The following is a 72,089-nucleotide window of genomic DNA, read 5'->3' on the forward strand; positions in this document are numbered from 1 at the left end:
AGATCCAAATCATACAGAAGATCAAATACATCCGAGTACGGACAAGATACAAATTTGGACTAAGAGTCCTGAAGATAACCAGTGGCGTCCATAACCCTGCCCAGGCCAAGCCGGAAGGGTAACCTTGCTAGCGTCGTCCTTCATCGTACTGATCTTCATACCTGCCTGGTTATATCCCGTAGAAGCAGCAATAAGTACGGGTTCGTACTTAACAAGACTTCAAGACGTATAAGCATTCGTCAACCAGTCGTCCTTTGTACTTGAGGCACGCAGGGGACTTAGAGGACGCAAGAGCAACGTCATAGGCAATATGGTGGGGTTAAGCGGCAGGGCGCAAGCACTAAAAACCTTTAGAGACACTCTACAACATTCGTCTACCAGAGAAGGGGAGAGAGCGCATAAACTAACAATTCTATACTCTGCAAACATAACACAGCCGATGCGTTCCCCCCTCGCAAGGAAGTACTTACAAGGGCACTCACACGGTTGTCAAGTTTTACCCATTTATTATTGAAGGTGTACTAACTTACTACGCAAGTTATTATTAATAAACAACAGGTGTAAGTTGTCTATGGTCGAGTCATACAGCTCCAAGTCGTCCATAACCGCGGACACGGCTTATCGATAAGATTTAACCCTGCAGGGGTTGCCCAAATGTACCCACACGCACGATCAACCCACTTGCGACAGGTGGATATCACGACTCGCACTCTCCTTCACGACAACAATGTCCAGGAAGCCACCTAACCAAGTTGAAGCCCGGCCGTATCTCCGAAACGGACCTAGCTATTTGCGACCACGACTTCCGAGGGTCAAAACACACACTGGGGCGAATGACCTGCTTCAGCACGCGATAAACGCTCGTGCCGCACCTATACGTGCATACCAGAAACAAGGGATACAAGGCACCCAGGGGCTTCCCAAAGTAAATAAGTAACATGATGGCATGCACGCAAACAACAAAAGGCAAAACATTGCAAACTAGTTGTGGCCACTGGACAAAGCTGTAGATTCCGGCAGTGGTCAAGGGGAGACCCATAAGCATACCCACGTGTGGTTAGAGCGCTCAGTCTCGGAACAGATAACAAGAACTCGGGGTCCTAAGATATTTAGGAAACACAAGTGAGCCGTCATAAAACGAGCAACTGACCCACCGATGCCTCCGCTAACAACTATTAACAAGTAACCATGATACCCTCAACAGATATAACCATGTGTCATGTTCCTTGTAATAACCCAGAACATAGGAACAACCAAGGGTAGATTTAGAAATGGGATGTGCATTTTATCGCAAAACGGGGGAAATTTTCGCGCCTTATTGCAACTAAACCTAAGAGGGATCGAGGTTCTCTCTCATTTTGCACTTAGGGTTAGGCAATGTGAGTTAGGGAAATTTCGACATGATCTCTTTTGTATCTTGTTGATTTGGGGAATTGATTTCATTTGACAAGTGTTAAAACATTTAACAATAAACATTGAACAATATAAAATGGAATTCATAATTTAAAACACAATTTAGGAATTCAAATCACTTTGAATTTCAAAGGGAATCATAAATACAATATTCATTCCAGAATATAAATATTACATAAATCAAAAGCTCATAAACAAAAACTTGGGCTTTATTGATATCACAACACAGATTACAAAGTCTTTACAATATTCTTGATACAAAAATTGATGAATAATAAACAGAAATGAAAATGAAGATTACATTATTATTCCTAAACTAAAACTAGACTATATGACTTGAAGTATATCTTCTGGCCATGTCCATCTTCACAAACCTGCAATAATAAAACACCAACACTAGCCAGAATATAAGTGTTAACACAAGGTTCAGTTTGGACAGTTAGCAAATAACACAATATTCAGTTTGGACAAAGTGCAAATCGTCACCACACACTTGTGCTTGTCCAAAACCAGGGACAAGACAAGATAAGGGCAGCAGCAGACCAAACCTGAGCACACACCAGGGGCTCAAGTTTCAGCATATGAGAGCACACAACTCAAGTGTGCTAGGCAGCAACAGCAAGGCCATGCAACAGCATAGTCACCAAGCAAGCCAGGCTTGTGTGTCAATGCAAGGATAGAAGCAGGGTTCATATAAAATGTGAACAAACCCTAGAATTCATAACCAATCGACTGCATAAAGATTCACCGTAAGGGTGAAGCAAGAACAAGCTCAGTTCATCCAGCTTCTTGAGCAAGAACAGAACCAACACACACAACCACTTATGCCACCAGTAATCATGGTGACCTAGAAGATCATCCAAGATCCGGAGGTGAAGGGCCGTGAACAAACCCAAGTCCGCATCAACAAAACATTTCTTTCTAGGAGCCGGAACAAGGTATACCTAGTTCCTGGAAAAGATCCAATGGATCTAATCCATCATATGCATAAGCATGGGATGAGCAGATGCTCATATGGGTAGATCATCACTTGGTTTTCACCAAGGATTACTGCCAGTCAAAAGCTACTAAGATAGAAACCATCCAGATACAGATCATGTGCACAGAAGCTAGAAATCATGCACAGATGCACACACTAGCAAGATCACATGCACAGATAGCACCAGTAGATAGCAAGGATTAGCGACTAAGACTACACAGAAAATCCTAAGCATGCAACCATCGTAAACCCTAGATTTCTTCACAGGCAAGCATATTGGCATTCATAGTTACTATGATCCCCAAATATGCAAGCAAAGATGAGTAGCCAACAAGATCCAACCAACTAGGTGAGCAACCAGTCAGTAGCAAGGCTACTGAGGTCACATCACACTTAGCACCAATTAAAAGAAAGCCAAATAGATCACATCACTATCCAAAGAATGGATTCAGACTTTAATTGCTTGTAAAAGAATCATGAACAGCAAATTCATATACAAGCAAGTCATTTAAATCATCACTGCACAAGCAGTTCATCATAATTAAGTAATCCAAGCATGAATTTATCACAGATCCATGCTAAGCATGACAAAGAAAGATACTTGTTAAGCAATACAACTTAATTCATAGCCACTAGAGCAAGTCTAGATAGCTAGAAATAAGCAACAAGACAAGTAAGCACAAAGACAAAGTGATGCTTGAGCATCAGCATCACCAGATAAGTGAATCATATAGCCACAGTGTTAGCCAGTAAACAATCACTGACAATCAATTGATCAAATGGATCAATCATAGCAAGCCAAGTTACACAGAGAGGTTAGCCAACAAGCAAGAAATGATCCAAAGGATCATTGGCTTGCATAGGAAGCACTGAAGCGTATCACAGGCACCACTGGCACACACACAAGTGTCACTGATGCATCACAAATACACCTAGCCAAGCAAGCATGATAGACCAGTAAGCATAAGCAAGTCATAACCAATCATAGCATGGCATAGATAGCTCTTGAGCAAGCACAGTAGAGCATGGCAAGTACAGAGCATGCTAGGAGCAGCAGAGAATTAAGCACAACATAAATAGCAAGCAAATCGACATGTGCCAGTACCAGTAACTGGTAATTTGACCCTGAGCGTGCAGTAAACCGAGGCACAGGAAGATTGCGCAGCAATAGCATGGCTCTGCGTGATCACAGGACCACCAGAGAGCAACAGAGCATGAGGAGGAAGAAGAACAGTGGCAAGGGAGGCGCACAGAAGAGAAGGAGGAGGAGCAGAAGACCTTACCCGCGCCTGGAGGCAGAAGCTATGGCATGGCGAGGCAGTGCCCATGCGGCCATAGCAGCTGCAAAGCCAGGGAAGTCGCCGGCGTTACGCCGACGAACACCACCACAGCAGCACATGCATGGAGACGACGGCACAGGCGCTGCGAGCAGCACCCGCGCCAGGTCGGTCTTGGAGGCGCACACGTCGACGGCGAGGGCGAGAGCTCGTCGGAGATTCCCAATCGCCCGAGGCGATTCTCCACGAGATCCAGAGGGGAGGCGATTCGCCAGGAGAAGAAGCAATCGAGGAAACCACGCGGATAGATCGATAGATCATCTCGCGGCGGTTCAGGAGCGGTAGACGGCTACGGCGGAGGAGGCCGGCGATGGCCGGAGCAGGGCGGCGGCCATGGCGGCGACGCCATCGCCACGGGAGTCGCCAGAGATTAGGGTTAGGTCGAGTGAGTGAGAGGGCCGAGTGAGAGTGAGTGAGGTGGGCCGCTTCGGCGCCACCGAACCCAAAAGGGGGCCAGCCTTATTGGGCCGTCCCTGGGTTAGGTTATTGGGCTGGGCCCAATATGAGTCCAGGGGGTATTTTGGTCTTTTTACATTTAATGAAAGACCAAAACTTTACCAAATTTTAATAAATCATAAACAACTCTAAAAATCCAATAAAAATTGGATTTATGAATGAAAAATAAATTTTAACCAGAATAAAATATGAAATGGAATTTATGAAACAAATTCAAAATTATGAATTTTCAGAATTTAAATAATAACTTGGAATTTTAAATTATTATTTCCTTGTATTTAAAATTCAAGGAAAATCTCAAATAAGTTCAAATACTTATTTTCAAACATTTCAAAATGAAATTCTATTATTCCAAGTCATTTCTTTTGAAAAAGGGTATTTTTCCCAGAAAAATATTATATTCCCTTTTATTCCAAAAATTATGGAGGTAACTCTATAATTTCAAATTATTTTTGAAATGACTAAGGTAATCATCAAGTAAAACCATTTTACTTTGAATTGTTATACTTTGTGTGAATTACAATGATTAATACTTTTAAATCAATTGTAAATTACCGTCAAAGACATAAATCTTAAATACAACCCTAAATTGTAATAACTCAACGGGGTAAAGGGATTCAACATAAAATAATACATCCATGATTGCATTATTTGGATTTTTATAACATTGTCCTTACCGGACAATGATGCTTCTTACAGAACCCGAGGTCCAGGTTCCATCAACTGCATTGAACTGCACTATCTCGCAGTCCACAGGCAAGTTCACCCTTGCTCATGTCAACTTGATTATTTTCTATTACTTTAATGCAAAGCTATATACTTATCATTCCTGCATCGCAAATGAAATGTTATTTTCCAACTATGAATATGACTATGTGGCTGGCAATGGAACCATGGTATGTGTTGATATGGTGGAGGTTCCATTGCAATGGGTTATATCACCCTAGGATTAATTACCAATGCCGTCCAGTGATTCTAGCGCCGTACAAATCGCGTTGACCATGAGATCTATAATGGCTCTGGGAAGCCATTGTATCTTTTCCCTTCGCACGCCAACGGATTGGTAGAGCCGGCGGGTGCCGGAGGCACCGCCGTAGGTTGGGATAGCCTTTTAAATCCCCATCCATTAGTGATGATGGCTCTACGATCTATGAAGGATTGTCCAAAGTACACCATGAGTAAAGCCGTATTATCGGGGAAGTCTACCGGAGGTGTGCGGGTGGACAAAAGGGTGGGTTTACAACATGGAGAAGGCGGTGTGGGCTTGGATCTTTATACCTGGCCTCACACCAAAGGAAGTGTGAACGGGGGCAAGTTCTCGCGGATGGCAAAAAGGGTGAGATCTCTTGTGGGAAAAGTAACGCACCTCTCGCAGAGTGTATCAAATTGTGGCTGTCACTCCCTGTTCCGGAAGGGAACTGCGAACGCGGCAGAAAGGAACTCCACGAAGTTCTAGTCAACCCGTGAAGATTGACGGGCATAGTTTTCATAATAAAAGCAACCTTTTGAAGAAATGTTTTCAAAACATGCATTGACCTGCGATTTCCCGATCAATGGTCGTAGCTAGTGCATCAAACACCTTTTATTCTTTTAGAACTTGTCGAGTACCTCTGTACTCACTTTCTTTCGACACCCTTGCTAGACTCGTGATCCGGAAGTGGAGGCTATCAACGATGGAGCACTGAAGGAAGCTACGAGCTGGTCTACGAAGAACCCGATCTTAGCGGCGGAGTGGAAGGCGTAGACTATGGGATAGTCTACGGACCGGATGACACGGAGGTGGAGGAGTAGTGACATACCCCAAGTATCTTAGAGCCGAGCAACGTAGAACTTACCTAAATAAGTTGTTGAGCTCTTTATATTTGTTATTAGGTGTAATCGGACTTTAGTAGTAGCTTAGGGGGTTCTCATAGGACCTGTGAGAATACCAACTTGTTAAGACAATGTTTGTAATAAAGTATGGAGTGTTATGACCTGCAATGTTTCTGTTGTACCACTCTGAGGGATATGGCAATTTGTGAGGAAGCCCCTTCACAAAGATCATATCAACGACTTGTATACTACAACATGCAGTGGTATGCTGGGTCACCGCAGCTGGTATCAGAGCAAATGTTGCGACCTTAGGTTGGAAAAACCTAGTATAGGGAAGAAACCTGTAGGAGTCTAGTAGAAATAGTAAAGGATTCTCTAGAAATATGGTGATTATTCACTTGAGAATAGCAAAACCATATATTTTAGTGCGATAATTCTTTATTATAGCTATTATGATGCATTATCACTACTAATATTCTGCTTTTGTATACAGCCATAATGGCGAATACTTTTCCTAAGAGGACTTTGAGGAAGGTTGAGGGTTGGCTCGGTGATTATGATGGACCAATAACAGCTCTCCGTGTGGGATGTCGAAGGAACTTCATTGCGATCCACGGATACCTGTTATCAAGTATACTTACTATGATGGGGAAATCCTAGCCAAGTGCGTAGTATCGGTCCAACTACCCGAAAACTGGCTGATGAGTCGTATAATGCCATACGGAGAAGCCAAAACTATCACCACAGCCTACCATATGGGCCTATTCAAGGCAATCCTTGAGATAAGGCAGCACAAGTCAGTAGAACTGCTATGTTCAGAGTTTTCTCATATACCTCATGCCGAGGAAGATGAGGATCCCACTCTGAATCATTTGGTGTTAGCACACAGAAGTCCTGAAGCTGCAGCACAACACATGGATATGAGAGGTGAGATTGACCACATGCTAGCTGAGTTCACGGACCCTGATAAAGTCCAAACTCGGATGCGTGATTTGAGGGCACAACCACAACATACTACACCTTTCTTTAACCCAGACAGTGATGTAAATTTGAGTGACCAGTGGTCCAAGAGAAATCCACTTACAAGAGATCCACTTACACCTAACTTTGTTCCGCACTATCCACACGTGTCAGCATCGTATGATACTGGATATGGGGGAGACCAGTCATGGAACATAAACTGCTCGGAGTCACCGATCGAGAACTCGACGGGTTGGCGTTTCGGGGAACCTTTCGGTGATGAGGAGGAGCCAATTCCATGTGATACAGGAGATGAGAGTGATGCGAATAACCAGAATGTTAACCAAAGCTTTGAGCAGAAAGAGAAAGACACCAACTCCATTTCTTTAGATTTGGAGATGGGATTACCCAAAACATTCCAGTACGTCGTAGGTGAGAGTTCTGGAACAAAGAAAAAGAAGAAGAAGAAGATGAGGGGTCAATTGAATAGGAATCCTCCATGGATGACTGGAGAAGAGGAGCTGTATTCCACTGGGGATATGTATGAGTCTTTATCTAGTTACTTTGGCATGACAGATCTCTGTCTCGGCACTTCGTCCGATTCAGACTACATGCCTACGGGAAGAACTTTCATTCCGGACGGTCTTCGGAGGACAGACCGTTGTACCGGATGGATGGACCCTGTGGATGTACGCGGAGGCGAATGAAGACGATGAGGAGTAGAGCTCCAAGGAAGAATAAAGTAATCTAGGTGGTATTGTAATAGAACGTATTTTAAATTCCCGTTGGCTTGGGCTTTGAGCCAAATAAGTGGTTTATATGTACCACATGTAATATAAGTTTGTGAGTGTGTTATGTATTATACGGTGTATATACATAATAAATGTTTGTTTTGGATTTGCTTCTTGATTTCATTGTGTGACTAGTTCTGGGCAATGAGTTGAGCTCAGAAAACATTCGCATGGTGTAATTATGAGTAATCGCTCTTTGTTACAGGACTAGGGGGAAATGGCGTTAGTAGAAACCGAAGAGGCTCGCAGAGAGCGGGAAGCAAGAGAGAAAGAGGAGGCAGATGCAGCAGCTAGAGCAGAAAACGCACCACCACCACCACACCCAATGTTGCACCCAGACTTCCAACAGTATATGAGGTCAATGGAGGAAGATAGGAGGCGTTACCAGGAAAGCCAGAGCAAAAACATGCAGGATTTCTTTACCCATGTCATTAATGAGAAGGGTAATGAAGGCAAGGGAGTAACACTATCGGACTTCCAAAATGCAAGACCACTACCATTCACATCAGCTCCAGAACCAATGGACGCTGAAGATTGGCTCATGGATACTGAACGGAAATTGAAGACCGTTGGTTGCAACGATGAGGAGAAGATCAGATATACCACTTATCTGTTGTCAGGACCAGCAGCATCATGGTGGGAGAACCTTGTAGCAGTACACCCTCCAGATAAGGTATTCACCTGGGAGGAGTTCAAGAAGAAGTTTCGGGATGCTCATGTTCCGGACAGCGTGGTGGAGCTAAAGAAGAGAGAGTTTGAAGAACTAAGACAGAATACTGCACCAATCATGCAGTATGTTCGGGATTTCAATAGGTTATCCAGGTATGCACCTGAGGATGTAGATACCGAGGAGAAGCGGAAGAAGCGGTTCATGAAAGGCATGAATCCATACATGAAGATGCAACTGAGGTTGGCACGGACTGCCGAATTCCAGGAACTGATTGACTCGGCAATCACTTTCGAGGATGACTACAGGCAAGTCCAGGAGGACAGAAGGAAGAGGGCTCGTATAGAGCCAAGGAAGTACCCAATCAGTAAACCAACCCCTGATCGGAGTTTCAAACCCCGATACAGACCTACTACTGGTAATCAATACAACCGGGGAGGTCAGAGTCAGAACCCAATTAACCAGATCATCTGCAACAATTGTGGCCTAAAGGGTCATTTGCAGAAGGACTGTCAGAAACCCAGAATCATCTGCTATGGTTGTGGGAAGGAAGGACACATCAAGCCGGAGTGTCCGAACAAGTCATCTTGGAGTGGACAGAGCTCTGGAGGACGAGGTGGAAACAACAACAACAACCGCAACAACAACAACAACAACAACCGCAACTACAACAACAACAACAATAAGAGGGGAAAGCCTTATGGAAAGCTGAATTGCACATCTTTGGAACAAGCGGAAGAGTCGGATCAAACAGTCTTAGGTACGCTAAGCATTCTTACTCATCCTGGCAAAGTATTATTTGATACTGGGGCAACCACATCATTTCTTGCATTGGAGTTTGTGGAAAAATTCGGGCTTAGATGTTCTAAGTTAGAAACCCCTATAACTGTTCTATCCGCGGGGGGAACGATCTTAGTAACCCACGTGAAAGAAGCACAAGTCCTAACCATATGTGACTGTGTATATTTCGCGGACTTATTCATCATACCCATGAAGGACATATCAGTCATCTTAGGGATGGATTGGTTGACAGAAAATGGAGCGGTGATTAACTGTGGAGACAAAACAGTATCACTTCGCAACTCCATCGGAGGTAGAATAGTGTTCCAAGGAGATAAGTACAGTGAGTTGGAGATCGGATTGGAACTCAATAGCTTGAAGGAAGTGAGAATTGAAGATATTCCTGTAGTGAATGAGTTTAAGGATGTATTTCCTAAGGAACTACCGGGTATGCCACCCGATAGAGAGATAGAATTCACAATCGATCTGATTCCGTGCACAAGACCAATAGCACAACCACCATATAAGATGGGGCCAAAGGAGTTAGTGGAACTAAAAGCTCAGATAGATGAACTGGAACAGAAGGGATTTATTCAAGAAAGTGTGTCACCATGGGGTACACCAGTTATTTTTGTGGATAAAAGAGATGGAGGAAAGAGAATGTGTGGAGATTACAGAAATTTGAACAATGTAACCATCAAGAACAAGTATCCTTTACCCAGAATTCAAGATCTTTTTGATCAAGTTCAAGGAGCGGGAGTCTTCTCGAAGATAGATTTAAGGTCGGGGATACCATCAAATCAAGATCAAGAAGGAGGATGTACCAAAAACAGCGTTTGTATCAAGGTATGGACACCATGAATACTTGGTTGTACCATTTGGACTAACAAATGCACCAGCAATTTTCATGAATTTGATGAACAAGATATTCATGAAGTACTTGGACAAGTTTGTGATAGTGTTCATAGATGATATTCTAATCTATTCCAAAGATAAAGAAGAACATGCCAAGCATTTGAAGATAGTTCTGCAAACTTTGAGGGAACATCAGCTATATGCGAAGTTCAGCAAGTGCAAATTTTGGTTAGATAGTGTTGAATTTCTTGGACATGTTATAACCAAAGAAGGCATAGCGGTGAATCCAAGCAAGGTTCAGTCCGTATTGGAATGGAAATCACCCAAAAATGCTAAGGAGATACGAGGATTTCTTGGTATGGCAGGCTATTATCGGAGATTCATAGAGGGATTTTCGAAGATTGCAGGACCAATGACCAAGTTACTCAAGAAAAATACTCCATTTGTATGGACTGATGAGTGTGAAGCCAGCTTCCAAACACTCAAAGATAAATTAACCACAAGACCGGTGTTAGCAGTTCCTCGAACTCGGAAAGGATTACACGGTGTATTGTGATGCTTCCAAGAATGGACTTGGATGTGTTCTTATCCAAGATCGGAAGGTAATAGCTTATGGATCAAGACAGTTGAAACCACATGAACACAACTACCCAGTACATGATCTCGAGTTAGCGGCAGTTGTGTATGCTTTGAAGAGTTGGAGACAATTTCTATATGGATCCAAGTGTGAGTTATACACCGATCACAAAAGCTTGAAATATTTCTTCACCCAGAAGGAATTAAACATGAGGCAGAAGAGATGGTTGGAGTTGATTAAGGATTACGACCTTAAGATCAACTATACACCAGGCAAAGCTAATGTAGTAGCAGATGCCCTAAGTAGGAAGAGTACGGAGAATCAACCTACGGAATGGGAGATTCCAAAGGAACTTCGGAAAGAGTTAGAAGATGCTCAGATCTTGTTTATTCAAGGTGATGTCAAAGGAAGTATAGCAACCATGAGGATTATGGATGAAATGTACTTAGACTTGAAATATGAGATTATCCGAAGGCAAGCGGATGATTTGTTCATTCAAGAGGAAATCAAGAGGATTGGCGAAGGAAGACCATCAGAATTTCATCTAGGGGATTTTGATTCATTATACTTCCAGAAAAGGATCTGTGTACCAGATGATCCAGAAGTGAAGTCAATCATATTAAAAGAAGCACATGAAACCCCTTATTCCATACACCCGGGAAGTACGAAGATGTATATGGATTTGAAGGAGATGTTCTGGTGGAACAACATGAAAAAAGAAATAGCACAATATGTCTCGGAATGTCATACATGTCAACGAGTGAAGGCAGAGCATCAGAGTCCTGCGGGATTACTCAAACCACTAGAGATACCGGAATGGAAATGGGATGAAATAGGAATGGATTTTGTTACTGGTTTACCAATGACTAGTAAGAAGAAGGATATGATATGGGTAATAGTGGACAGACTTACCAAGAGTGCTCATTTCATAGCCGTAAACACAAAAGATACTGCAGAAAAGCTTGTGGATATATATGTGAAGGAAATTGTGAGTAAGCATGGAGTACCAAAGAAGATAGTCTCAGATAGAGGTTCGATTTTCACATCAGCATTCTGGAAACAACTACAAGAATCTTTGGGATCCAAGTTGGATTTCAGTACAGCATATCATCCACAAACCGGAGGACAAACCGAAAGAACCAATCAGATACTAGAAGACATGCTTAGAGCTTGTGCTCTGAACTTTGGAGGCTCATGGGAGGACCATTTACCTTTAGCGGAGTTCTCATATAACAATAGTTATCAGAGTAGCATTCAGATGGCACCGTACGAAGCATTGTACGGAAGGAAGTGTAGATCACCAATTTGTTGGTTTGAAACCGGAGAAAACAAGGAGTTTACACCAGACTACATCAAGGAGAGACAAGACGTCATTGAGGTGATCCGGGATAGACTCAAAATAGCTCAGAGTCGTCAGAAGAGTTACGCTGACTTAAAGAGAAGAGATTGGGAACCGAAAGTGGGAGACATGGTTTATCTGAAGGTTAGCCCAATGAAAGGACTTACGAGGTTCGGAGTGAAAGGAAAGCTAAGCCCTCGATATATTGGACCATTTAAGATAATCAGTCAGAATCGAGGAACAGCTTTTGAGTTGGAGTTACCGGCACAACTAAGTCAAGTTCATAATGTATTTCATGTATCACAACTCAGAAAGTGTTTGAAGGCACCGGAAGATCCTATCACATATGAAGAAATAGAATTGCAATCTGATCTAACCTATGTGGAAAGGCCTGAAAAGATCTTAGAAGTACAATGGAAGAAGTTAAGAAACAGGGCAATCAAATACTGTAAAGTGCAATGGCAACATCATCCTGAGCGAGAAGCCACTTGGGAGACGGAAGAAGAACTCGGAAAGTCTTACCCGCAGATGTTCAGTACCAATCTTAACTTCGGACGAAGTTTCGTTAAGGGGGAGAGGCTGTAATAACCCGTAACATAGGAACAACGAAGGGTAGATTTAGAAATGGGATGTGCATTTCATCGCAAAACGGGGAAATTTTCGCCTTATTGCAACTAAACCTAAGAGGGATCGAGGTTCTCTCTCATTTTGCACTTAGGGTTAGGCAATGTGAGTTAGGGAAATTTCGACATGATCTCTTTTGTATCTTGTTGATTTGGGGAATTGATTTCATTTGACAAGTGTTAAAACATTTAACAATAAACATTGAACAATATAAAATGGAATTCATAATTTAAAACACAATTTAGGAATTCAAATCACTTTGAATTTCAAAGGGAATCATAAATACAATATTCATTCCAGAATATAAATATTACATAAATCAAAAGCTCATAAACAAAAACTTGGGCTTTATTGATATCACAACACAGATTACAAAGTCTTTACAATATTCTTGATACAAAAATTGATGAATAATAAATGTAAATGAAAATGAAGATTACATTATTATTCCTAAACTAAAACTAGACTATATGACTTGAAGTATATCTTCTGGCCATGTCCATCTTCACAAACCTGCAATAATAAAACACCAACACTAGCCAGAATATAAGTGTTAACACAAGGTTCAGTTTGGACAGTTAGCAAATAACACAATATTCGCTTTGGACAAGGTGCAAATCGTCACCACACACTTGTGCTTGTCCAAAACCAGGGACAAAGACAAGATAAGGGCAAGAAGAGACCAAACCCGAGCACACACCAGGGGCTCAAGTTTCAAGATATGAGAGCACACAGCTCAAGTGTGCTAGGCAAAGAACAAAGAAGGCCATGCAACAAAGATAGTCACCAAGCAAGCCAGGCTTGTGTGTCAATGCAAGGATAGAAGCAGTGGTTCATATAAAAGGGGCACAAACCCTAGAAATCATAACCAATCGACCAGATAAAGATTCACTGTAAGGGTGAAGCAAGAACAAGCTCAGCTTCATCCAGCTTCTTGAGCAAGAACAGAACCAACACACGCAACCACTTAAGCCACCGTAAATCATGGTGACCTAGAAGATCATCCAAGATCTGGAGGTGAAGGGCTGTGAACAAACCCAAGTCTGCATCAACAAAACATTTCTTTCTAGGAGCTGGAACAAGGTATACCTAGTTCCTGGAAAAGATCCAATGGATCTAATCCATCATATGCATAAGCATGGGATGAGCAGATGCTCATATGGGTAGATCATCACTTGGTTTTCACCAAGGATTACTGCCAGTCAAAAGCTACTAAGATAGAAACCATCCAGATACAGATCATGTGCACAGAAGCTAGAAATCATGCACAGATGCACACACTAGCAAGATCACATGCACAGATAGCACCAGTAGATAGCAAGGATTAGCAGCTAAGACTACACAGAAAATCCTAAGCATGCAACCATCAGAAACCCTAGATTTCTTCACAGGCAAGCATATTGGCATTCATAGTTACTATGATCCCCAAATATGCAAGCAAAGATGAGTAGCCAACAAGATCCAACCAACTAGGTGAGCAACCAACCGCAGCAAGGCTACCGAGGTCACATCACACTTAGCACCAATTAAAAGAAAGCCAAATAGATCACATCACTATCCAAAGAATGGATTCAGACTTTAATTGCTTGTAAAAGAATCATGAACAGCAAATTCATATACAAGCAAGTCATTTAAATCATCACTGCACAAGCAGTTCATCATAATTAAGTAATCCAAGCATGAATTTATCACAGATCCATGCTAAGCATGACAAAGACATACTTTGTTAAGCAATACAACTTAATTCATAGCCACTAGAGCAAGTCTAGATAGCTAGAAATAAGCAACAAGACAAGTAAGCAACAAAGATAGTGATGCTTGAGCATCAAGATCACCAGATAAGTGAATCATATAGCCACGGTGTTAGCCAAGAACAATCATCGACAATCAATTGATCAAATGGATCAATCATAGCAAGCCAAGTTACACAGAGAGGTTAGCCAACAAGCAAGAAATGATCCAAAGGATCATTGGCTTGCATAGGAAGCACTGAAGCGTATCACAGGCACCACTGGCACACACACAAGTGTCACTGATGCATCACAAATACACCTAGCCAAGCAAGCATGATAGACCAGTAAGCATAAGCAAGTCATAACCAATCATAGCATGGCATAGATAGCTCTTGAGCAAGCACAAGAGAGCATGGCAAGTACAGAGCATGCTAGGAGCAGCAGAGAATTAAGCACAAAGCATAAATAGCAAGCAAATCGACATGTGCCAAGCATCAAGAATCGGTAATTTGACCCTGAGCGTGCAAAGAAACCGAGGCACGGGAAGATTGCGCAAGAATAGCATGGCTCGCGTGATCACAGGACCACTAGAGAGCAACAGAGCATGAGGAGGAAGAAGAACAAGTGGCAAGGAAGGCGCATTTAAGAGAAGGAGGAGGAGCAGAAGACCTTACCCGCGCTCGGAGGCGAAGCTATGGCATGGCGAGGCAAAGGTTCGCGCGGCCATAGCAGCCGCAAAGCCAGGGAAGTCGCGGCGTTACGCCGACGAACACCACCACAGAAGACAAAGCATGGAGACGACGGCACAGCGCCGCGAGCAAAGACCCGCGCCAGGTCGGTCTCGGAGACGCACACGTCGACGGCGAGGGCGAGAGCTCGTCGGAGATTCCCAATCGCCCGAGGCGATTCTCCACGAGATCCAGAGGGGAGGCGATTCGCCAGGAGAAGAAGCAATCGAGGAAACCACGCGGACAGATCGATAGATCGTCTCGCGGCGGTTCAGAGCGGTAGACGGCTACGGCGGAGGAGGCCGGCGATGGCCGGAGCAGTGGCGGCGGCCATGGCGGCGACGCCATCGCCACGGAGTCGCCAGAGATTAGGGTTAGGTCGAGTGAGTGAGAGGGCCGAGTGAGAGTGAGTGAGGTGGGCCGCTTCGCGCCACCGAACCCAAAAGGGGGCCTGCCTTATTGGGCCGTCCCTGGGTTAGGTTATTGGGCTGGGCCCAATATGAGTCCAGGGGGTATTTTGGTCTTTTTACATTTAATAAAAGACCAAAACTTTACCAAATTTTAATAAATCATAAACAACTCTAAAAATCCAATAAAAATTGGATTTATGAATGAAAAATAAATCTTAACTAGAATAAAATATGAAATGGAATTTATGAAACAAATTCAAAATTATGAATTTTCAGAATTTAAATAATAACTTGGAATTTTAAATTATTATTTCCTTGTATTTAAAATTCAAGGAAAATCTCAAATAAGTTCAAATACTTTTTTTCAAACATTTCAAAATGAAATTCTATTATTCCAAGTCATTTCTTTTGAAAAAGGGTATTTTTCCTTAAAAATATTATATTCCCTTTTATTCCAAAAACTATGGAGGTAACTCTATAATTTCAAATTATTTTTGAAATGACTAAGGTAATCATCAAGTAAAACCATTTTACTTTGAATTGTTATACTTTGTGTGAATTACAATGATTAATACTTTTAAATCAATTGTAAATTACCGTCAAAGACATAAATCTTAAATACAACCCTAAATTGTAATAACTCAACGGGGTAAAGGGATTCAACATAAAATAATACATCCATGATTGCATTATTTGGATTTTTATAACATTGTCCTTACCGGACAATGATGCTTCTTACAGAACCCGAGGTCCAGGTTCCATCAACTGCATTGAACTGCACTATCTCGCAGTCCACAGGCAAGTTCACCTTTGCTCATGTCAACTTGATTATTTTCTATTACTTTAATGCAAAGCTATATACTTATCATTCCTGCATCGCAAATGAAATGTTATTTTCCAACTATGAATATGACTATGTGGCTGGCAATGGAACCATGGTATGTGTTGATATGGTGGAGGTTCCATTGCAATGGGTTATATCACCCTAGGATTAATTACCAATGCCGTCCAGTGATTCTAGCGCCGTACAAATCGCGTTGACCATGAGATCTATAATGGCTCGGGGAAGCCAGTCGTATCTTTTCCCTTCGCACGCCAACGGATTGGTAGAGCCGGCGAAGTCTTTGGAGGCACCGCCGTAGGTTGGGATAGCCTTTTAAATCCCCATCCATTAGTGATGATGGCTCTACGATCTATGAAGGATTGTCCAAAGTACACCATGAGTAAAGCCGTATTATCGGGGGAAGTCTACTGGAGGTGTGCGGGTGGACAAAAGGGTGGGTTTGCAGTCGCGGAGAAGGCGGTGTGGGCTTGGATCTTTATACCTGGCCTCACACCAAAGGAAGTGTGAACGGGGGCAAGTCCCTGCGGATGGCAAAAAGGGTGAGATCTCTTGTGGGAAAAGTAACGCACCTCTGCAGAGTGTATCAAATTGTGGCTGTCACTCCCTCGTTCGGAAGGGAATCGCGAACGCGGCAGAAAGGAACTCCACGAAGTTCTAGTCAACCTGTGAAGACTGACGGGCATAGTTTTCATAATAAAAGCAACCTTTTGAAGAAATGTTTTCAAAACATGCATTGACCTGCGATTTCCTGATCAATGGTCGTAGCTAGTGCATCAAACACCTTTTATTCTTTTAGAACTTACTGAGTACCTCTGTACTCACTTTCTTTCGACACCCTTGCTAGACTGTGATCCGGAAGTGGAGGCTATCAACGATGGAGCACCATAAGGAAGCTACGAGCTGGTCTACGAAGAACCTGATCTTAGCGGCGGAGTGGAAGGCGTAGACTATGGGATAGTCTACGGACCAGATGACACGGAGGTGGAGGAGTAGTGACATACCCTAGTATCTTAGAGCCGAGCAACGTAGAACTTACCTAAATAAGTTGTTGAGCTCTTTATATTTGTTATGAGTTGTAATCGTACTTAAGTAGTATCTTAGGGTGTTCTCATAGGACCTGTGAGAATACCAACTTGTTAAGACAATGTTTGTAATAAAGTATGGAGTGTTATGACCTGCAATGTTTCTGTTGTACCACTCTGAGGGATATGGCAATTTTTGAGGAAGCCCCTTCACAAAGATCATATCAACGACTTGTATACTATAACATGCAGTGGTATGCTGGGTCACCGCATTCCTCAACACATAACCCGATATAGCAATAACGGTAACACGATATAGAAAGCACTAGCATGCACTACGACTCGCAAGGCAGACCCGAAACCAAACAATAGCTGTAGGTGGTTGGTGGAGGCAATATGGGCTGCTTGAGGTACAGGTGGAAGGGACACGTGACAAGAACGCAACTCAAGGATAGCATGAGGGAGAAGGCAAAACAAAATAGGTAAGCGACTTCTGCAGGGGCAGGAGTATAAGGGAAATGTTTGCCTTTTAAAGCTTGCCGAGGGACATCCGGAGATCTTGTCGTATCTCACCACACCACTTCGCGATCCTATCCGGGAAGAAGCAAAGCGCTACAACAACCAACGGATGCACATCTTACTACTACGGCAGAAGAATCGGCATGATCATGATATGATATGCATGGCATGGTAAACATGATGCGATCCAACTTATCCATATTAAGCGGAATCGGAATCCCGAACAAACCAATATTAGGTTCAAGTTATTTTTCTACCGACAATATTAAATGTTGATTAGCATGGCAAAGACATGGCACAGATGAGCTAGATCAATATTAAACGGAGCAGGGAATTCTTATCTGGTAATTCCAAAATACTCCGCGTTTATTTATTAGGTGCGATGAAAACTACAACGGCATGACTTGATGCGAAATGCAAAGAGGCAAATATGGATGTCATATTTAGATTCCTCGTATTTTTCTAATAAAATTTGATACATCATTTGTTTTTTTTGGATTTGTAGTTTGAAAGTTATGAGAATAGGCAGATTTATAATAGAATAAGGAACTAGGAAATTTGCCCGTTGCACGTTGCAACGGGATAAAAACATAGACATCCCATATGGACCAAACTAAATATATCCCTTACTTCTTGTTGAACTATCATATACCATTAGATGATATATATGATGGTCGGTCTCACCGCGGTCGACTAAGCACTTGTTGTCCATCGTCCACTCTTTGTCATGTTTCGTGATGGCTCTTGCCTTGAAATTCTAGAGAATAAATAATATATAGCGCAGTTGGGCAACAACTTCTAGCTTGTCAATGTATGTCATCATGGGAGAGTAATGTAGAATGTGATTCCTGACATTGCCGGCCGGCTTCGCACGCCCTTCATATAGGCTCTATGAGGTTTTGGTGGTTTTCACCAGAGGTGCATAAGGCTTCCTCTATTTTTATCTTCAGCCACATGTAAACATATATAATGCCCAAGCATTGAAAGAAATAGCGATGTATAGCTCAAAAACATAATATTCTACTTTATTTTAATTTAAATGTGATTTAGTAAAAAATAACTCACACAGGAGAACTCAAAAGCCTGTCTACTTGTTTTGCCCCTGCTGTCTCTCCCAGGCGGCGGGCAGCCAGAACCCATCTCCACCGGCGTGAGATCTGGGCCCCTCTCCCTCCGCTTGCCGCTCTGTTGGCAGGAGGGGGAGGGGACCTCGTTCCTCCTCCGTTTTGTAGTTAGGGTTTGTCTGCTGTGGTGCGTCGTTGGGGTGGTGGGAGCGGCGCCCGGGCAAATAAATCTGCCACAACTCCACTCCCACACCAGCGGCGACCTTCACGGCGGCGTCTCGGAGTTGTTAGCAAAGTGTGCTTGTCGATCTTTCAGGTCGGCAGCTTGGTCTTCTCGCCGTTCTTCAGATCTGGCGAGATCTGTTTCTCGACGTGTCACTGGCGTTTGTCGTTGTCCACGACGACGCTGGGGGCCGGGGCGAGGTGGTTCTTCTGGAGCGAAGATGTTGGTCCGGAGGTGGTGGATATGCCGTTCTTCTCCGACTTCGTCGATGGGAGGCGGCGTATCTTGGTCCAAGACAGCACGGGGACGTCCCCCGGTTGACGTGCCACATCGACATGTGCCTCGCTGCTTGCAGCAGGCCTGTTCATCGACTCATAAAGCCTCTTTGGCGATGGTGCTTTTTTGGATCTTGCAATGGTGGAGGCTCGGCGTCTCTTCTTGCGTTCGTCTCGACGGCAGTGGATTTAGACGGCGGCCGCTGGCTATGGTGGTTGCAGGAAACTCTAAGGATCGTTTTGTATTTCTCGATCTTTTTAGGATTTTATCTGCAATTTCAGGATAATCATTTTATCCCGGTTTGTCTTTTAGTTTCCACATATGTTGCTTTATGTAACTTGGTTTTCGATTAATGAAATATGTGGTTGCTCTCAAAAAAAGCCTGTCTACTTTTGTTCAGCTGTCTCGCAGGCTCGCACCACCATGAGTGCATCAAATCCCATCCCCGGTGGATCGCAGCGCTTCTTCCTTCATGTGGCGTAGGGCTAGAGCAGCAGCCACTACGGCCTTGAGAAGAGGGTGGCGGCTCTCCATTGGTTCAGCTGGGGTGTGTGGCGTGCTCGATGTCCTCTTGATGCCGGAAGCGGGAGATAGATAACTCGCCGGCGACAACGATTGCGCGATTTTCTGACTGGATTTTATACTTGATACTACTAATCACGATGCACAAATGCACAATTGACCGGTAACCCCCTGGTCCGTGGACACTCGTTCCAATTGTTCACATAAAAGAGCTAGAATTGTTAGTTCCAACTGTCCATGAATCAATGGTAGAAAATCAGCTTAACCCATCAGTGCATTGACGAAATCTTCCAGCAAAGGCACTCACGTCTCGCTATACTTACAAGGTGCATAACTGATGTGGCAATCCATCTTGCAGATTGAGACGCGAAACTGGCCGGCTGCCTCGACCAGCAGTGCCAATCCATATCGCACCAGCCCGCCTTGGAAGCGACGCCAAGCATCTGCCCCGTCCGCGCACACCACCTATGCCATGTCTCCCAAGCATGCATGGCAAGCGGGCAGCGCCGCGCTCCATCTCGCATGGTGCCTCGAGCGCAGTATCTGCTCGTAGCGCTGCGTGGGCGCGTGGCGAGCACACCCGGCGTGTAGGCAGGCAGCAGGCACGGACGCCACCCTCTCGATCGTGTCCGACCTCCGCGCACGCGACCCTCTCTGCTCCGACCTCGCGCGAGCCGGTCAAAGCAGCCGCACGTGACATCTCGCTATGGGTTTGTCGCTGGATTGATTGGCAATCTCTTTCATTTTCGAGTTGGCCATGAGGTTGAAAGGTAAGCCGCCCGTCGAGCTCCAAACGAATCTGACATTGATCGGGGGACGACCTGTGTAGCTCTGATTGAATCTGATGCCGCGTGTAAACCCCGAGAGCCGTGGCTGCATGATCTGCGTCCCCCCTACGAATCAGCGGACAGGGGACGGGCGCTTCTGGGAGAAAGTCAGGAGCCTTTTTATAGGTGGGCCGAGAAGGAAGAGCACGGGCGATGCTAGTTGTATTGTACCGTTCGCGGGCTCCCAAATCGCACGCAAGCGCAGACGGAACCGGTTAGTTTTGCCAAGCCGTTCTTATCCTTCTATCTCAAGCCATGATTGTTAAGTTGGAAGATTAAATCTGAAATCGTAGGAAACATAGGGACGCACGACGGGCGGACGGATACAACGACCAACGACGGACGACGGAAATCAAGACGGACCAGAGGGACGAAACCAAGGAAACACTATTTCCTTTAGTATTAGGTATAGATATAGACTAGCAAAAGTGCCCGTGCGTTCATCGGGAAAACGCAATATGCAAACCGTCGGACAATGCTTTCAAAAGATATTTCAACATTCTCTTTAAATTTGTACTCCTACGCTATTAGTAGCATCTGGATTGCCTTCACATTTACCTCGGAATCAGCATCAGGTGTAGCTTTACATTATTTAGCAGACACAAATGCAATCAAATCTACAAAATGGTATTTACAAAATGCCACAACACTCTCTATTTATTTTCTTGCCAGAAAATGCCACAACCCCCACCTCTCCACTCATCACACCTTCCATATACAACACATTTAGATGCTACAAGCCTAACAAACAATGAATCAAAATATTTTATTTATAATTTTAGTTTAAAAGGTCTAAAATAATTTTATCCAATGGATGGAAAAATTAAAGTCCACATAAATTTGTATAGTGGCTAAACCTTCAAATTGTGGACAGCAAGCAATAATATAGCTCTGAGTCACTTGCCAATTTTTTAAAGATATATCGTCCTTTTCTTATAATCATACTCCCTCTGGTCTCTTTTAATTGACTCGGATTTAGCACAACTTTGTACTAAATCTGAGTCAATTAAATAGGACCGGAGGGAGTACCTCATAGTAATGCATAGCGAGGCACATTTTGCAGAACATATTTTGCTAATCACACTGATGATGGAGTAGTAATAACATATAAGTTATGCGACGAATGAAGCTGCAAAGCAATTCATTGAGCGAGAAGGTTGATAATTCACGATGAAATTACTTATAGCCAAAAGTTAGTCGTGCGAAAGGCAAAACAAAATAACCAGTCAGAAGTGCAGGCAGGTAAATTTTGGAACTGACATGCAATCTAGCATTGCCACTAATATTATCTGAAGTTCTGAATTTAGGATGTGCTATATCGGCAATCATCAATACAGCCAGCATATAGCTATTAATCACTGTGGAACAGAGCAAGGTCTGAACAAAATTTACAAGGAAACCTCCTAATACATAATCGGACAGTACAATGGAGACAAACCTTAGCCCAAAGCGCTGTGTAAACCGGAAACTATAACTCCAATCCTGATAATTCCTTTCTATATGTTCAGTACCATGAAAATCCGAGTTACACCAGCGCAGGAATCACACGGGGATGTATTTATCCCCCATTTTAAGACCTCAATATTGAATTCCACTCTCTCCATGAACATCCCCTTGGCCGTATATTAAATTGAATATGCAGAATCCCCGGTTGAGCTGACTCAACCTCGTATGGCCTGATTTCCTGAATACGTTCATCGCTGGTTCTCTGAAATCGCTCCCCTCGTAATAGCCCAGCTCGCCTCGGTCTATGTGCACCCCACGAGAGGATGCTAGGCTCTCGGTGCCGACACCACTGCCATCCTGCTCACAACCCACCGCCGGTACCAGGTCGTCTCGGGCATGACGCGAGAGCAAGGCTCTAATGGGACTGACATCAGTTCAAGCCTCCTGCTGTTGTTGGGCTCGTGTCGAAGCGGCACGCAGCAGGTGAAACCGTCATCGTCGAAGTTGCACGATCTGACAGTCTTGTCATCGCTGAGCTTCCGCCGTCTGGTGTCGCCGGGGATGTCGAGCTAGTGCCTGCCTCGGACTACCACCGTCCTGTGCGTCGGTCCCGTCTTTTCCGTGGCTGTCTCGCAAGCAGATGTGATCACCCTCGCCAGCAGGATGTGATTGCCCGCTTGAGTGTGGCCACCGCTGGCCATGACCAATCTCGATCCTATATGATGGCTCGTTGGCCACTTTGATCAAATCTCTTCAGGATCCTGCCTGCCGGATTTGGTGGTGTCGGCGGAGCTGGTTTCTCCGGCGACGGCGTGCATGTTACAGTACTCGATGAGCTTGCGAGGATCGGGTATTTGACATTGGTACTGCCAGTGGGACGCCGTCTGCCGTTCTCGATGCAATCAACCTCGATCATGTGCTCGATGGTCTGCGAGACATCCACCGCCTAGTGCCTGATCTCGAAGCCCTTGCCGCCGGAGCGCTATCTCGCCTATAGCCTCGTCGACATCCCTTGTCGCCATGTATTTCATTGTTGATATCTCGTCAAATCGGTAGCTCGAGATCGATTTCGATCAAGCTTCGATCGATCTCATATTTCATATTTAAAGGCTTAGGAAGGTAAGAAGAGAGAGTCGGTTCAGGCCGGGATCCGGATACTTAGTCAGGAAGGAAACCTTCCTCGGGATGTAGGAAATCACAAGATAGCACGCACGTATAGAACCAGGACACCAAGACGTAGAAGGACGGACGAAGGAAACGGCGGACCAAAGCAATCAAACGGACCAAACCACGGAAACGTTAGTTCCTTTATTATTAGGTATAGATATAGATATAGATATAGATATAGATATAACAGTGATAAGTGATAAGAATAGGCTGATGTTGGACCTGCAGCGCTGTTGGAGAGGAGCAACGAAACTGGACCGGAACCTGGCCTGAAGCACCGACAAGAAGCAGCACATACACTGAGAGCTGATCCTGATACCACAGGGAAGAGAAGGCCGTAGCCACTAGCTGCTTTGGCAAAGCTGATTTTGTTTGGCTCGTGCGTAGAAAAGAACTCCAGGCGTGTGGGATCTGAACAAACAAAGTGAAAGATGATGGATTTAATTGGCCGATGTGGGGATCTGAACAAAGGAGCTCACAGCTGAACCAACCAAAGGAAAACAGTTGGTCTGAAATTCAGATGTTGAGTAGGTACAGACGCTACAGATGTTGGATGACTTAACTGTCTGAGACACCTCTATCGAAAGAAGTCCAAATAACCCCCCTATGTATTGAGTTTGGGACCGTAGACCCCCCTAGGTTTGGATTGGGGCACTTAACCCCCCAAAGTATGTAATACCATGCAAATTACCCCCTCCGGTCACTAATAGCGGTTTTGGTAGCTGTTTTTGATGCAAGTGGATAAGTGGTTTTAGCCAGCGTGGCATTGAACGGAGCAGATAAAACGTAGGCAAGTTGAGCAGTGCGGTGACCAAGAGCTGGCACGCGAACAACCTAAGCGCGGCGCGGGTGTTGCAGCGTGAGAAGGCATCAGCACGGCCGCCGAGGTGGACTGCACGGACGCAGAACTGGCGCGGGTGTTGGACAGCGAGGCGGGGCAGAGTGCTGGCGCATGGCGGATGTGAGGCGCTGGAGGCGGCTCCGTGGCGATGTGGTCGAGGCCCGGCCGGGAGCGGCCGCTCCGGACGCGCGAGAGGGACCCGAGGCGGGCAGGGACGCAGCTGGCCGCTGCTGCTGTTGCTGCACTACTCGATCGGCCTGTCTCTCTAGAAAAACGACGGCGGCAGGGACAGGCAGGACCGGGGCAAGCGGGCACGATGAGCGCGGCAATGGAGCGGCTTGAGCGGCCGGCGGATGCTGTGTTGCGTGCGCTGTGGTGGACCAAGGGAAGCAGGGCACGGCCGGCTGGATCCATGCGTGAGCGGATCAGTTGAACAAGCAACAAGGTGTTGTGGTGGTGCTGCTCAGTGAGGTGACTGATCGATGTGATTTTTAGTGTTGTTTTGCTGAATTGATGGATGCCTTGGTCGGCTGGTTTGGTGATCCAAAGCAAATAAAAGGAGGCGGCGGGGAGCATGGTGGAAAACAGAGAAGATCAATTAAGACGGTGACAACGACCCAAAATAGGAGGCGCCCCTCTGCGCTCTAGATGCTGGAGTAGTGCGCAGATAAGCGGACCTCCTTCGACATGGTACCTGTGCTGAACAATGGCGGAAGTGCACGAGCTTGGCACGGCGGCCATGGCGTGCGCACTCAGGTATCGGACAGAGACCACGTTTCCAAGGCGGGGAAGAAAGGGAGATGGGCGGGAACGAGGAGGTAGCTCACCAAGAGGTCAACGGCGAGCCGACAGCCAGAGTGGACAGAGACAGCTGCGTGGCGAACTGGACACCGGCGGTGGGCATAACAGGGGACTATTTGCTCTGTCGGATGACACGCTGGCTAAAACCACTGTACATGTGAAGCAAAACAGCTACCAATACCGCCAGAGGGGTAATTTGCATGGTATTGCATACTTAGGGGGGTTAAGTGCTCCAATCCAAACTTAGGGGGGTCTAGCGTCCCAAACCCAGTACATAGGGGGGTTATTTGGACTTCTTTCCACCTCTATCTGACGGAGATGCATAACAGCGGGGAAGCAGGGCTCGGAGAAGATGGCATCGAGCATGGCCCTGACGATGGAGGGCGGACGGTGAGGAAGAAGAGGGCGCCCGGCGTGCGCCCCGGCTGGACGGAAGTGGTGGAGTAGGCGCTGGGACCAGGGTTCAACGGAGAGTAGCCAGCGAGGAACTTCTGCGAGCAGAGTGACAGTGAACGCCGGCATAACGAAATAGAGGAAGATGGAGAACAAGGAGAGGCCTGCGAGGAGCGCACGCTCACCATGATCGCGATGGAGGGCTCGGATTGGCCGGGGAAGGATGGAGGCGGCCTGAAACAAAGAAGAAGCATGGTGACCGGCGCGGGGGATCGGCGACCTTGCGCTCGAATTACTGAGTCCCATCTCGATTCCTCGCAAAGAGATGGAGAGGACGACGACGCGGAGATCCTGGTGCCTTCTGCTCGATGAGGGGCAGTCTGGAGAGGCGGCTCCATGGCGACGAGGTGATGTTCTGCTCGGTGTTCTGAATTTCGAACTGAACCTCTTTCTGCCTGCTCTATTTTGGTGGACGAGGGTAAAGCAAGTGGCGGCGGGGCTGGGATGAAGAGAGCTAGGGTTTTCTGCGGCTTAGAGAAGCGATTAAAAGGAAAGGAGGAGGATGTGCGACACAGCACACACAGAGAGCTGACGTGAGCCAGAGAGCTCACGCTGTGTTCGTGAGGAGGAAGAAATGAACATGTCCTCACGTGATGATGTTGTTGGGCTAGAAAAAGAGTGGTTGACCAAAATGAGTCCAAGGGAAAAGATTACTCTAATTTACCCATTAGCAGATATAGGAAGCAAAGGAACAAGAGAAAAGAATAGAGAGGAAGAGAGAACAAAGAGAAGTGGAAGTTTTGCAAATACATTTCTAAACCATATATTTTTAATTAAAACTAGTTTGCCAAATATAACAAATACTTTTAGTTTTAGGTTGTGTTAAATAAGAAAGAAGTTTTGGGGTTTGTTAAGTGAAGAGACATCGAGCTGGGTTTCATATAGAACCATACGAGAAGGAAAAATAAAATAGGTTTTATTTAGAAATAATTTTTATTTGATAAAATTTTGTGGATGATATGATGCATGATGCATGATGATGCACAAAAGAAAAAAAAAACAAACATTTCTAATAGGGGTATTTTTTTCCGGGTCGCTACAATCGACACCACTAACAAGGAACCTCGCTCCGAGATTCCACGTCATGGTACGGGGGAGAGAGGTGAACTATCGGATCTTCTGGCGACGTGTCGATCTCCTCGACACCACTGACAACAGTTGATGCTCACGTCAATGATGAGGTGCTTCTGCGAGTTCTTCAAAGATCGGTCCTATTAGGTTAAAGGCAAAGATCGTCCAACCCACGTGGAAGCCTAAGACTCAGAGAAGCAGATAAGAGAAGATTAAAAACTCGCAAAGGTAAGAGGAGAAAGATTATAGATAAGGAGAAAAATGCAGAGCTAATCAGAACTATCCAACGAATTTTAGAAAATAGGTTTTGACACTCTAAACTGAACGACCATTGGCAAGGTTATCCTAAAGGCTGGACTAGTGGGGTACCGTCAACCTGATGCTCTGATACCAACTTGTGACTCCCCAAAACCGGTACCATGAGGATCCCAGCGAATCCGCACGATATCGATTTTAGGAGACGCACCACCAAGCGCCTCGTACACGCCGAAGCATGCACGCGATGCGGGTGGAATCAATCACGAGCGGTAACATTACAACAGGATTACAATAGAGCCCACAAGAACATATATTACAACAACGACTCCAACGAGTCAAGATACAAATAGATACATACAAAGATCCAAATCATACAGAAGATCAAATACATCCGAGTACGGACAAGATACAAATTTGGACTAAGAGTCCTGAAGATAACCAGTGGCGTCCATAACCCTGCCCAGGCCAAGCCAGAAGGGTAACCTTGCTAGCGTCGTCCTTCATCGTACTGATCTTCATACCTGCCCGGTTATATCTCGTAGAAGCAGCAATAAGTACAGGTTCGTACTTAACAAGACTTCAAGACGTATAAGCATTCGTCAACCAGTCGTCCTTTGTACTTGAGGCACGCAGGGGACTTAGAGGACGCAAGAGGAACGTCATAGGCAATATGGTGGGGTTAAGCGGCAGGGCGCAAGCACTAAAAACCTTTAGAAACACTCTACAACATTCGTATACCAGAGAAGGGGAGAGAGCGCATAAACTAACAGTTCTATACTCTGCAAACATAACACAGCCGATGTGTTCCCCCCTCGCAAGGAAGTACTTACAAGGGCACTCACACGGTTGTCAAGTTTTACCCATTTATTATTGAAGTTGTACTAACTTACTACGCAAGTTATTATTAATAAACAACAGGTGTAAGTTGTCTATGGTCGAGTCATAGAGCTCCAAGTCGTTCATAACCGCGGACACGGCTTATCGATAAGATTTAACCCTGCAGGGGTTGCCCAAATGTACCCACACGCATGATCAACCCACTTGCGACAGGTGGATATCACGACTCGCACTCTCCTTCACGACAACAATGTCCAGGAAGCCACCTAACCAAGTTGAACCCGTATCGAAGTCCGGCCGTATCTCCGAAACGGACCTAGCTATTTGCGACCACGACTTCCGAGGGTCAAAACACACATTGGGGCGAATGACCCGCTTCAGCACGCGATAAACGCTCGTGCCGCACCTATACGTGCATACAAGAAACAAGGGATACAAGGCACCCAGGGGCTTCCCAAAGTAAATAAGTAACAGGATGGCATGCACGCAAACAACAAAAGGCAAAACATTGCAAACTAGTTGTGGCCACTGGACAAAGCTATAGATTCCGGCAGTGGTCAAGGGGAGACCCATAAGCATACCCACGTGTGGTTAGAGCGCTCAGTCTCGGAACAGATAACAAGAACTCGGGGTCCTAAGCTATTTAGGAAACACAAGTGAGCCGTCATAAAACGAGCAACTGACCCACTAATGCCTCCGCTAACAACTATTAACAAGTAACCATGATACCCTCAACAGATATAACCATGTGTCATGTTCCTCAACACATAACCCGATATAGCAATAACGGTAACACGATATAGAAAGCACTAGCATGCACTACGACTCGCAAGGCAGACCCGAAACCAAACAATAGCTGTAGGTGGTTGGTGGAGGCAATATGGGCTGCTTGAGGTATAGGTGGAAGGGACACGTGACAAGAACGCAACTCAAGGATAGCATGAGGGAGAAGGCAAAATAAAATAGGTAAGCGACTTCTGCAGGGGCAGGAGTATAAGGGAAATGCTTGCCTGTTAAAGCTTGCCGAGGGACATCCGGAGATCTTGTCGTATCTCACCACACCACTTCGCGATCCTATCCGGGAAGAAGCAAAGCGCTACAACAACCAACGGATGCACATCTTACTACTACGGCAGAAGAATCGGCATGATCATGATATGATATGCATGGCATGGTAAACATGATGCGATGCAACTTATCCATATTAAGCGGAATCGGAATCCCGAACAAACCAATTTTAGGTTCAAGTTATTTTTCTACCGACAATATTAAATATTGATTAGCATGGCAAAGACATGGCACGGATGAGCTAGATCAATATTGTAACAACCCAACTTTTGTGCATTGATTAAAATTTTGGAATACAAATTTTTGGGCCAACAAAACCTTTTCTATCTTTAAAAATTTCATGCATATAGTTAACCATGCCCTTGCATGTTAGAATATGTATGTTGTTGCTTGTGAAAATTGTGTCTGTGTGTAAATCCCTAAAACCCTAGCCACTCTTTTTATCTTGTGATTTTCTTTTCTTCTTAGTTAAGAATCTAAAATCTGCCCAAACATCCTTGAGCATGTGATCATGATCTCCCAAGATCATAATTATTCCAAATTTCCATCCTCCAAATTTCTTCCATCCTTCCTCAAAATTTCAGACTCAAAAATTCTCCAAGCATGTACTCATTGAATCATCATTTTATTTGTCCTATCCCTGCCTTTGACCACACATTTGAGGATTGAATTGAAAATCCAATGAATGGGAAAAATAAAAGGATGGCCATGCCGGCCATCACCCCACCACCATTACTTTGCATCTGTCTAATCTATCTCTCTCATTCTCTTCACTCTCCAAACCATCAGCCTTGGGCAGCAAATTCGACTCTCTCTCTCTCCACCATCTCACTCCCCATTCTCTGCTCACATGTGTGTGCATGCCTTGTCCTCATGTGATTAAGAAGGAGATGGAGAGAGGAGTTGGCCGGGAGGCTTGGTGGTGTGTGCATGCATGGTTTTGGCTAGCTCCAAGCACATGCTGCCAAGCCACCATCTCTCTCTATTCCCCTCTTCTCATAATTCACTCTCCACACACACATGGGCATGCATGGCGATTTCCCCATCGGGTAAGTGAGGAAAAAGGGAAAGGAGAGAAGGTGAGGCCGGGACTTGGTGAGCACTTGCTGCCAACATTGCATGCCAACCAGATGCATCCGAACCTGAAGCACCTGTACACCCTACTTCTCCCTCCTGTCCCTCCCCTAATTGGTCTAGACCATCTCTCCCGTCCTCTCACCACCATGGTCACCACATGGGGACAGCCGCGCTCGCTCCCTTCTCTCTGCTGATGGACAGCACTTCCCTGATCGTGTCGACCCCTCCCTACCCTCCTCAACCCACCAGGCACCATCTTCCCTACTCTACCTAGCTGACACGCGCATGCTAACCGCCAGTGGTGATCGTGCACGCCACGGTGACCACGGCCACGTCGGTTACCCCACGCCATGGCCTTGGTCACTCTAGTCTGTCTGCAGCCCTCACCACGGCGCACCATCACACTAATGACACCGCACGGACAAGACATAGCCTCCCCTGTGCACGCCTACGCCGATGCCGCGTCCCGTCATTGCGTCGAACAGCTGGTACACGACCCTGCCGCGGCGCGTCTCCTCTTTTCACCGCGCCACCGACGCACACTCGCGTCCAAATGGCGGAACCGCCACTCCGACACGTTGCCCCGCCGCCCAGCTTGCCCAATGGACTGCCGCCGCCTCCTCTTTCCTTCCTCGCCGGACCGAGTGCACCGTGCACCGGCCGTTCGGCTATAAAACGCGCCAGACCTCCTCCACGCGAGATACTCCGCCACCAGAACCTGCTTGCACCACCATCTCGTCTCCCTAGTGGAGAGGAGCTTCTCTCCTCCCCGCTCGCCGTGCTCAAGCTCAACACCGCAGGCCGCCGGTGAAGGTTGCCGACGCGGGAACCCCGCTGTTTCTTCCCTTCCCCTTACTCCCTGGATGCTCACGACCTACCCTGTACTCATGCACACCCCACCTTCTTCCAGGGACCCTGTAGGCGCCGCCGTGACGAGCAGCGGGACCGGCGCCGTCGACGTCAACCACCGCCCCGACCCCGCTGTTTTCGTCGCCGTGACCATCGACCGGTAGCCCGCCCTCTTCTGCATCCAACGCGCACGACGCCGCTAGTTTCCGCAACTCCAGGTGAGCACAGGAGCTCTCTGCCGTCGCTAGGGTTAGCCCGCCGGTCGCCTGGCCGCGTCGGGGAGGAAGACGGTGGCATGCACCGTTGGATCTGATCCAACGGGTGCATGCGCACGTAAACGGGCCCAGGCGCCAGCGTGGCGGGCCACGTCCCGCCATTCAAACGGGAGCCCCTCCCGCGCAGCTGCCTGCGATGCCGGGCCGGATCTGGCCAGGCCCAGTCATCCCGGCCCATTTCCCTTTTCCTTTTTCACTCTATTTAATCAGCCAGTAAATCCCTGCTCAGGAATTAAATCACCAAAAATCCATCGATTGACCAAATGAGTTGATTCAAGTTCCTACATGCTCACAGATGTTTTCTCTACCATATAAAGTAGCATGCATGTGATTTGGTGTTGTAGATATGTGCTGTTAAATGAAAACCTAAAAAGTATCTGATTGTGTAATTTAATTAGTGTGTGATATTTATGAAACCTTTTTGCATGAGGTTAATTTTGTTGTGAAGTGTATGTTAGTAGCTTCATTTTGACACTAGTGTAGCATGCAGGAGCTTCCTGGATTTGAATTGTTTTAGAAAGCAAGATCTGTCCAGAGAGCCAGAAGATGATTTTTAGTTTGAAAACTAAAATAAATTTTGAGACAAACCCAAGTGCTACTGGTAGATATATCTATAGGGTAATTTTGTGCCAAAGGAAATATTTTTAAGAGTTATATTTTAATTCCAAGAATTTAATTACTAAAACAGTATATCTTTTCAGTATTTGATTTTTATAAAATCTTTTACAAATCAGAAAAATGTCAAACCAGTGGGTTTAGCTCACATTTAGTCTCACCTATCCAGGGGTATGTTTGGTGTTGGTTGATGATGCTCTGATACTGGTGTGACTTGCTGTTTGTATGCTCTGGTTTCTGTACCATTTAAATTGTCTAAATTAATTAAAAGTTTATTTGAAAGTGATTCTTGTGCATGTGTGTTCTACATGTTATTATCTTTCAGTAGGTATGCTGCATGCATTTTTAGGACTTACAGAAAGATTTAGACCATTTAAATGGTTCCTAAGTCAATTCTGGAATTGCAAAAATCATATCTTTTGTTTTAAAAATCATAAATGGATGAAACCACTTTCAGTAGCTTGCATTAGTAACACTTTTCATACTGTAATTTTTCCCAAATTTTTGTGTGAATTATTCTGGTGTGGTTTGTTGATTGGATATGTCTTGTTGTTTTCTTTTTGCGACGCTAGATTCGAACATCGCCGGAAACGAAGGAGGAGGAGACTTCGGAGGGATTGAAGAGGAAGACCAGGGGAACTTTGCTGATCAAGGCAAGCCACCTCTTGATGCATCTCTGATCCTATATATCTTGCTCTTGCATTACTGCAGGTTTTATAAAGTGCATATCTTTTATTTATTATGTCGGTGGTGAACGCCACCCGGAGTTTTATTAATCCACCCTTAGGGTGCAACCCTCGTTGGTACCTACTGATCACACCTCTATTGGTGATATGGTGCTGACCACCTTATCACCCTTGTCGCCTCTTTTCAAAGAGAAATTGGACTATAGGTTGGGAGCCCTTGAAAAATATTTGCGAAAATTGTTTTTAAGCAAAAAGGTTTTTCTGGAAAACCTTGGAATGGGGTTGCCCTGCCCAAGTGTGGTTTTTGTGAAACACACGAAGGTTTATGAAATATATTGCTGGATGCAATTGGAGATGAAAAGTTGTTTTCCGAAAAACCTTGGTGACCATAGTACGAAACCGGACCTAGCCAGTACAACCACATTACCCTTTAGTGGGACGGGGCGTAGTGTAGTAGTTTGTCTCGCCTTAGTTTGGGTCCTGCAAATGTAGTGGCAGTCCGACCATGGACGCTTCGACCGGGGTTCTTCCCATGAGAAGGGACGCAACCCATTTGCCTTTTCAGGTACGCGGGGTACAACCTATGAGCTCCCATTGAATAATGCCCCGCAGTTGGTCGCGGCATTCCGGAGGGTCGAGTTGGTCGGGGAATTTGCTACTCCTGGGTAAACGACCACTCGGACTCTGGTGTTGGGAGGTACAACTCTGGGCGGCATGTCTTAGGCTAAGGCGAGCAGGCGAAAAACTATGATCGTGTACTTGTCGTGGCATATGTTATTATGCAGGGATGATGCCCACACGATGAATATTCGGATCTTGTGGGGAAAGTGTACAACCTCTGCAGAGTGTAAATCTATTCGAATAGCCGTGTCCGCGGTTATGGACATGGGAATGGCGGTACGTGGCATAAAAGGGAAGTTTTGTTTTACAAATATGTTTTCCAAAAAGTTTTTGGAAATATATCTGGGAGGTACGGAGAAGTACCAGTGGGGCAGGTGGAGATGTACCTGAGAGGTACGGTGGAAAGGTGAAATTGTTTTGGCCATTCCGATGGCCGGAAAAAGAAAATGGGTCTTCCTTACCTATTAGTCGGCAAAGTAAAATTGTTTACAACAAGTTTTTCAACAAAAACATAGAAATGTCAAACTCTCGAGAGGAACCACCTCTCGCTCCTTGTCGCCCTAGTTTAGTGCCTGATCCTTGCTACTGCCATATTGCATATCCTTTATTTCTCTCTAAGGTGGTTTGCGAGTACATTCAAACGTACTCATTGGCATTGTTGTCCTGGCTATTTACTTGGCCAGACTTTGAAGAGGAGTACTACGAAGAAGAGGAGTACGACGCCGAAGACGCGAACTAGGTCGCTCTCCCGCCCGGCCCGCCCGTAGGGTAAAGGCCTCGACGTGGGTTCCACCGCTGTTGAAGTCAAATAAATTCCGCTGCTGTTTGTTGAACTTCGGCCTTGATGGCCTATGATGTAAGACTTCCGTATAAATGTTATTTCGGTACTGTAATGGATGATGTAATCTGGTATCAGTTCGGTTATGTATTCACGATGGAATGATCTTGGGATCGTGAAATTGTATGCATAACAGGAGTTCTGGACTGGTAAGTCCGGGGCCCCATAGAGCTGGTATCAGAGCCATCCTGACTGTAGGAGACCTTAGTTAGCCTGGGCGTTAGCACAGAACAAAAACTATTTTCTTAAATCAAAGAGGTTGACTAAATGCTGAAAATGCTTAAGTCCCTTATCTCCCTCTATTTTTCAAACTTTACTTGCATTAATGTTTTATTATGCATAAAATTTTGCACACTTTGATCACTAACTTAATCTACTCTAAAAATTTGTGTAGATGGAGATCGAGTACACGCACTTCCGTCAGGTCGGGGTGAGGCCGCCTCTTTACTTCTTCGTGCGGGCCTTGGCCGACCTGGCTGTTCATTGCGGACGTCCGGTGCCCGAGGTGAAGGGTGTCCGTACCGAGAGGTCTGCAGACTCAGAGATGGCCTGGTTGGTCACTTGCGTCGTCAGGGGGAGCGGGATTGCCCCCGTTTCTGAGGAGTTTACCATCGACGTGATGGAGCGCACGTGGCTTGACGGGATGATCCGAGTCTTCCAGGAGGCTCTTGCTCGCCTTGCTTTTCTGCACCCGGAGGTTGTGGCCGGCACTGGCTACCAGTACCTTGGCCAGCGCGACCTCGCGGGCCAGCCCGTGGTCGGCGCCCCACACGCCGACACCGCACACCAGCTGCACCACCTGGAGTACCTGCTTCACCACACTCAGACTCAGCAGGACCGCGCCCGTGAGAGGTGCGACCTGCAGGAGGACGAGATTGTGGCACTTCGCGCTCAGCTTGCTGCTGCTCAGCCGACCTTGTCAGTGAGCGCAAGCTGAGGTTTGCCGCACGCCGGAGGGTTACCCGCCTGAAGGCGAAGGTGACTTCGCTGGAGGCTCTGACTGCTCAGATGGAGGCCACTATTGAGGAGCTTGAGGACGACGGTGAGGATCTCCGCAAGGAGAACGAGGCTCTCCTTAGTGACGACGACGACTACGAGGAGGAGGACTTCGATATGGAGCCTGATACTGAGGATGAGGCCTTCATCAACGATGAAGATGAGGAGCCTGAGCCACTGATGCCCGAGGAGGACCCCGAGGAGCCACCCTTCGACGAGGGCGCCCCACCAGCACCGGAGGGTCCCGTCGTGGACCTTGACGATTTCTAGAGTACTACCCTAGACTCGCACCACCTTATCGTAGGACGATGATATAGGTCCCCGTGCGATGCGAGTAGACTTATGATGATGGTTCTATTAAAACCATCCATTTTGGTTGTGCTGTATGAGAATTATGTTGTGATGTTGTATGACTATGTTGTGCCTTCGGCACCCTGCTATGTTATGCTATCGTTTGCCTACTTTACATTTGCGAGTTTCCGTTTTCAAAATTGCATTTTTAACAAGCCCTCCCCTTTTAAGTGGCTGCCCATCTCCTTGTTTCCCCATTAATATCTGATCCACATCTCTTCAGGATGGTTGAAACCCGTAGTGGAAACGCCAGTGGGTCCGACCAAAACCCCCCTCCACCTCCGGACCCAACCATGGCACAACTTCTGCGCCTTATGATGGAAGACCGTGAGGCAGCCCGTGCAGAGCTCCAAGCTAACCTTGCTACCCTTCAGCACCTTGCTCAAATTGCTACCGGAAACGCCAACAACAATAATGGCGGGGATGGTAATGCAGACCCCCGCTCCAAGCTGAAGGATTTCCAGAGCACTAATTCACCTGTCTTCTCCAAGTGCACTGAACCCCTCGACGCCGATGACTGGCTTCGCACTATTGAGAACAATCTGGAAGTTGCCGGAGTCGGCGACAATGAGAAGGTTTTGTTCGCCACTCATTATCTTTCTAGACCTGCCCGCGCTTGGTGGGAAAACGTCAAGGCTATTCAGGCTGAGGGACACGTCATCAACTGGGAAGAATTCAAGACCAAGTTCCGCAAGACCCACATTCCATCAGGACTGATTAAGCTCATGAAGGACAAATTCATGAACCTGAAGCAAGGAAGCATGACTGTGGTGGAATATATGGACAAGTTCACCACTCTATCCCGGTATGCTCCAGAAGACACCGACACTGAAGAAAAGAAGAAGGGCCGTTTCCTGAATGGTCTGCATGATGAGATGCAGAGTATTTTGGTTGTCGTTCCGCACTCGACCTTGAGTCCCTTGTTGATGCCTCGATCATGGTGGAGAGCAAGCGCAAGAGTGCGTTTGAAAACCGCAAGCGCAAGGCGATGATGCGGCAAGGCAGCTCCAAAGAATCGCCGACCCCGCAGCTTTCCTCCACCAAGGCCGGCGCCCCGGCAGCAGAGGACACCACCCCCGCACCTCGCCCCCAACAACCCCAACCGCAACTTCAACCCTCGGCGTTCGGAGGAAACAACTACAATCCCAACTACAACCGCCCGAACAACATTGTCCGCCCCGTCACCAACGGATGCTACACTTGCGGACGGCGGGTCATTTCTCCAAGGAGTGTCCCAACAAGATGAACACCGCTCGGCGCCCCAATGCGCCCAAGCCAAATCAGGGTCAAGCCCGTACCGCGCCGGAAGGAACCCGAACCGTAAGAAGTCTGCTGGACCAGCTAGGGGGCACCTCAACCATGTCAACGCAGAAGAAGCTCAGGAAGCTCCGGATATTGTTCTGGGTACGTTCCCTGTCAACTCAGTCCCCTCGACTGTTTTGTTCGACTCTGGAGCCTCGCATTCTTTTGTTACCAAGCCCTTTGTGAAAAAGGGAGGCTTAACCCTCACCCCCTTGAAACGACCTATGCTCGTACAAATCCCTGGATCCACTAGCAGAACCCAGAGTTCCTGCAAAGAGGTTACCATAGATATTCAGGGAAAGCGTTTCCACGCAAATCTGATAGTGTTGGGTGAGCAAGGGTTGGAAGTTATTTTAGGGATGGATTGGATGGTAAAGTACAAGGGGCATATAGACTGTGCTCGCCGAGCTATAACCATGACTGCTGAGGACGGGGAAGTAGTTGAGCACGTGGCGACCATGCCCTCATCTAAGGCCTTATGCAAGAAGAGTGTCGCTAGTCCAGCCCTGCATGAAGTACCCATAGTTTGTGAGTACCCTGATGTCTTTCCCGATGAGCTACCCGGTATGCCCCCTGATCGGGATATCGAGTTTATCATCGAGCTAGTTCCCGGAACTGCCCCCATCGCTCAGCGAACTTACCGGATGAACCCACAGGAATTAGTTGAGTTGAAGAAGCAGTTCGATGACATGTTGAGGAAAGGATTGATTCGCCCGAGCGCATCACCCTGGGTATCTCCCGTTATCTTTGTGGATAAGCGGGACGGTACTATCCGCCTGTGCGTGGATTACCGAAAACTGAATGAGGTCACCATCAAAAACAAATACCCCCTCCCGAAGATTGAAGATTTGTTCGACCAGATGAATGGCGCCCGAGTTTTCTCCAAGATTGATCTCCGAACGGGTTATCATCAACTCAAGGTTCGAGAGTCAGACATTCCCAAAACTGCCTTCACCACACGGTATGGACTTTTTGAATATACCGTGATGTCCTTCGGACTGACCAATGCCCCTGCCTATTTCATGAATCTCATGAACAAGGTGTTCATGAAGTACCTCGACAAGTTCGTCGTGGTTTTCATCGACGATATTCTGATCTACTCCAAGAATGAAGAAGAGCATGTTGAACATCTGCGAATTGTTTTGGGAACCCTCCGCGAACATCAGCTTTACGCCAAGTTTAGTAAATGCGATTGGCTGAAAGAAGTAGGATTCCTTGGTCATGTCATTTCTGCCGGAGGAGTGTCAGTCGACCCATCCAAAATTCAGTCCATCATGGAGAAGAAAGCCCCTACCAATCAGACCGAAGTCCGCGCCTTTCTAGGATTGGCGGGTTATTACCGCAAGTTCGTTGAGGGATTCTCCAGCATTGCGAGACCCTTAACGCAGCTATTGAAGAAGGATAAGAAGTTCGAATGGACCGATAAATGTGAGGCCAGTTTTCAGGAACTCAAGAAGAGATTAGTCACAGCCCCCGTCTTGACCATGCCCGATATCACCAAGGATTTTGATGTGTACTGCGATGCATCAAAATTGGGTCCGGGAAGTGTGCTGATGCAAGAAGGCAAGGTGATAGCCTATTTGTCAAGGCAACTTCGACCGCACGAGATGAACTACCCCACGCATGACTTAGAGCTTGCTGCTGTAGTTCACGCCATGAAGACTTGGCGCCACTATCTAGTGGGAAATCGCTGTGAAATCTACACCGATCACAAGAGTCTGAAGTACATCTTCACTCAGCGGGAGCTGAATATGAGGCAGAGCAGATGGATGGAGCTTATCAAGGACTACGATCTCGGTATTCATTATCATCCCGGTAAGGCCAATGTCGTAGCTGATGCCCTTAGTCGAGAGCCATGTTCATTGAACGCCCTGATCAAAATTGCTTAACCCAAGCTGTATGAAGAACTTGAAGAGTTCGGCCTCGAGCTCGTTAGCCATGGTTTTCTGGCAAATCTCGAGTTGAAGCCTACCTTGTTCGATCAAATCAAAGAATCTCAAGTGGGTCATGAGAGTATCGAGGGAATCAAGCGTAGGATGGATAGGGAAGAAGTCCCTGGTTTCGCGATTGATGCTGAAGGAGTTTTGTGGTACAAGGGACGCCTCTGTGTACCTAATATCGAAGACTTGAAGCAACTCATCATGAAGGAAGCTCACGACACCCCCTACTCAATCCACCCCGGAGGAACCAAAATGTATCAAGACCTGAAGAAACAATTTTGGTGGCACGGTATGAAGCGCGAGATAGCGTTTTTCATTGCTCGTTGCGACGTGTGCCGTAAAGTGAAGGCTGAGCATCAACGACCAGCGGGACTACTCCAACCCCTCAAGATCCCCGAATGGAAATGGGAAGAAGTCGGAATGGATTTCATTACAGGATTGCCTAAATCTCAGCGCGGTCACGACTCCATCTGGGTTATTGTCGATCGACTCACCAAGGTCGCCCATTTCATTCCAGTCAAGACCACTTTCCCCGGAACCCGACTGGCTGACCTTTATATATCCCGTATCGTTAGTCTCCACGGAGTCCCCAAGAGGATAGTGTCAGATCGAGGTACCCAATTCACCTCGAAATTCTGGAAGAGCCTGCATGAAGCCCTCGGAACGAAGCTAACCTTCAGCACCGCTTATCACCCGCAGACCGGTGGTCAAACATAAAGAGTAAACCAGATTCTTGAAGATATGCTTCGTGCTTGCGTCCTCGCCTATGGAGCAAAGTGGGAAGATTGCCTACCCTTCGCGGAATTCTCTTACAACAATAGCTACCAAGCTAGTCTGCATATGGCCCCCTTTGAAGCCCTATATGGTCGCCGTTGTCGAACCCCTCTCAACTGGTCCGAGACCGGAGATAGCCATGTTTTTGGACCTGACCATCTTCGCGAAGCTGAAGAACAAGTTCAAATGATCCGCGATCGCCTCAAGGCCGCTCAATCCCGTCAGAAGAGTTATGCTGATTCCAAGCGACATGAATTGACCTTCAAGGTTGGAGATCATGCTTATCTTCGTGTCACTCCACTCAAGGGAATGCAAAGATTTCACGTCAGAGGGAAGCTTGCCCCCAGATATATTGGGCCCTTCAAGGTTCTCGCTCGTCGAGGTGAAGTATCCTATCAACTGGAATTGCCTGCTGAATTAGCGGATTTCCACGATGTGTTTCATATCTCTCTACTTCGACGATGCCTCCAAGTGCCCGACAAGCCTGAGACGTTCAAGAACATCGATTATCGCACCCTCGACCTCAACACCGACTTAACCTACCGTGAGGTACCCCTTCGGATTCTGGAAGAAGCTGTTCGTCTCACCCGAAGGAGGAAGATTAAATTTTGTAAGGTTCAGTGGACTAACCACTCCGAGGAGGAAGCCACTTGGGAACGAGAGGATCAACTTCGGAAGGACTTTCCAACACTCTTCAGTTCTTAGCCACCGAATCTCGAGGACGAGATTCATTTTAAGGGGGGAAGGTTTGTAACAACCCAACTTTTGTGCATTGATTAAAATTTTGCAATACAAATTTTTGGGCCAACAAAAACTTTTTCTATCTTTAAAAATTTCATGCATATAGTTAACCATGCCCTTGCATGTTAGAATATGTATGTTGTTGCTTGTGAAAATTGTGTCTGTGTGTAAATCCCTAAAACCCTAGCCACTCTTTTTATCTTGTGATTTTCTTTTCTTCTTAGTTAAGAATCTAAAATCTGCCCAAACATCCTTGAGCATGTGATCATGATCACCAAGATCATAATTATTCCAAATTTCCATCCTCCAAATTTCTTCCATCCTTCCTCAAAATTTCAGACTCAAAAATTCTCCAAGCATATACTCATTGAATCATCATTTTATTTGTCCTATCCCTGCCTTTGACCACACATTTGAGGATTGAATTGAAAATCCAATGCATGGGAAAAATAAAAGGATGGCCATGCCGGCCATCACCCCACCACCATTACTTTGCATCTCTCTAATCTATCTCTCTCATTCTCTTCACTCTCCAAACCATCAGCCTTGGGCAGCAAATTCGACTCTCTCTCTCTTCACCATCTCACTCCCCATTCTCTGCTCACATGTGTGTGCATGCCTTGTCCTCATGTGATTAAGAAGGAGATGGAGAGAGGAGTTGGCCGGGAGGCTTGGTGGTGTGTGCATGCATGGTTTTGGCTAGCTCCAAGCACATGCTACCAAGCCACCATCTCTCTCTATTCCCCTCTTCTCATAATTCACTCTCCACACACACATGGGCATGCATGGCCATTTCCCCATCGGGTAAGTGAGGAAAAAGGGAAAGGAGAGAAGGTGAGGCCGGGACTTGGTGAGCACTTGCTGCCAACATTGCATGCCAACCAGATGCATCCGAACCTGAAGCACCTGTACACCCTACTTCTCCCTCCTGTCCCTCCCCTAATCGGTCTAGACCATCTCTCCCGTCCTCTCACCACCATGGTCACCACATGGGGACAGCCGCGCTCGCTCCCTTCTCTCTGCTGATGGACAGCACTTCCCTAATCGTGTCGACCCCTCCCTACCCTCCTCAACCCACCAGGCACCATCTTCCCTACTCTACCTAGCTGACACGCGCATGCCAACCGCCAGTGGTGATCGTGCACGCCACGGTGACCACGGCCACGTCGGTTACCCCACGCCATGGCCTTGGTCACTCTAGTCTGTCTGCAACCCTCACCACGGCGCACCATCACACTAATGACACCGCACGGACAAGACATAGCCTCCCCTGTGCACGCCTACGCCGATGCCGCGTCCCGTCATTGCGTCGAACAGCTGGTACACGACCCTGCCGCGGCGCGTCTCCTCTTTTCACTGCGCCACCGACGCACACTCGTGTCCAAATGGCGGAACCTCCACTCCGACACGTTGCCCCGCCGCCCAGCTCGCCCAATGGACTGCCGCCGCCTCCTCTTTCCTTCCTCGCCGGACCGAGTGCACCGTGCACCGGCCGTTCGGCTATAAAACGCGCCAGACCTCCTCCACGCGAGATACTCCGCCACCAGAACCTGCTTGCACCACCATCTCGTCTCCCTAGTGGAGAGGAGCTTCTCTCCTCCCCGCTCGCCGTGCTCAAGCTCAACACCGCAGGCCGCCGGTGAGGGTTGCCGACGCGGGAACCCCGCTGTTTCTTCCCTTCCCCTTACTCCCTGGATGCTCACGACCTACCCTGTACTCATGCACACCCCACCTTCTTCCAGGGACCCTGTAGGCGCCGCCGTGACGAGCAGCGGGACCGGCGCCGTCGACGTCAACCACCGCCCCGACCCCGCTATTTTCGTCGCCGTGACCATCGACCGGTAGCCCGCCCTCTTCTGCATCCAACGCGCACGACGCCGCCAGTTTCTGCAACTCCAGGTGAGCACAGGAGCTCTCTGCCATCGCTAGGGTTAGCCCACCGGTCGCCTGGCCGCGTCGGGGAGGAAGATGGTGGCATGCACCGTTGGATCTGATCCAACGGGTGCATGCGCACCTAAACGGGCCCAGGCGCCAGCGTGGCGGGCCACGTCCCGCCATTCAAACGGGAGCCCCTCCCGCGCAGCTGCTGTGACTGCCGGCCGGATACGCCGGGCCCAGTCATCCCGCCCATTTCCCTTTTCCTTTTTCACTCTATTTAATCAGCCAGTAAATCCCTGCTCAGGAATTAAATCACCAAAAATCCATCGATTGACCAAATGAGTTGATTCAAGTTCCTACATGCTCACAGATGTTTTCTCTACCATATACAGTAGCATGCATGCGATTTGGTGTTGTAGATATGTGCTGTTAAATGAAAACCTAAAAAGTATCTGATTGTGTAATTTAATTAGTGTGTGATATTTATGAAACCTTTTTGCATGAGGTTAATTTTGTTGTGAAGTGTATGTTAGTAGCTTCATTTTGACACTAGTGTAGCATGCAGGAGCTTCCTGGATTTGAATTGTTTTAGAAAGCAAGATCTGTCCAGAGAGCCAGAAGATGATTTTTAGTTTGAAAACTAAAATAAATTTTGAGACAAACCCAAGTGCTACTGGTAGATATATCTATAGGGTAATTTTGTGCCAAAGGAAATATTTTTAAGAGTTATATTTTAATTCCAAGAATTTAATTACTAAAACAGTATATCTTTTCAGTATTTGATTTTTATAAAATCTTTTACAAATCAGAAAAATGTCAAACTAGTGGGGTTAGCTCACATTTAGTCTCACCTATCCAGGGGTATGTTTGGTGTTGGTTGATGATGCTCTGATACTGGTGTGACTTGCTGTTTGTATGCTCTGGTTTCTGTCCCATTTAAATTGTCTAAATTAATTAAAAGTTTATTTGAAAGTGATTCTTGTGCATGTGTGTTCTACATGTTATTAGCTTTCAGTAGGTATGCTGCATGCATTTTTAGGACTTACAGAAAGATTTAGACCATTTAAATGGTTCCTAAGTCAATTCTGGAATTGCAAAAATCATATCTTTTGTTTTAAAAATCATAAATGGATGAAACCACTTTCAGTAGCTTGCATTAGTAAGCCTTTTCATACTGTAATTTTTCCCAAATTTTTGTGTGAATTATTCTGGTGTGGTTTGTTGATTGGATATGTCTTGTTGTTTTCTTTTTGCGACGCTAGATTCGAACATCGCCGGAAACGAAGGAGGAGGAGACTTCGGAGGGATTGAAGAGGAAGACCAGGGGAACTTTGCTGATCAAGGCAAGCCACCTCTTGATGCATCTCTGATCCTATATATCTTGCTCTTGCATTACTGCAGGTTTTATAAAGTGCATATCTTTTATTTATTATGTCGGTGGTTAACGCCACCCGGAGTTTTATTAATCCACCCTTAGGGTGCAGCCCTCGTTGGTACCTACTGATCACACCTCTATTGGTGATATGGTGCTGACCACCTTATCACCCTTGTCGCCTCTTTTCAAAGACAAATTGGACTATAGGTTGGGAGCCCTTGAAAAATATTTGCGAAAATTGTTTTTAAGCAAAAAGGTTTTTCTGGAAAACCTTGGAATGGGGTTGCCCTGCCCAAGTGTGGTTTTTGTGAAACACACGAAGGTTTATGAAATATATTGCTGGATGCAATTGGAGATGAAAATTTGTTTTCCGAAAAACCTTGGTGACCATAGTACGAAACCGGACCTAGCCAGTACAACCACATTACCCTTTAGTGGGACGGGGCGTAGTGTAGTAGTTTGTCTCGCCTTAGTTTGGGTCCTGCAAATGTAGTGGCAGTCCGACCATGGACGCTTCGACCGGGGTTCTTCCCATGAGAAGGGACGCAACCCATTTCCTTTTTCAGGTATGCGGGGTACAACCTATGAGCTCCCATTGAATAATGCCCCGCAGTTGGTCGCGGCATTCCGGAGGGTCGAGTTGGTCGGGGAATTTGCTACTCCTGGGTAAATGACCACTCGGACTCTGGTGTTGGGAGGTACAACTCTGGGCGGCATGTCTTAGGCTAAGGCGAGCAGGGGAAAAACTACGATCGGGTACTTGTCGTGGCATATGTTATTATGCAGGGATGATGCCCACACGATGAGTATTCGGATCTTGTGGGGAAAGTGTACAACCTCTGCAGAGTGTAAATCTATTCGAATAGCCGTGTCCGCGGTTATGGACATGGGAATGGCGGTACGTGGCATAAAAGGGAAGTTTTGTTTTACAAATATGTTTTCCAAAAAGTTTTTGGAAATATATCTGGGAGGTACGGAGAAGTACCAGTGGGGCGGGTGGAGATGTACCTGAGAGGTACGGTGGAAAGGTGAAATTGTTTTGGTCATTCCGATGGCCGGAAAAAGAAAATGGGTCTTCCTTACCTATTAGTCGGCAAAGTAAAATTGTTTACAAAAAGTTTTTCAACAAAAACATAGAAATGTCAAACTCTCGAGAGGAACCACCTCTCGCTCCTTGTCACCCTAGTTTAGTGCCTGATCCTTGCTACTGCCATATTGCATATCCTTTATTTCTCTCTAAGGTGGTTTGCGAGTACATTCAAACGTACTCATTGGCATTGTTGTCCTGGCTATTTACTTGGCCAGACTTTGAAGAGGAGTACTACGAAGAAGAGGAGTACGACGCCGAAGACGCGAACTAGGTCGCTCTCCCAGTCAGCCGCCTGTAGGGTAAAGACCTGACGTGGGTTCCACCGCTGTTGAAGTCAAATAAATTCCGCTGCTGTTTGTTGAACTTCGGCCTTGATGGCCTATGATGTAAGACTTCCGTATAAATGTTATTTCGGTACTGTAATGGATGATGTAATCTGGTATCAGTTCGGTTATGTATTCACGATGGAATGATCTTGGGATCGTGAAATTGTATGCATAACAGGAGTTCTGGACTGGTAAGTCCGGGGCCCCACAAATATTAAACGGAGAAGGGAATTCTTATCTGGTAATTCCAAAATACTCCGCGTTTATTTATTAGGTGCGATGCAAACTACAACGGCATGACTTGATGCGAAATGCAAAGAGGCATATGTATGTCATATTTATATTCCTCGTATTTTTCTAATAAAATTTGATACATCATTTGTTTTATTTGGATTTGTAGTTTGAAAGTTATGAAAATAGGCAGATTTATAATAGAATAAGGAATATAACAGTGATAAGTGATAAGAATAGGCTGATGTTGGACCTGCAGCGCTGTTGGAGAGGAGCAACGAAACTGGACCGGAACCTGGCCTGAAGCACCGACAAGAAGCAGCACATACACTGAGAGCTGATCCTGATACCACAGGGAAGAGAAGGCCGTAGCCACTAGCTGCTTTGGCAAAGCTGATTTTGTTTGGCTCGTGCGTAGAAAAGAACTCCAGGCGTGTGGGATCTGAACAAACAAAGTGAAAGATGATGGATTTAATTGGCCGATGTGGGGATCTGAACAAAGGAGCTCACAGCTGAACCAACCAAAGGAAAACAGTTGGTCTGAAATTCAGATGTTGAGTAGGTACAGACGCTACAGATGTTGGATGACTTAACTGTCTGAGACACCTCTATCTGACGGAGATGCATAACAGCGGGGAAGCAGGGCTCGGAGAAGATGGCATCGAGCATGGCCCTGACGATGGAGGGCGGACGGTGAGGAAGAAGAGGGCGCCCGGCGTGCGCCCCGGCTGGACGGAAGTGGTGGAGTAGGCGCTGGGACCAGGGTTCAACGGAGAGTAGCCAGCGACGAACTTCTGCGAGCAGAGTGACAGTGAACGCCGGCATAACGAAATAGAGGAAGATGGAGAACAAGGAGAGGCCTGCGAGGAGCGCACGCTCACCATGATCGCGATGGAAGGCTCGGATTGGCCGGGGAAGGATGGAGGCGGCCTGAAACAAAGAAGAAGCATGGTGACCGGCGCGGGGGATCGGCGACCTTGCGCTCGAATTACTGAGTCCCATCTCGATTCCTCGCAAAGAGATGGAGAGGACGACGACGCGGAGATCCTGGTGCCTTCTGCTCGATGAGGGGCAGTCTGGAGAGGCGGCTCCATGGCGACGAGGTGATGTTCTGCTCGGTGTTCTGAATTTCGAACTGAACCTCTTTCTGCCTGCTCTATTTTGGTGGACGAGGGTAAAGCAAGTGGCGGCGGGGCTGGGATGAAGAGAGCTAGGGTTTTCTGCGGCTTAGAGAAGCGATTAAAAGGAAAGGAGGAGGATGTGCGACACAGCACACAGAGAGCTGACGTGAGCCAGAGAGCTCACGCTGTGTTCGTGAGGAGGAAGAAATGAACATGTCCTCACGTGATGATGTTGTTGCGCTAGAAAAAGAGTGGTTGACCAAAATGAGTCCAAGGGAAAAGATTACTCTAATTTACCCATTAGCAGATATAGGAAGCAAAGGAACAAGAGAAAAGAATAGAGAGGAAGAGAGAACAAAGAGAAGTGGAAGTTTTGCAAATACATTTCTAAACCATATATTTTTAATTAAAACTAGTTTGCCAAATATAACAAATACTTTTAGTTTTAGGTTGTGTTAAATAAGAAAGAAGTTTTGGGGTTTGTTAAGTGAAGAGACATCGAGCTGGGTTTCATATAGAACCATACGAGAAGGAAAAATAAAATAGGTTTTATTTAGAAATAATTTTTATTTGATAAAATTTTGTGGATGATATGATGCATGATGCATGATGATGCACAAAAGAAAAAAAAAACAAACATTTCTAATAGGGGTATTTTTTTTCCGGGTCGCTACAATCGACACCACTAACAAGGAATCTCGCCCCGAGATTCCACGTCATGGTACGGGGGAGAGAGGTGAACTATCGGATCTTCTGGCGACGTGTCGATCTCCTCGACACCACTAACAACAGTTGATGCTCACGTCAATGATGAGGTGCTTCTGCGAGTTCTTCAAAGATCGGTCCTATTAGGTTAAAGGCAAAGATCGTCCAACCCACGTGGAAGCCTAAGACTCAGAGAAGCAGATAAGAGAAGATTAAAAACTCGCAAAGGTAAGAGGAGAAAGATTATAGATAAGGAGAAAAATGCAGAGCTAATCAGAACTATCCAACGAATTTTAGAAAATAGGTTTTGACACTCTAAACTCAACGACCATTGGCAAGGTTATCCTAAAGGCTGGACTAGTGGGGTACCGTCAACCTGATGCTCTGATACTAACTTGTGACGCCCCAAAACCGGTACCATGAGGATCCCAGCGAATCCGCACGATATCGATTTTAGGAGACGCACCACCAAGCGCCTCGTACACGCCGAAGCATGCGCGCGATGCGGGTGGAATCAATCACGAGCGGTAACATTACAACAGGATTACAATAGAGCCCACAAGAACATATATTACAACAACGACTCCAACGAGTCAAGATACAAATAGATACATACAAAGATCCAAATCATACAGAAGATCAAATACATCCGAGTACGGACAAGATACAAATTTGGACTAAGAGTCCTGAAGATAACCAGTGGCGTCCATAACCCTGCTCAGGCTAAGCCGGAAGGGTAACCATGCTAGCGTCGTCCTTCATCGTATTGATCTTCATACCTGCCCGGTTATATCCCGTAGAAGCAGCAATAAGTACGGGTTCGTACTTAACAAGACTTCAAGACGTATAAGCATTCGTCAACCAGTCGTCCTTTGTACTTGAGGCACGCAGGGGACTTAGAGGACGCAAGAGGAACGTCATAGGCAATATGGTGGGGTTAAGTGGCAGGGCGCAAGCACTAAAAACCTTTAGAAACACTCTACAACATTCGTCTACCAGAGAAGGGGAGAGAGCGCATAAACTAACAATTCTATACTCTGCAAACATAACACAGCCGATGTGTTCCCCCCTCGCAAGGAAGTACTTACAAGGGCATTCACACGGTTGTCAAGTTTTACCCATTTATTATTGAAGTTGTACTAACTTACTACGCAAGTTATTATTAATAAACAACAGGTGTAAGTTGTCTATGGTCGAGTCATACAGCTCCAAGTCGTCCATAACCGCGGACACGGCTTATCGATAAGATTTAACCCTGCAGGGGTTGCCCAAATGTACCCACACGCACGATCAACCCACTTGCGACAGGTGGATATCACGACTCGCACTCTCCTTCACGACAACAATGTCCAGGAAGCCACCTAACCAAGTTGAACCCGTATCGAAGTCCGGTCGTATCTCCGAAACGGACCTAGCTATTTGCGACCACGACTTCCGAGGGTCAAAACACACACTTTGGCGAATGACCCGCTTCAGCACGCGATAAACGCTCGTGCCGCACCTATACGTGCATACAAGAAACAAGGGATACAAGGCACCCAGGGGCTTCCCAAAGTAAATAAGTAACAGGATGGCATGCACGCAAACAACAAAAGGCAAAACATTGCAAACTAGTTGTGGCCACTGGACAAAGCTGTAGATTCCGGCAGTGGTCAAGGGGAGACCCATAAGCATACCCACGTGTGGTTAGAGCGCTCAGTCTCGGAACAGATAACAAGAACTCGGGGTCCTAAGCTATTTAGGAAACACAAGTGAGCCGTCATAAAACGAGCAACTGACCCACTGATGCCTCCGCTAACAACTATTAACAAGTAACCATGATACCCTCAACAGATATAACCATGTGTCATGTTCCTCAACACATAACCCGATATAGCAATAACGGTAACACGATATAGAAAGCACTAGCATGCACTACGACTCGCAAGGCAGACCCGAAACCAAACAATAGTTGTAGGTGGTTGGTGGAGGCAATATGGGCTGCTTGAGGTACAGGTGGAAGGGACACGTGACAAGAACGCAACTCAAGGATAGCATGAGGGAGAAGGCAAAATAAAATAGGTAAGCGACTTCTGCAGGGGCAGGAGTATAAGGAAAATGCTTGCCTGTTAAAGCTTGCCGAGGGACATCCGGAGATCTTGTCGTATCTCACCACACCACTTCGCGATCCTATCCGGGAAGAAGCAAAGTGCTACAACAACCAACGGATGCACATCTTACTACTACGGCAGAAGAATCGGCATGATCATGATATGATATGCATGGCATGGTAAACATGATGCGATGCAACTTATCCATATTAAGCGGAATCGGAATCCCGAACAAACCAATATTAGGTTCAAGTTATTTTTCTACCGACAATATTAAATGTTGATTAGCATGGCAAAGACATGGCACGGATGAGCTAGATCAATATTAAACGGAGCAGGGAATTCTTATCTGGTAATTCCAAAATACTCCGCGTTTATTTATTAGGTGCGATGCAAAGTACAACGGCATGACTTGATGCGAAATGCAAAGAGGCATATGGATGTCATATTTAGATTCCTCGTATTTTTCTAATAAAATTTGATACATCATTTGTTTTATTTGGATTAGTAGTTTGAAAGTTATGAAAATAGGCAGATTTATAATAGAATAAGGAATATAACAATGATAAGTGATAAGAATAGGCTGATGTTGGACCTGCAGCGCTGTTGGAGAGGAGCAACGAAACTGGACCGGAACCTGGCCTGAAGCACCGACAAGAAGCAGCACATACACTGAGAGCTGATCCTGATACCACAGGGAAGAGAAGGCCGTAGCCACTAGCTGCTTTGGCAAAGCTGATTTTGTTTGGCTCGTGCGTAGAAAAGAACTCCAGGCGTGTGGGATCTGAACAAACAAAGTGAAAGATGATGGATTTAATTGGCCGATGTGGGGATCTGAACAAAGGAGCTCACAGCTGAACCAACCAAAGGAAAACAGTTGGTCTGAAATTCAGATGTTGAGTAGGTACAGACGCTACAGATGTTGGATGACTTAACTGTCTGAGACACCTCTATGTGACGGAGATGCATAACAGCGGGGAAGTAGGGCTCGGAGAAGATGGCATCGAGCATGGCCCTGACGATGGAGGGCGGACGGTGAGGAAGAAGAGGGCGCCCGGCGTGCGCCCCGGCTGGACGGAAGTGGTGGAGTAGGCGCTGGGACCAGGGTTCAACGGAGAGTAGCCAGCGACGAACTTCTGCGAGCGGAGTGACAGTGAATGCCGGCATAACGAAATAGAGGAAGATGGAGAACAAGGAGAGGCCTGCGAGGAGCGCACGCTCACCATGATCGCGATGGAGGGCTCGGACTGGCCGGGGAAGGATGGAGGCGGCCTGAATCAAAGAAGAAGCATGGTGACCGGCGCGGGGGATCGGCGACCTTGCGCTCGAATTACTGAGTCCCATCTCGATTCCTCGCAAAGAGATGGAGAGGACGACGACGCGGAGATCCTGGTGCCTTCTGCTCGACGAAGGGCAGTCTGGAGAGGCGGCTCCATGGCGACGAGGTGATGTTCTGCTCGGTGTTCTGAATTTCGAACTGAACCTCTTTCTGCCTGCTCTATTTTGGTGGACGAGGGTAAAGCAAGTGGCGGCGGGGCTGGGATGAAGAGAGCTAGGGTTTTCTGCGGCTTAGAGAAGCGATTAAAAGGAAAGGAGGAGGATGTGCGACACAGCACACAGAGAGCTGACGTGAGCCAGAGAGCTCACGCTGTGTTCGTGAGGAGGAAGAAATGAACATGTCCTCACGTGATGATGTTGTTGGGCTAGAAAAAGAGTGGTTGACCAAAATGAGTCCAAGGGAAAAGATTACTCTAATTTACCCATTAGCAGATATAGGAAGCAAAGGAACAAGAGAAAAGAATAGAGAGGAAGAGAGAACAAAGAGAAGTGGAAGTTTTGCAAATACATTTCTAAACCATATATTTTTAATTAAAACTAGTTTGCCAAATATAACAAATACTTTTAGTTTTAGGTTGTGTTAAATAAGAAAGAAGTTTTGGGGTTTGTTAAGTGAAGAGACATCGAGCTGGGTTTCATATAGAACCATACGAGAAGGAAAAATAAAATAGGTTTTATTTAGAAATAATTTTTATTTGATAAAATTTTGTGGATGATATGATGCATGATGCATGATGATGCACAAAAGAAAAAAAAAACAAACATTTCTAATAGGGGTATTTTTTTTCCGGGTCGCTACACTATTCAAACGGTAACCTGCGACCCTTGTCTGAAGGAGCAAACTCAGATCCCCAAATCGCCAATCGAACAGATTCAACTCACAGCCACGCGAATCCCAGATCCCAATCGTGCAGATTCAACTCCGCAGCGAATCAGATGGCGGAATCGTCCAACGCCAACGCAACGGTCTCTGGCCTGAAGGTAATCCTCAACCGCTCCTCGCCATCCGAGCATAATGTTAGAATTAACAGCAAACATCTGAATTAATGCCTCATTCCATCATTAATTTTAGGTATCAGACATTCTGCTGCCACATCCTTCTCTTCCAAATTCTCTTTGTCTTGGCCCCCGTTCTATCGAGAGTCCTGCACATTTGATTTCTTGCGAGGCCAATAGGATTCCTTTCGTGAACCAGAACTTAGATCTAACTTCTTGGGCCGACTGCCTACGAGCCTGACCTAACCCTCCTGAAGATTGGGTTTCCTGGTACAGTAGAGTATCCAAAACTCACCAAGCCTAATGGGAAACCACAGGAATAGCCGATGCTTTATCTCTATCATTGTATCCCCTTGAGAAGCATGAAAACCTTCTAAAAACCATCGGCTACTTCTGGTCTGATGCTCTGAACTACTTCATGTTCGGCCACGGCCCCATGACACCAACTCTGCTGGATGTGGCCATGATCACTGGCCTAGACGTCACCTCTCCCAGCCCCTCTGCTTTTATGCTGCCAAAGGTCCCTTTCAAAATCTCATCCAAAACAGAGTGCACAAACTGGGGTGCTTACCTTCGACGTCACATGAAAAATAAAGGCCCTGTAACAGAGAAAGAACACACGGCCTTCCTAAATTTCTGGCTGGAACACTTCATATTTTGTGGCCCTTCACTTGCTCCAACCAAGAATTATCTATCTTTAGCCTATGAACTTGCCAGAGGCACCCAACTTGGCATCGGCAAACTGTTCCTTGGAGAGGTCTATCGATATCTCCACCTAATGTCTGTCAATTTGATTTCCCAAAAGACAGTCAAAACAGGAGGTCCCTGGTGGTTTATTCAGCTATGGGCTCAGCTGTATTTCCAGAATCACATCCCAAACTTCCCACCTTTGGCCACCTGCACCTTTCCAGATACTAACGGGAAGCAGATCCGATGCACTAGCTACGGCCAAGCTTTATATAGCCTTCCAGGTAGTAAGCTGATCCCGAAGGAAGCATCAAAGTGGTTCAGCACTTTCTTCCAAGGCCTGGACAATCCTCTCTTCTTTCCTTACACGGAGTCTGAAAATTTTGAAAATCCAGTCCCCTTCAGGCTAGACAGCTTTGCCGACGACCCCAGCACCCGGCAATTGTATTCCACCATGATCCGTCCCTGCTTCCTTCCAGTTGGCATTAGCACCTCAAACCGAATCATCAAACCTGGTTATGAGTCCTATCAGCCGGTCATAGCAGCCCGGCAGTTTGGTCTTGGGCAGGTGTCTCCACACATCTTCCTCCACCACTTGACAGAAAGCAGAGCTAATTTGCCCGATGTCCTCACCGGTCAGAGGTGTTACTCTTTCTTTGATGCTCTAGCCATCCCAATCCCTAACAACCTCTCTTTCACCTCATCAACCGATGGTTTTGAGACCTGGTGGTCAATGTGGAAAACTCATGCCTTCAGGAGAGCTCTGGGACCGTTGCTGAAACAACTTGATGCTGAATATGATATCCCTGCAGAACAGGTACCACTACTCGCAAATTTTCTTGAAGTGGCTTATAATCATTTTTATAACCTTGCTATGTCTCCTTGCAGCAACAAGATGGTCCAGAACCTGCACATGATGACGGCTCCCCCTTTGAATTCCTCCCACCAGCTCCGGTGGTCCTCTTCTGCAAAAACTCGCCAACCTTGAAAAAGGTTGTGATGCAGAGCCAGCCGATTTCACCAAAATCGGCTTCCAAGAGCAAAGTATCTCCCGGGCCAGCTGCCCCCCGAGCCCCAGTCAAAGCGAGAACGGCGGTGAGGAAAGTAGCTGCCAGGAAAACCTTGAAGCGCCGGATTCCTTCTCCTGACCAGGAGAGCTTGCACGTATGTTGATCCATGCCTTGACTGATTTCATCTATCCTTATAGGCTTCTGCAAACATGCTTGTGCTTACTAACTCTTCTTTTATAGGCCTCCACTGAAGACAACTCCGGCGAGGAAACACAATCCAGTCGAGGTGATTCGAGCTCGGGCAACTCTGGGAAAACCAACACGCCGAGCCAGCCAGATTTGCCACCATCGGCTTCCAGGAAAAGGTCAGTTCCTGAACCTGTTGCCTCCCAAGCTCCAATCAAAGCGGGGCAGGGCGGTCTACGCACAAAGAGCCGATGCATCAAGAGAGCTCGAAAGGAACCGCAAGCCCCTTCATCGAGCCAAGAGGCTTCAAATGCAATTACCCTCCGGCTCTCCCTGGCTCATCTCTCATGCTACTTCATTGCTGCTCACATCGGCTCACCACCTCCTTTGCAGACTGATGACACCTCTAGTGGGGAAGTCGAGGAAATACTGATGCCCTCCGCAAACCTGGATCCAGTAATCCTTGAAGGTGCCATTGACAAGGTTGCCAATTTGGCCAAGCCTCCAGCAGCAACACAAGAGCCGATTGTCTCAATCGGCTGTCTCCCTGGTCTTAGGAGAGGTATACTCCTTTCGTTTGGCTTACCCTTCCCTTTTGCTGCATACTGACGCTGCTTCTATTTGTCAGGGTTGTGACCTCTCGGGCTTGCTATCGTTCGATCCTAAATCCATCGAACCAGCTCCTTCTACGGCATGCGATGAACCAGGACCCAGCGCTATCCTTGGTCAATTCCAGCGTCTCAAAGCCCTGCTCTCCTCCTCGATTGAGACGTTGGTCGAAGACCCCGAGGAAGTGAAGAGCATTCTTGAAGAAATCCAGCCCCACCTCCCGGTAACGTTGCAGGTGAAACTCTGGCCAGTTGTGACTCTGCCTGCCTACAGGTCAAGGGTGAAGTTAGCTCGTCAGAGAATCGGCCTACGCCACGCCCAACTTCCGTTGAAAGCCGATATTGCAGACAAATGTCAGCGGCTCAATGAGAAAAAGGCGGCCTTAAATGCCAAAACTGACACCTCTGTCAGCACTGCCGAACTTGAGACCCTACGAAGGGAATTGGAGGACCTTGAAGAGACGGTCCGGGCAACCAAACAGCTTATTTCTGACAAGGAAGCTCTTATTGCCCGCTCTAAAGAGGAAGCAGAAGGCCTCAAAGCTCAACTGAAGACTGATCTGGCAGAAATACGTGCCCTGAGCAAACAACTGGTGACAGGCGAGGACAAAGATGACGAGGCCGAGATCACCGAAGTGGATCGTGTCCGTGCTGACGCCCTCCATGCCCTCGAGGCATTCCTTCAGTAGAGCCTATCTATGTAATCTGATAACTGCTCAATTGAGCTTGTACCTCTAGATTCGATGGCTGTGCATCGGCTTTTTAGTCTAAAGTCGATGTCTGTGCATCGGCTGTACTTTGTGTCATGTTGCTTTCATATATATATATTTTTTTACTGGCCAATTTCATGCATCGGCCCCCATATTTCACTGTCCATCATCCCACATACTTGGGAAATATTTCTTGAGGTGCTGACCATTGACAGCCACTGGGAATTTCACACCGTTCAGCTCCTCGAGCATGTATGCGTTACCCTTTAAAACTTGGTCGACTCTGTACGGCCCGTGCCAATTTGGAGACCATTTACCATATACTGCATCCTTAGTCCCCAATGGCAGTACAGCTTCCCATACCAGATCACCAACGTGGAACTCCTTGTGTCTCACCTTCTTATTTTATGCGCGAGCTACCTTGGCTTTGTTCTCTTTAATTTTCTCAAGCGACCAAAGTCTGAGTTCCGTTAGATCCTCAATGCCATCGCTCATCAGGGCTGCATATTCTTCAGTTGTTAAATCATTCTGAAACGTAATACGTCTCGACCCAGCCGTAATTTCCCAGAGCAATACGACTTCTTGTCCATAGACCAGATGGTATGGCGAGGTTTTTATAGCTCCATGACATGACATGCGATAAGCCACAAAGCCTCTGACAGTACCTCGTGCCAACGTCTAGGGTGCTCGTCGACTTTCCTCTTGATCAGCTTGATAAGGCTCTGGTTGAACGCTTCAGCTTGCCCATTTGCTTGAGCATAGTATGGAGACGATCAGATCAACTTGATTCCCATGTCTTCGCAAAACTTTCTAAACTCTTTAGAAATGAAGACCGAACCTCCATCGGTCGTGATAGTCTGGGGAATCCCGAATCTATGAATGACATGTTCTTTCACAAAATTGATAACATCTTCTGATTTCACTGACTTCATAGGGACGGCCTCCACCCATTTAGTGAAGTATCTGTAATGGCCAAGATCCACACGTGGTCTTTGCTTGATGGAGTATTGATTTTGCCGATCATATCCATGCCCCAACCTCGAAATGGCCAAGGCTTGATGATGGGGTTCATTGCTGATGCGGGTACCGTCTGAATTTTCCAAACATCTGACACGCTTGACACCCTTTATAGTACTTAAAGCAATCCTCAAGCATGGTGGGCCAATAAAACCCCGATCGCCTGATCAACCATTTAATCTTATGAGCCGATTGGTGAGTTCCATAGGCGCCTTCGTGTACCTCGTGTAAGAGCCGATTTGACTCGGCTGGTCCCAGACATTTGAGGAGTAACCCTTCCAAAGTCCTGTAGAACATGTCATCTCCTATAAGGACATACTTCATGGCCTTGTACCTTATCCGTTTAGGTGCCCTCCGAGCCGGATCTTTCAAGTAATTGAAGATATCAGCTCTCTAGTCATCCGGTTCCAGGAACTGTACCTGCACGTCGGCTCCATCTGCTACGACCTTGTAGCCTGTCGCCATCTGTGCGAGATCGTTGGCCTCGGTATTTTGTGAACTCGGGATCCAATTGAAGTTTATGTACCTAAATTGTGCCATCAGCTCACGGCATTGCATCCATAATGGGAAGAGCGACTCGCTCTCGCATTTGTATTCTTCCGTGAGTTGGGAAATCACCAATTTGGAGTCCCCAAAAAGTTCCACTGCTTCTGCACCGGCTTCGATAAGCAACTCCATTCCCTTGCGTATTGCTTCATACTCAGCGACATTGTTGGTGCAAGGGGTAGGTAGCCTGGTGGAGAAGGAATATGTTGCCCCCCGGGGCGACACGAGTAGAATGTCGATGCCACAACCATCATCACAAGCCAATCCATCGAAAAACATGGCCCATGCGTGTACAGACAGTGCTGCTATATCAGTGTTGATTCGTTCAGTAATAAGATCGGCCAACGCTTGTCCCTTGACTGCTTTCACAGGCTGATACCGGAGATAAAAATTCCGATAATGCAAACATCCACTTACCGAGTCGGCCTTTCAATACAGGAGCCGATAGCATATGTTTGATGACATCTGATTTGCATATGATGACAATTTCCGCTGACAGCAAGATGTGACGAAGCTTAGTGCAGGTAAAAAATAGGCAGAGGCACAACTTCTCGATCTCAGGGTACCTAGTCTCTGCATCCAACATCCTTCTGCTGAGGTAGAAAGTGACTCTCGCCAGACCATCATAAACTTGCACCACCACTGAGGCGATGGAAGTGTCAGCTACTGATAAGTAAATATAGAATGGTCTGTCCTTGCTGGGTGGAACCAACACAGGTCGCTTCGTCAGATATTCTTTAATCTCGTCAAGCGCTTGCTGTTGCTCTGCCCCCCAGCGAAACTCCTCATCAGATTTAATTTTTACTAGTCCCATGAACGGCTCGATTCACACTGACAGGTTGGAGATGAACCTTCTGACGAAATTGATTTTGCCGATGAGACACTGGAGTTCCTTCTTCGTGGTAGGTGGCTGCATTGTTCGCACTGCCTCCTAACTTTTCAAGCCGATCTCAATTCCGCGTTCGTGAACCAAGAAACCCAAGAATTGACCGGCCGTTACACCAAAAGCACACTTCTTTGGATTCATTCTTAGCCCGAATTTTCTAGTTCGGTCCAGGATGCGTCGCAAATCCTCCAAGTGTCCTTCTACTGAAACAGACTTGACTACCACGTCATCAATGTAAATCTCCACCAACTTGCCGATCAGATCATGAAAGATGTAATTCATGGCTCTTTGGTATGTGGCGCCGGCATTTTTTAGTCCAAATGTCATGACTACATATTCAAACAAGCCCACCGAACCTGGTACTCTGAATGCAGTCTTGTGTATATCTTCTGGAGCCATGAAAATTTGGTTGTAACCGGCATTGCCATCCATGAAACTTAAAACCTTATGACCAGCAGCTGCATTGATCAGTGTTTCTGCTACCGGCATTGGATACTCATCCTTTGGAGTGGCTCTATTGAGATCCCGAAAATCTATGGCGACGCGCCATCGGCCGTCCTTTTTCTGTACAGGCACGATACTAGAAATCCACTCAGCGTACCTGCATGGCCTGATGAACCTGGCGTTCAACATTTTCTCGATCTCTTTCTTGACTTCTTCTAAAATCTCGGCCTTCATCTATCGTGCTCGCTGCTGGAACGGCCGAAATCCTTTTAAGAGGGAGCCGATGCTCAATGATGCTCTGTCTAACCTGGCATTTACGTGTAATCCTGTGCAAAGCAATTTGGGTATTCTTTTAATAGAGCTATCATGAGGCCCCTCAGATGCGGATCTAACTTTTTGCTGATAAATGTTGGTCGTGGCTTATCCCCAGGACCAATGTCAATCTCTTCTAGCTCATCAGCCGATGTAAACCCATACCCTAGCTTTCCGTCGCCTGCTAGATCGATGTTGAACACAGGCAAAACGTATGATGAGGATAATTTGGGCCGATTGCTGGAATCGGCCCCCTTTTTGATTGCATTGTTCAATGAAGGTTTACAACTTATTTGTGCTCTACTATGGGAGGGAGTCTCCCTACTACGACTACGTGACATGCTTGAGGTAAGATCATTGCTTTTTATTTTTTGGGGCCGATCGTAGGGATCGGCCTTGCCACGTACGTCCATTGTCTCTGCTCTTGCTACTCTGTCAGGCCGGTGGATAAGACCAGCCTCACCCCGTTTTTTGTAGCTTCGATGCGCTCACAGCCGTCCAAACTGACTCCAGAGCGGCTCTTGGTCGTCTGCGTCCCAAATATTCATGCCTGCTATTGAGATCTCGACTGAGTCATCTGCATGAACGACCTCCACTTCATCTCCATCCCACTGTATCAGGCATTGGTGCATTGTGGATGGAATGCAGCAGTTGGTGTGAATGCAATCCCTCCCTAGCAGGACAGCGTAGGTGCTTTTGCTGTCGACGATGAAGAATGACGTAGGGATTGTTTTTCGGCCCACGGTTAGATCCATGTTTAGAACGCCTTGCGTTTCTGATGCTTGGCCGTTGAAGTCGCTTAGTGTGACGTTGGTTTTGATCAGATCTGCGCTTGAGCGTCCCAATCGACGTAGCATGGAGTATGGCATTATATTGACTGCCGCCCCCGTGTCAACCAGCATCTTGCTGACAGGTTGCCTGTTGATATAACCTCTTAGGTACAGGGCCTTCAAATGCTTGTAGCTCTTCTCTCAGGGCTTTTCAAAGATAACTGGCCTTGGGCCGCAGTCAAACTGTGCTACCGGCGCTTCTTCGTTTCTTGGAGCACAAAACTCCGACGGAAGTATGAACACCATATTTGTGCCAGCCGATGCCTTCTCATCCGCTTTCATTTGTTTGGGGCGCCATTCTTTCTTCTGTGGACGACTCTCCGCGTCCAAAGTTTGGTGAATTTTCACGGCCAGATCGGGCCGCGCTTTCCTCAACGTGTGCAGGTATTGCGCCTCGGCTTCCTCCAAGCTTCGTAGCCGCTGAACCCTACGCTTTTGGGAGTGACTGAGTCCATCAGGGAACCACCTTGGCCGGTGGTATCTGTCTTCTTCTTCATCTTCTGACTCCTCGAAATCTTCCTCTCGAGATGACTCAGCTCGTCTGTTCTGAGATGGGAGAGGCCCTAGACGCTTGAACACTGAAACCTCACCGGTGTCCTCCTTCTGTTGTCTGCATTCCGGGCAGTTTGCGATTGTAGGTAATCGGCTCATTCCTGAATCCCAGCAGTGCTTAAAGAAAGGACAATCCCAGTGTCTGTCCATGTCTTCCGGCTCTCTCGACTTCCCCTTAGCGCGGCGCTCATATCCTTCGTCGTCTCTATCATACCGACGATACTTTCCGTTGTCTTTATCAGACCGACGATATCTTTCGTCATCTGTGTCGTACCGCCGGCGTCGGTCGTACTGATGCTCATATTTGTTGAGGAGATGCGCGGAGAGCGGTCGCTGATACCGCATGTTTCTCACTTGTTCCTCGGTGATGTACCGTTTGTCGTCAGATCGGGGCCGGTCGCGTGGGCCGGCCTCCTCCTTTTGCTTGCCACGGGAGTGACCGGTTTCTTCTTTATCCCTGCCATGGTTGTATACAGGCCCTGCCATGTTAACATCGAACGAGAAATCTGGCTGACGCCTTACGGAGTGATTGCATTCCACCATGTTGACGCCAGGAAACGGTTGCGTGTCCACTTTCATGGCAAACTGACCAAAGATCAGACGGCCTTGTTCTATCGCCATTTGGATCTACCGACGCAACTCTTTGCAGTCATTGGTAATATGGGTGAACGAGTGATGCCACTTGCAGTATGGTCTTCCGTTCATCTCTTGCGCCGTAGGGATTTTATGGCCTTCGGGTAACTTCAGCTGTTTTTCCTTAAGCAATAAATCGAATATCTGCTCAGCTTTGCTTATATCGAAGTCAAACCCTTTTGCAGGCCCTTGTTGTTTCACCCATTTGCAGGACACGGGATTTGCCCCCCCGAGCCCATTCAGCCACAGCTACTTCCTGGTCTTCTGCAGAGTCCCCAACTTCTTCTGTCTCGACCAGGCCTATCGGGCGTTTGAACTTGTCTTGGTACAATTCTGGGTGACGCTACTCATACAATGTTAATTTCTGGGCCATGTGCGCCAGTGAATTGTATTCCGCTTGGAAAGCCAGATCTTTGATCGGTGCTGCGAGGCCCAGCACTGCCAGTTCGACTGCTTCTTTTTCATTTAAACGAGCCGAATAACATCGGTTCTTGACAGTCCTGAAACGCTGAATGTATTCCGACACCATTTCTCCACGCTTCTGCCGCACCTCCACCAGATCGGTAATGCCAGCCTCGGTAGCTTCTGAGTGATATTGAATATGAAACTGCTCTTCCAGCTGCTTCCATGTCCGGACTGAATCTGGTGGCAACGAGATGTACCACCCAAAAGCTGGTCCCGTGAGAGATTGCGCAAAAAACCTCACACGTAACGGGTCTGATGCTAAAATCATTCCCAACTGTGCCAAATATCGGCTCACATGCTCAATTGAACTAGACCCTTATGATCCATTGAACTTTGAGAACTCAGGGAGCCGATACTTGGGTGGCAGTGGAATCAAATCATATTCGTTGGGGTACGGCTTGGAATAGCCGATTGTTCTCCTCTTTGGCACGATGCCGAACTGGTCTCTCAAGATTGTACTGATTTGTTCCTCGGTATGAGCTGCAGGGGCTGAGCTTTCATGACTCGTTCCGGTGGCGTATTTAGCTAGCCACGCCTGTTTATCGGCGTCCGCTCCAGAAATCCCTCCTGCTGCTCCAGAAATCCCTCCTGCTGCAATCTGGTTCGTGCGCGCCAAGTTATTGTAGTCCGGCACGTACGTGCACACGTATCCATGCGGGATTTCTTTAGGCGGTTCATGCAGGAACTGGTAATCACCAGGATCGCCTCCAATCTTGTAGACGACGTATGCCAGTGAACCCGGCGGCTCTGGAGCTGCAAGTGAGAACGGCAGCTGCGGTCTAGTCTGGAACGGTATTTCTCCCTGGTGAGTCCCTAGGGCAGGTCCTGACGGAGAGTACTGATGCTTCATGATTTCCTGAACCACACGAACCGCAATACGCTCGAAAGCGTTCACCAAGCTCTCAGAATGACGGTGTAAAGAATGAGCCACCATGTAATTAACTTCCTGGCGCAGAGCTCTGGTGCGTTCCTCCGAAGGGAGAGACAGATCTACTTCATCGAGAGCGCCTTCGGGTGAGAACCCTTTCCACCTAATGCCATGTTTACGGGTCCTCTCGAAAGAGCCGATGAGATCGGCTTCAAAGACAACTTTAATCTCATGATACTTCTTCTTGTGCTCCTCAGTCAGCTCTTCGTACCTGATCGGTGCTTCCGCCATCTCAGCTGCAGATGTTGACGCAGTTGCTGTAGATGTTGACGCAGTTGCTGTAGATGTTGACGCAGTTGCTGTAGAATGTCCCACCAGGCGTGCCAGAATGTGTTGCCTGCCAAAACCCACCGGCGAGCAGCGACGAGCAACACGAAGAGCCGGGAGGCTCCCAGAACTGCTGGTGGGCCCTGGTCCCTCGGGCAACGGCCCGCAAAACTCCGGCACACGTCCTGGCTGGTGCGAGGGCGTGCCACCTGACCTATACCTGTTCAGGAAGGTGATGGATTGCTTCAATTAGTTTCCTGCATGGCAGACACGTAAACATTAAATCCGAGCCTCGATCGGCTCTCAGGTAGTCCTGTGAATCGGCTCAAGGAGCCGATCCACCCATGGTTCGTATTGGATCTACGAAAACATGGTGGTCCTGCTTGATCAACACCAAGTTAAATCAATCTACGACGGTCTAGGGTTTTCACCGCATAACTGGAACATACTACACGTAGTTGAGCCTGGCAGATACGAAAGATAATAGAAAACTAGTCCTAGAAGAGGCCTAAAAACCAACACAAAGTCGATTCCCGGAACAACTCATCTTGGATCGGCAAACCATACCTTACGCCCTACTGGATCATTCAACCCGTTTGCAAGGCCTAACCATGCGGATATCAAACTAATCCTTGGAGGACAAGGAGCAACCATAACAGATCAAATCTACTAAATAAAGATTAAGCAAGAGGCCAATACATCCTTCCAAACGGTATGGCCTGTGTTCATTTCTCAGACCGTAGTTTCCCATTCTATCCACATATCGTGGCCACTCATCCCAGGCCTTTGTATCATGAATGTACTCTCTGATATAACCCAAATCGGCGTAGTAGATGCAGCCAGGTCGAAGTGTCGGGTGCACTCTGGTGTCGACGGAGATACACCGGATATAATGCACAAAGAAGGCATGACTGCCAATGTTACTGACCGGATGGAGAGAGCGTCTCTGAGTGTCCACACGGTACACCAATGGTTGGTCCTCCAAAAGCATGTTGTCCAACAACACAAGCAGCAGATCACCATCCGACTTCACAAGATAGAACTTATCATTTCCAAGTTGTGGAAATGAAATTAGTGTCTCCATCTTGATAGTGCTCACGCGCTGCTGCAACTGTACATTGGTGCACACTATTCTTCCGGACTCAAAATTATCCACAGCTATTGCATACAGTTCACCATTGAACGGGGTAATGCAACCCAAACCATGGTTCTCGATCGAAAAACTTCCATCTCCCCAATCTTCATATATATCTATAATTGGAGTGCTCTCATCGACCCAACTAATTTCGTTTGGGTAATGTGAGCAAACGAAGACCATAGTCGGGGATTTGATTACAACGACTGAATCCAGAAAAACAGATGGCATCTGCGCCTCAAACATAGTGTTCGATGCCTTTGTGAGTGGGTTCAGAAGCCGTATCTTGTGCGGCGGGTTCTTCTGGGCAAGCATGATGACGCCACGACAAAAGCCGACGAAGTAGTATCTAAAATATATTGATGAAGATAACATTCAACACTAAGATTGAAAATAAGAATAGATTAACCCTATAGATATGGAGGAATTTGAACCTTGCATGAACTTTCGATAGATCTATGGTGACGTAGCGGGATGTGCCGAGTTGGAGGAAGGTGAACTCAGTGGCACGTGGAAGGGCGTGGTCTACCATGATACATTCGTGCAAGTGCACGTCAGGCTCAGGTAAACCTGAGCGCCAATTTCTACAGACTTGCATCATAGCAGAGTAGGCGTCCACGTACTCCTCATTCGCCAGTAAGCATTCGCCGATCTTGTGAAGTGGTCCGTCACCCATGAGAGAGGCCTAGCCCACGGAGGCGCCACACTTGGATGTGCCGCCCTCGGAGGAGACGGGCTCGGCGGCGACGGGCTCGGTGATGACGGGCTCGGAGGCGACGGGCTCGGCGGCGACGGGCTCGGCGGAGACGGGCTCGGAGGCGACGGGCTCGGAGGCGACGGGCTCGGAGGTGACAGGCTCGGCGACGACGGGCTCGGCGGCGACGGGCTCGGATGACGACGGGCTCGGAGGTGACGGCCTCGGAGGCGACGGACGCGGGGGCGATGGCCGCCAGTGCATTCTTCTTCTCCATCGCCGGCAGGGCTCGTACGGCGGTTGGGGTTTTTCCTTCGATTTGGAGAAGTTGATGGGACGTGAGAGGCGTGGTTTTGTGCGTGAGCGAGAATGAGATGTGTTGGAGATATGCCCAAGAGGCAATAATAAAGTGGTTATTATAATATCTTTGTGTTTATGATAATTGTTTGCATACCATGCTATAATTGTATTAACCGAAACATTGATACATGTGTGTTATGTAAACAACAAGGAGTCCCTAGTAAGCCTCTTGTATAACTAGCTTGTTGATTAATGGATGATCATGGTTTCGTGATCATGAACATTGGATGTTATTAATAACAAGGTTATGTCATTAGTTGAATGACATAATGGACACACACCCAAATGAGCGTAGCATAAGATCAAGTCATTAAGTTCAATTTGCTATAAGCTTTCAATACATAGTTGTCTTAGTCCTTCGACCATGAGATCATGTAAATCACTTACACCGGAAGGGTACTTTGATTACATCAAACGCCATTGCGTAAATGGGTGGTTATAAAGATGGGATTAAGTATTTGGAAAGTGTGAGTTGAGGCATATGGATCAATAGTGGGATTTGTCCATCCTGATGACGGATAGATATACTCTGGGCCCTCTCGGTGGAATGTCGTATGATTAGCTTGCAAGCATATGATTTGATCATAAGAGATGACATACTGCGGTACGAGTAAAGAGTACTTGTCAGTAACGAGGTTGAACAAGGTATGGAGATACCGATGATCGAACCTCGGATAAGTAAAATATCGTGTGACAAAGGGAATTGACATCGTTTGTAAATGGTTCAATCGATCACTAAGTCATCATTGAATATGTGGGAGCCATTATGGATCTCCAGATCCCGCTATTGGTTATTACTCGGAGAGGAGTCTCGACCATGTCTGCATAGTTCGCGAACCGTAGGGTGACGCGCTTAAGGTTCGATGTCGCGAACCATAGTCTACACCAACAACGAGATTAATCTCGTAGGCTTTGGAATCTTCGAGGGTTAGTCTCATATCCATCTCGTTGCGTCGATCTTGTAGATTAGATCTTGGGTGTTCCATAGATTAGATCTTGGATTTATTCGTCTTTGCGATAGGAAATTTTTTGTTTTCTATGCTGCGAACCCCATCAGTGGTATCAGAGCCATGTCTATGCATAGATCTGTTGCACGAGTAAAACACAATGGTTTTGTGGGCGGTGATGCTCTTGCTGCTTTAGTTTGTGTACTTTGCTTCTTGCGGGATGGTGGGATGAAGCGGCCCGGGCTAACCTTACATGACCGCGTCTCATGAGACTTGCTCCACGCTTGACATTTAACTTGTATTGCATAAGTGGCTTTGCGGGTGTCTGTCTCTCCCACCGCAGTGAAGATTGTAATTTACACTTCTATTGTCAACACTAGTATCACCGTTGTGGTTCATGTTCGTAGGTAGATTGGATCTTACTCGAAAACCCTAAACCACGTAAAATATGCAAACCAAATTAGAGGCGTCTAACTTGTTTTTGCAGGGTTTGGTGATGTGATATGGCCATGATGTGATGATGATTATATTTGATGTATGAGATTTTCATTATTGTATTATGGCAACCGGCAGGAGCCTAATGGTTGTCTTTAATTTTTGTTAAAGACCTGCGTGTCTATTCATCATGTAATAGTTTATTTCAAGTAGTTGTTATAGTAGCTATAAGTGATGGACAACCATGAAGCGGCGCCACTGACCTTGACGCCATGCTGGTGATGATGGAGATCATGTCCGTGCTTTGGAGATGGAGATCAAAAGCACAAAGAAGAAAGGCTATATCATATCACACATTATGAATTGCATGTGATGTTAATCCTTTTATGCATCTTATTTTGCTTAGATCGCGACGGTAGCATTATAACATGATCCCTCTCACTAAATATCAAGATAATAAAGTGTTCATCCTTAGTATGCACCGTTGCTAAGACTTGTCGTTTCGAAGCATCTCGTGATGATTGGGTGTGATAGACTCTACATGTGCATACAACGGTTGCAAGCCAGATTTGCACACACGGATACCAAGGTTGCCTTGACGAGCCTAGCATGTACAGACATGGTCTCGGAACACGGGATACTGAAAGGTAGAGCATGAGTCATATGAATGATATGATGAACACTTTGAGTGTTCGCCTTTGAAGCTACATCTTTTCTCGTGAAGATCGGACTTGGTGTAGTGGATTTGGTTCGTGTAATCACTAAAACAATGCGAGGGATGTTGTTTTAAGTGGGAGTTCACCTAGTTAATTTCAGAATTAAAATTGAACTCAATTTATCATAAACTTAGTCTAAACTCTTTGCAAATATGTTGTAGATCATGGCGCCCCCCTCCATCAATTTTAACCAGTTCCTAGAGAAAGAAAAGCTTAAGGGCAATGGTAGCAACTTCACTGACTGGTTCCGTCATGTGAGGATTTTCCTCACTGTTGGAAGCCTGCAATATGTGCTCGATGCACCGCTAGGTCCCCCACCACCTCCTGCAGTGTCCGAGGACATAAAGAATGTTTATGAGACTCGGGCAACTCGGTACTCCGAAGTTCAGTGTGCCATCTTGTGCAGCTTAGAGGCAGAGCTCCAAAAACGTTTTGAGCACCACGACCCCTGTGAGATGATGCGTGAGCTCAAACTTATCTTTGAGACTCATGCGGCCGTGGAGAGCTATGAGGCCTCGAAGCAGTTCTTTACCTGCATGATGGAAGAGGGCAGCTCCGTTAGTGAGCACATGCTCGTCATGTCCGGGCATGCGAAGAAACTCAATGACTTGGGGATGATGATCCCTAACCAGCTGGGTATTCAACGTGTCCTTCAATCACTGCCACCAAGTTACAAGAACTTCGTGATGAACTACAACATGCGGAACATGAATAAAGATTTACCTGAAATCTTTTCCATGCTGAAATCTGCTGAAGTAGATATTAAGAAGGAGAACCAAGTGTTGATGGTCAACAAGACCACCAGTTTCAAAAAGCAGGGCAAGCCTAACAAGGGTAACTTCAAGAAGGGCGGCAAGAAAGTTGCACCGCATCCTGAGAAGCCTAAGGCTGGTCCTAAACCTGAGACTGTGTGCTATTACTGCCAGGGGAAGGGGCACTGGAAGCGCAATTGCCCCAAATACTTGGCCGATCTGAAGAGCGGCCACGTCAAAAAGAAAGGTATATTTGATATACATGTTATTGATGTCTATCTTACTGGTTCTCGTAGTAGTGGCTGGGTATTTGATACTGGTTCGGTTGCTCACATTTGTAACTCGAAACAGGAACTGCGGACTAAACGAAGCCTGACAAGAGACGAGGTGACGATGCGCGTTGGAAATGGATCCAATGTCGATGTGATCGCCGTCGGCACGCTCCCTCTACATCAACCTTCGGGATTAAGTTTTAAACCTTAATAATTGTTATTTGGTACCTGCATTGAGCATGAACATTATATCTGGATCTTGTTTAATGCAAGACGGTTATTCGTTTAAGTATGAGAATAATGGTTGTTCGATTTATATGAGTAATGTATTTTATGGCCATGCACCTGAGATGAATGGTTTATTCTTGTTAAATCTCGATAGTAGTGATACACATGTTCATAACATTGATGCTAAGCGAATTAAACTGAATGATAATTCTACTTATATGTGGCACTATCGTCTTGGTCATATTGGAGTGAAGCGCATGAAGAAGCTCCATTCCGATGGACTTCTTGAGTCACTTGACTTTGAGTCACCTGACAGATGCGAGGCATGTCTAATGGGAAAAATGACTAAGACTCCATTTTCTGGTACAATGGAGCGAGCTACAGACTTATTGGAAATCATACATACCGATGTGTGTGGACCAATGAGTGTAGCATCGCGCGGTGGTTATCGTTATGTTCTAACCTTCACGGATGATCTGAGTAGATATGGATATATTTACTTTATGAAACATAAGTCCGTGACTTTTGAGAAGTTCAAGGAATTCCAAAGTGAAGTAGAAAATCAACGTAACAAGAAGATTAAGTTTCTGCGTTCTGATCACGGAGGCGAATATCTGAGTTATGAGTTTGGCATGCATTTAAAGAAATGCGGAATACTTTCACAGTTGACACCGCCGGGAACACCACAGCGTAATGGTGTGTCCGAATGTCGTAATCGAACTCTCTTAGATATGGTTCGGTCTATGATGTCTCTTACCGATTTGCCGTTATCGTTTTGGGATTATGCATTAGAGACAACCGCATTCACTTTAAATAGGGCACCATCTAAATCCGTTGAAACGACACCGTATGAACTATGGTTGCGAAGCTTATGTAAAGAAGTTACAGCCTGACAAGCTAGAACGCAAAGGGGAGAAATGCGTCTTCATAGGATACCCTAAAGAAACAATTGGGTACACTTTCTATCACAGATCCGAAGGCAAAATCTTTGTTGCCAAGAACGGATCCTTTCTTGAGAAGGAGTTTCTCACCAAAGAAGTGACTGGAAGGAAAGTAGAACTCGACGAGGTTAATGAACCTTCTCTCATAGATCAGAGTAGCGCAGTGTCGGAAGAAGTTCCTGCACAGCCTGCACCGATAGGAGAGGAAGCAAATGATGATGATCATGAAACTTCGAACGAGGAAGCTACTGAACCTCGCAGATCGACGAGGGAACGTACCACTCCTGAATTGTATGATCCCTGTCTGAATGTCATGATTGTGGATAACAATGATGAGGACCCTGCGACGTATGAAGAAGCGATGCTGAGCCTAGATTCCAACAAATGGCAAGAAGCCATGAAATCCGAAATGGGATCCATGTATGATAACAAAGTATGGACTTTGGTAGAATTACCTGATAGCCGCAAGGCTGTCGAGAATAAATGGATCTTCAAGAGAAAAACAGATGCTGATGGTAATATTACTATCTATAAAGCTCGACTTGTCGCAAAGGGTTTCCGACAAATTCAAGGAGTTGACTACGATGAGACTTTCTCACCTGTAGCGAAGCTAAAGTCTGTGAGGATTTTGTTAGCAATAGCTGCATTTTTCGATTATGAAATTTGGCAGATGGATGTCAAAACAGCGTTCCTTAATGGTGACATTGAGGAAGAGTTGTATATGGTACAACCCAAAGGTTTTGTCGATCCTGAAAATGCTGACAAGGTATGCAAACTTCAGCGTTCCATTTATGGACTGAAGCAAGCATCCCGGAGTTGGAACCTACGCTTTGATAGAGTGATCAAAGACTTCGGTTTTATATGGACTCATGGTGAGGCCTGTATTTACAAGAAAGTTAGTGGGAGCTCTGTAGCGTTCCTAATATTATATGTAGATGACATATTATTGATTGGGGATGATATAGAACTATTAAGCAGTGTTAAAGGTTATTTGAATAAGTGTTTCTCAATGAAAGACCTTGGTGAAGCAGCATACATTTTAGGCATCAAGATTTATAGAGATAGATCAAGACGCCTAATAGGCCTTTCACAGAGAACATACCTGGACAAGATTCTAAAGAAGTTTAGAATGGATGAAAGCAAGAAAGGGTTCTTGCCTATGTTGCCAGGTAAGGTCTTGAGTAAGACTCAAGGTCCAGCTACAGCAGAAGAAAGAGAGAGGATGAGCAAGATCCCCTATGCTTCGGCAGTAGGCTCTCTCATGTATGCCATGCTGTGTACTAGACCGGATATCGTACATGCTGTTAGTTTGACCATCAGATATCAAAGTGATCCAGGAATGGAACACTGGACAGCGGTCAAGAATATCCTGAAGTACTTGAAAATGACTAAGGATATGTTTCTTTGTTATGGCGGTGACCAAGAGCTCGTTGTAACCAGTTACACCGATGCAAGTTGGAACACCGATCCTGATGACTCTAAGTCTCAGTCTGGGTACGTGTTTATATTGAATGGTGCGGCAGTGAGCTGGAGCAGTTCCAAGCAGTGCACGGTGGAGAAATCTTCAACATAATCTGAATATATAGCGGCTTCAGAGGCTTCATCGGAAGCGGTATGGATGAAGAGGTTCATTGTTGAGCTTGGTGTGGTTCCCAGTGCATTGGACCCGTTAGTCATTTATTGTGACAACACGGGTGCCATCGCCAATGCAAAGGAACCAAGGTCACACAAGAAGCTGAAGCATATCAAGCTGCGTTTTCATTCGATTCGCGAGTACATCGAAGATGGTGAAGTAGAGATTTGCAAAGTACACACAGATCTGAATGTTGCAGATCCGTTGACTAAAGCTCTCCCCGGGGCAAAGCATGACCAACACCAGAATGCTATGGGTGTTAGGTACGTTACAATGTAATCTAGATTATTGACTCTAGTGCAAGTGGGAGACTGTTGGAGATATGCCCAAGAGGCTATAATAAAGTGGTTATTATAATATCTTTGTGTTTATGATAAATGTTTGCATACCATGCTATAATTGTATTAACCGAAACATTGATACATGTGTGTTATGTAAACAACAAGGAGTCCCTAGTAAGCCTCTTGTATAACTAGCTTGTTGATTAATGGATGATCATGGTTTCGTGATCATGAACATTGGATGTTATTAATAACAAGGTTATGTCATTAGTTGAATGATATAATGGACACACACCCAAATGAGCGTAGCATAAGATCAAGTCATTAAGTTCAATTTGCTATAAGCTTTCGATACATAGTTGTCTTAGTCCTTCGACCTTGAGATCATGTAGATCACTTACACCGGAAGGGTACTTTGATTACATCAAACGCCATTGCGTAAATGGGTGGTTATAAAGATGGGATTAAGTATTTGCAAAGTGTGAGTTGAGGCATATGGATCAATAGTGGGATTTGTCCATCCTGATGACGGATAGATATACTCTGGGCCAACTCGGTGGAATGTCGTCTGATTAGCTTGCAAGCATATAATTTGATCATAAGAGATGACATACCGCGGTACGAGTAAAGAGTACTTGTCAGTAACGAGGTTGAACAAGGTATGGAGATACCGATGATCAAACCTCGGATAAGTAAAATATCGTGTGACAAAGGGAATTGACATCGTATGTAAATGGTTCAATCGATCACTAAGTCATCGTTGAATATGTGGGAGCCATTAAGGATCTCCAGATCCCGCTATTGGTTATTGCTCGGAGAGGAGTCTCGACCATGTCTGCATAGTTCGTGAACCGTAGGGTGACGCGCTTAAGGTTCGTTGTCGCATAAGTAGATTTGAAAATGGTATGGAGATGAAGTTTGTTCGGAGTCTCGGATGTGATCCAGGATGTCACGAGGAGGTCCGGAATAGTCCGGAGAATAAGATTCATGTAAGGGAAGTTGATTTCTGGGTTTCAGAAAAGTTCGGGATTTTTCCGGTGATTGACTGGAAGGTTCTAGAAGGTTCCGGAGGGGTCCACCAAGGGGCCCACGACCTAGGAGGCCTAGCATGGGCCAAGGGGATGCTCCCTAGCCTAATGGGCCAGGGGCACATGCCCCCCAAGGCCCAGGCCGGCCAACCCCCTAGGGTTTCCCTGGGGGGATCAACTTGGGGGAGGGGAAAGCCCTCTCCCCCCTTTGGCCGCCGCCCCCTAACCCTAGATGGGAAGGGGGGCCACCCTGGCTGGCTGGCCCCCTATATAAAGAGGGGAGGGGGTGGCCGGCCACCACACCCCATCATTGCCTCCTCCTCTGGCCGCCTCTCCCTCCACCATACGCTGCTCCGGCTTAGGCGAAGCCCTGCAGCTTTTCTTCCTCCACTACCACCACCACGCCGTCGTGCTGCTGGAATTTGGAGGAGATCTACCACACCTCCGCTGCCCACTGGAACGGGAGAGGAAGGAGCTTCATCGACACCGTACGCGCGACCGAGTACGGAAGTGCTGCCGGATTGCAGCACCGGGGACGATCATCTACACCAACAACGAGATTAATCTCGTAGGCTTTGGAATCTTCGAGGGTTAGTCTCATCTCCATCTCGTTGCTTCGATCTTGTATATTAGATCTTGGGTGTTCCATAGATTAGATCTTGGATTTATTCATCTTTGCGATAGGAAATTTTTTGTTTTCTATGCTGCGAACCCCATCAAGATGTACTGTGTGCAGAGGGAGGGAGAGAGGGGCTTACGCGTCCTAAATGCGACCCGCGTCCTACGCGTCCACTAGTGCACGTTTGCACCGCGACACGCGTCAACAATGGCATGTCTTCCACTTCTGCACCGCAACACGCGTCCTCGACTCTAACCCTGGAAATTTAGATATACTCAGGTATAACCTCGAGTCATATACTAGCACTTTTTGTGTGCTCAATTTTCCCCTTGAGTGCTAATACTAGCTAGTGCAATATACTCAGTTTTACCCTCAAGTGGCTGGTCAACAGAGAGTCAACAAATGGGATTAACTAGTTAAATGAGTTATTTAATGTGCAAAAAAATCCGAAAAAGAGTGGCACTTACTCATGGAGTCTTTACCACAAATTGCCACTTCTCAAATCATAGATAAATCAAGTTTTACCACAAATTGCCACTTCTCAAATCACCTAGTAGCTATGAAGGTGCATGGTTTTCTACAATAAGCCCTACCCAAAACAGCTTTCCCCAAAACATACTTTGTCTGAATGAGGCCATAATTTTCACACTCATGTATATTTGTATTGCAAATAGTTTGAGGTAGGCCAAGATGGGTTTCATTGTACAAAACACGCATTTTTCATTTTTTAAATCTCATATTTGAATCCCTTAGTCTGTTTACTACTCACTTGACCTTGGTTTCTTGATACTACTCAGTTTTTCCCTCTTCCTTCACAAATTCTCACAGACGTCCAACATTGCCCTGATTGGTCTAGCCCATGTCACGCGGATCGTGCCCGCCGACCGTTGATCGTATGATTTAACGGGCAGGATAACCCCTATCTCTCTCTGGTCGGATCCACCACCCTCTCTCTCTCTCTCTGTCGGCGGTTAGCTTCCACCCACTATGCATGCTTAAGGGCGGTTACCGAATACGCTAAAGTTTGGTTTTCTGCATTATTTTTCATGAGC

General features: G+C 46.5%; 2 long non-coding RNA genes across 4 annotated transcripts; both read right to left on the minus strand.

Moving 5' to 3' along the window:
* Positions 1-27,106: 27,106 nt before the first annotated feature.
* Positions 27,107-45,978, minus strand: LOC127307401 (uncharacterized). 2 transcript variants are annotated; one of them, XR_011747090.1, is made up of 5 exons: positions 45,547-45,978; positions 45,260-45,459; positions 44,919-45,107; positions 28,643-28,728; positions 27,107-27,316 (listed from the first exon to the last, which is right to left on the minus strand). It is a non-coding gene; the product is annotated as an uncharacterized lncRNA (long non-coding RNA). The 2 variants fall into 2 exon arrangements; XR_011747089.1 differs by having other exon boundaries at positions 44,919-45,459.
* A 1,082-nt stretch (positions 45,979-47,060) lies between these two features.
* LOC139832251 (uncharacterized) lies at positions 47,061-50,593 on the minus strand. 2 transcript variants are annotated; one of them, XR_011747092.1, is made up of 4 exons: positions 49,805-50,593; positions 49,518-49,717; positions 49,177-49,365; positions 47,061-48,682 (listed from the first exon to the last, which is right to left on the minus strand). It is a non-coding gene; the product is annotated as an uncharacterized lncRNA (long non-coding RNA). The 2 variants fall into 2 exon arrangements; XR_011747091.1 differs by having other exon boundaries at positions 49,177-49,717.
* Between the last annotated feature and the right edge of the window lie 21,496 nt (positions 50,594-72,089).

The sequence above is a fragment of the Lolium perenne genome, chromosome 6 (genome assembly GCF_019359855.2).
Source record: "Lolium perenne isolate Kyuss_39 chromosome 6, Kyuss_2.0, whole genome shotgun sequence".
NCBI lineage: Eukaryota > Viridiplantae > Streptophyta > Magnoliopsida > Poales > Poaceae > Lolium > Lolium perenne.